Source organism: Sturnus vulgaris, chromosome W, assembly GCF_052056855.1.
Source record: "Sturnus vulgaris isolate bStuVul1 chromosome W, bStuVul1.hap1, whole genome shotgun sequence".
In the NCBI taxonomy this organism is placed as follows: Eukaryota; Metazoa; Chordata; class Aves; order Passeriformes; family Sturnidae; genus Sturnus; species Sturnus vulgaris.
Window position 1 is genome coordinate 19,495,647 of NC_142282.1, and position 72,089 is coordinate 19,567,735.

At 46.0% G+C, this 72,089-nt stretch overlaps 1 protein-coding gene and 2 long non-coding RNA genes across 5 annotated transcripts in view; 1 reads left to right on the forward strand and 2 right to left on the reverse strand.

Annotated features, from left to right (window-relative positions):
* Positions 1 to 11,376: 11,376 nt before the first annotated feature.
* LOC106856283 (uncharacterized) lies at positions 11,377 to 17,006 on the reverse strand. Its single transcript, XR_015798942.1, has 2 exons — positions 16,649 to 17,006; positions 11,377 to 15,232 (listed from the first exon to the last, which is right to left on the reverse strand). It is a non-coding gene; the product is annotated as an uncharacterized LOC106856283 (long non-coding RNA).
* A 14,160-nt stretch (positions 17,007 to 31,166) lies between these two features.
* LOC148220025 (endogenous retrovirus group 3 member 1 Env polyprotein-like) lies at positions 31,167 to 34,989 on the forward strand. The gene is given in 2 exon segments (XM_088155517.1): positions 31,167 to 32,830; positions 32,832 to 34,989. Coding segments are annotated over 2 exon segments (1,443 nt in total). The 5' UTR covers positions 31,167 to 32,561; the 3' UTR covers positions 34,006 to 34,989.
* Positions 34,990 to 64,013: 29,024 nt separating this feature from the next.
* The window catches only part of LOC148220026 (uncharacterized), a 10,714-nt gene continuing 2,638 nt past the window's right edge, over positions 64,014 to 72,089 (reverse strand). For 2 of the 3 annotated variants that reach the window (XR_015798979.1, XR_015798977.1), the window contains one exon: positions 64,014 to 67,918. This is a non-coding gene — a long non-coding RNA (uncharacterized LOC148220026). Of the gene's footprint in view, positions 67,922 to 72,089 lie in introns of all 3 variants that reach the window. The other variant, XR_015798978.1, reaches the window with a different exon arrangement.

Genomic DNA, 72,089 nt, shown 5'->3' on the forward strand with positions numbered 1-72,089 from the left:
GTGTCCACTGAACAGTTCTGCTTTTCTGGCGCAAGCTTCCATCATCTGTGCTAAGCTAGGTGCTGGCTCCAGGTGAAGGCCAAGGATAACCCTACGGCAGGTTTCATTAGCATTCCTCTGAGCCATTTCTTTAATTAATTCAGCTTGTAATACTGGATCAGACACTTGTCTTTCTACTTGCATACGAAGGCGGTCCACAAACTGTAAGAAACTCTCAGAAGTAAACTGTTTAATGTTAATATAACTGCCTTTAGTATCTACTGTTGGTAATTGATTAAAGGCTTTTTCTGCAACATTGCATATCTTATCTAGGACAGACTTAGATAGTACTCTAGTTTGGTTTTCAGGGCAATGCCAATCTTTTTCCCCACATAGGTGTTCATATGTGATATCATTATTATCAGCATCTTTTGCATTATCTGAGCTTTTTAAAAGCTCTTGTAAAAGCACTTTTAAAGATCTTTTCCATAGGCTTTCCCATAGATCATATTTGGAAGGAGTTAACAGACATCGGAAAAGCTCTTTGTTATCATATGGAACCAGTTCATTTGAATTAAAAGTGGCTCTCATCATGCCTTTAAAGATTTCACTATTCCTACCAAATTCTCTTTGTACTTTAAAAATTTCTTTTTCATCTTGGTAGGACAAAGGCTGATAACTTCTTTTTCCGTTTCTCTTACCAAGATAAACTACAGGAGCAACTGATGGTACATACTCTTTCTCCTGGTGCTGACTTTCAGGGTTAGGTATCCCCCCCCCACCGGGCCCGGGAGGCTGCCCACCCCCCCCCCCCACCACGGGAGCACCATCCATCCCCCAGGGGCTGTGAGCTGATTCCCCCCCACCCCCACCCCCACTGAACCCAGCAGGGGCTCCATTGCCCTCCCCCACCCCGCAGCAGCTTGGAGGGAAGGAATGTGAAACCAGAGAGGGGGAGGGGTGGTGGAATCCAGGGTTGCAACACCTGTGGGCGGGGTCGCCAGGTACCAGGCAGGACAGGGTCTTGGAGGGGGGAGGGGGCGGTGGAGCTGAGGGCAGGGAGGAGTTATGGGAGGGGACAGGCTTAGGGGCTGGGACCAGAGGGTAAAGGGGGTTGCGGGACGAAGGAGGAGACACGTGGCTGTCACCATATGGGCCCCCCCCCCCTCTCCCTGAACCGCATGTCCAATGCTATCTGGGACCCCGATCCTGACCTGTCCAGATACGGCCACGTGTTCGTGGCCCGGAGGGGAAGGGAACAAGGAAGGAGAGCTGATAATTTCAGAAAAATTATCAGAACCGGGATACTGGGGAGGATTTGGGGTTTCAGCACAGTTACAGCTGTGCTGAGCATGCTGCATTTCCAAGGGAGACCGTAGGGTGCTTTCCAGGTTATGGTTATAGGGATTTTTGGAAAGGGAAGGTGAGCTTGAATCATTTTGCTGCTGCTGTCTGATGTTTTCTGTCTGAATTAAAACTTTCCAAATTTGTAAGAATATCGGAAGGAATACAGAGGCAGTTTTATCTCCATTTTCTACTTTTAAAGTTAATAAATTCCCTATTTCATCCCAAAATGAAATCGAATTTACATTTTGCAATTCAAGGTCCGATATTTCAACAGACAGCCAGCTGGCAAAACGAGCTAGTTTTTTATTAGATATTAAAACATTTCCTGAACTTAGTATTTCTTTGAGTTGTTTTGTTATACTCTTTTGTAAAGCAGATTGCTGTATCCCCATAGTGTTAGCAATTTGCACTATATCTACCCCACTACAGTTAAAACACAGGAAAGGAGTTAGTTGTTAAGACGTACACCACGGTTTTCAGGCTTTACTAGATGCGGAACCGATGTTAATTTCGCCATTTTTTGTCAGCAAAACCTATGTGTGGTGCCCGCGCCGCTGTAGGGACCGACCCCGCCGCAAACACCCGTAAAAACCGCAAAAACGCAAAAAAACCTCCCTGTGCCGCAGCTTTGAAACTGATCAAAGCTGCCTGCCTGCCGCGCCGCGCCTGGGGTGGCCGCATCCAGCCCTCCCCCCAGCCCCCGCGCTGCACCACGTGGCCGAGGGCTTCCGAGCCGCGCGCACGCTGCAAACGCCCGCGCCTCCTCTCCTCCCGAGAACAGCGCCGGGCCGGCAAAATGCCACCGGTGAGACCCCCCCGCGGAGCTCCGGGAACTACCCGCCGGAAAGGGACGCTTAACTCACCTTTTCTCTTGCAAGCAGAGACGTCTGTGTACACGGTAGTGGATCCACGTCCTGAACCGACCTGTCTGGGACTGACAGGCTGCCGGTTCGTGCTGAAAAGTCTTCGAACTGCACAAAATGCAGCTTAAAGAAATTTTAGCTAGTTGATCAGCTCCTATGCTGGTCGAATCCCGAAAATAGGAGTCACAGCGAAACGTGGGTGCTTTATAGAAACCACGCACGTGGAGCGCCAACTGTAACGGCTTTTTCCTCGGCCTAAACAGAGTCTTTCACCCTCCTCCGGTCTAGCTCAGGTGTTAGGGTGAGATTCCCCTGGGCCTTAGCCACAGAGACGTAGATAAGATATCAAAAGAGGCTCTTTCCCTTGATAAAGTTACAGGTTTATTTCTCGTGGGTAGTGAGTGAAAAGGGAAGGGAAAAGAGCGGGGGAAGAGAGAGAAAAGAGGGGGAAGGACAGGGTAAAAGCGTGGGGGGGGAAAAGAGAACGGGGGAAGAGAAAAAGCGCAGGGGAAGAGAGTGGGGGGGAAAAAAAGAAAGAGCGCGGGGGAAGAGAGCTTGGGGAAAAAGAGAGAACGGGATAAGAGAGCGAGGTCAGTGGGTCCTGACCTTTTCTAGGGTCTGGAAAGGGGGGGCGGGGAGAAATTGGATCCCAGCCAGCTCTGTGTGGCCAGGAGGGGAGAGGGACCAAGATACAGGGCACAGCAGGGGTCACGGAATGTACCATTTACAATATATCTAGGAAACGCAACAGTACACGACTGTGTAGAGACCATCGAACAGGTATACGCTACCCGCAAGGATCTAAAGGATGAGCCCTTAGATGAACCTGAATGGGAGCTGTATACCGATGGATCTAGTTTCGTGGAAAATGGAACCAGGTACGCCGGGTATGCAGTGGTAAGTCTAAGACAGGTTATAGAAGCCAGAGCCTTGGCTCCCGGAACATCAGCACAAAAAGCTGAAATCCAAGCCCTCATCCGAGCCTTGGAATTGAGTCAAGGGAAAAGAGTAAATATTTGGACTGATTCTAAATATGCATTTGGGGTAATACATGTACATGGGGCATTATGGAAGGAGAGAGGACTATTAAATTCACAGGGTTCATCAATTAAACACCGAGAACAAATTGTGCAACTACTGGAGGCAGTACATAAGCCCCAGGCGGTGGCAGTAATGCATGTAAAAGGACACCAGCAGGGAGAAGAAAGAGCATTCCAGGGAAATCGTCTGGCTGACAGAGCAGCCAGACAGGCTGCTTGCGCGGTATGGACCCAAATGGCGTTGCTACCAGCACGTACCAACCCTGCAGGAGCTTTTATGGATGAAGTACCAGTATACCTACCAGAAGACGAAAAATTAGCACGGCTAGTACAAGCTAAGAAGAATGCGGCCGGATGGTATGTAACTGCCGTAGGACAAGTGATATTGCCGACAAAAATAATGAAAATGATATTAGAAATTGAACATAACAAATGCCATTGGGGAGCAGAAGCTTTAGTGCAATTTCTAAAACAAGAAATAATCTCCAATCAGATGTTAACAATGGCCAAAAGGATCAATGCAATGTGTCCAGTTTGTATTAAGAACAACCCAGTGACACGTAGGCAAGTGCAAATGGGAAAATTGCAAATAGGCCCACAGCCAGGAGATTATTGGCAGATAGATTTTTCAGAATTACCAAAAGCACAGGGGTATAAGTATGTTTTAGTCTATGTATGTACCTTCTCAGGCTGGCCAGAGGCATTCCTATGTAGAACAAACCAAGCAAAAGAAGTGATTAAAACTTTACTTCGAGAGATCATCCCTAGGTTTGGAATCCCACTAGGGATGTCCTCAGATAGGGGACCTCATTTTGTGGCAGGAACAGTGCAAGAAGTGGCTAAGGTACTTGGGATAACATGGAATCTCCATACACCTTGGAGACCTCAGTCTAGTGGACAAGTAGAAAAGATGAATCAAACGCCAAAAGGCCAAATTAAGAAAATCTGCCAAGAAGCAAAGATACAATGGCCTTAAGCATTACCTTTAGCTCTGTTAAGGGTCAGGATCAAACCTAGAGACAAAGTAGGAGTAAGTCCATATGAAATTTTATACGGCAAACCCTATCATGCTGCAACTTACAAAGGGGACCCTAATGTGGTGGGAGATCAGGTACTGGTAAATTACATTTTGTCTCTTAATAAGACTCTTACAGCGCTACGGGGGGCGTTGCAGTGGAATCGACCTTTGCCTCTGGAGAATCCCGTCCACGATATACAGCCTGGAGACCAAGTCTACATAAAGAACTGGAATGTCGAACCACTAAAAGAAACATGGGACGGTCCCCAACAAGTGATTATGACTACATACACAGCCGTAAAGGTCCAAGGGATCGACAATTGGATACACTACACCCGAATCAAGAAAGTCCCGTCACGATGGGAAGTCCAACCTCTAACCGACACAAAACTGGTGTTCAGGGCAAGGCCTTGATTGCGATGTTAATGTTAAGCATTGCTCGTATCGGAGATGCCTTTGTTAAAGTTACTGTTCCTAAACCAACTGTGATTGTACCACAAGGGGCAAATGTAAATCTAACCTGTTTGTTTTTTGATGACCAGGGAGCTGGATTCGATGAAGTAAAGGCAAAATGGAAATTGATCACTACAAATAAGGTATTTTCAGAAGGGATTGTGACAATTTGGGATATGAAACAACAGAAAGGTAATACTACCCTAATGATCTCACACTTGCAAAAAGCTCAGGTTGGTCAATTTTCATGCATGGTATGGATCAGGGAAAGCTTCGATTATGGGAACTTAGATGTAAAAATTTTGGCGGAGGGTTTTAAGACAAAAGGGCATTCTTATCCAATACAAGTAATACCCACAAGTATGAGAGTTGACACGTGGGATGGTCCTTCATTGAGAATCAATTGCACTCTCAAATTAGGGAATCTTTGCAGGATGAGAGAAACTAGAACGGTCCAACAAGCAAAAGAAACGGAAAATGTGCAACAGGAATTGGGGCAAGAGAATTTGGTAGTGGGATTAGTTAGGGATTTTGGGAAGATGCAAAATGTAACAGCGATAACAGCGTGTTTGCCCTTGCCAAAGGCAGCAGGTGACGCTATACCGTGGGGAATCATCCCATTAGGAGAAATGCCCCCCAAAATAGTAAATGGAACGAGGAAATGCCACAAAGAGCTACGAAATCGCACTAGAATAGTAGAAGAGGTTTATACCTATGGAAGACGGTGGTCAACCCCGGGGCAAAGATCAGAATGTTTAAAATTACCAAATTCTGTATTCACTGAAATAGGTCGATACAAAAATGTTGGGTGGTGCACATTTGAAGTAAATCAGAAAAGGAGAAAACCTGTAGTAGATTATTATTATGAAATAGTGTGTCAAGAAGGAAAAGAAGAGTGGGAACAATGGAAAGCAATTTGGGGTCCTAGCCTACTGGAACCCTATAGTTATATCGGATCAATACACTGGTGTATCGAATGGTCAAGAAAACAGGAACATCCAGGGGTCCTTGAAGCTGAAACAGTGCACCACAACAGACTAGCCCAAATATCAGGTTGGAACTGTAGTAAAGTCATAACCTGTGATACCCCAGAATCCCAAATTGGATTAGTACCCGTTCGGGTGTTGTTAAAATGGGGATGTGAATGTCAGAGATACAACCATACAATAACGGGAGAATTAAAAGGAGCTCGGAAAGATTGTCAATCAACCACAGTACGAAGCCCCGGAAATTCAGTCTGGGTAATGGGACATGGCCAATGGACTACACATTTACCGATAGGTGGTCCGATTACTCAAATAACGTTAGGGATACCAACCTTATGTCCGTTTTGGAAACAGTCCAAATTAACCAAGGAAGACCAAGAGAAAAGGACGAAAAGAGGATTAAGCCCTGAGACAGTCGAAGCAGTAAATCTAGAGAATGAATGGCATGAGCCAGGAGAAAGTGTAAAATTCGGTTGGATGCTTGAATCTTTATTTGCACCTGTATCTACATATAGAAACCGGGAAATGATATATAAATTACTAGAGCAGACGGAGAGATTGGCAGCAGTAACAAAAAAGGGATTTAGAGATCTTAATCTACAATTACAAGCTACAACCAGGATGACAATCCAGAATAGAATGGCATTAGATCTGCTCTTATTAAAGGAACACGGAGTTTGTGGATATTTACAAGGAAGGGATGATCACTGTTGTGTACATATCCCAAATGTCACGAAGGAAGTAGAAAAGGATATAGGTCAATTGGAACGAATTGAATCAAAAATACATGAAGTACAAAAAGATGCAGAACATAATTGGGTTGGAGCTTTATTCAGTTCTTTGGGAATCCAGGTCTCTGGTTGGTTATCCTCAATTATTCAAAATGGAATAATGATTGTAATAATCATTGTAGTAATCGTGATTATGTATAGATGTCTTTTAGGAATAATTGCTAAAGAAGGAACACACACACGGCAAATCATGAAGGCCCTGACACGGAAAGAAGTGATTCAACCAACTTCTCAAAACAACCCTCCACCATCATATTTAGAGACTATCACTTAGAAGAATTGAGCATCCTTGCAGAAGACTCTGAAGAATGCTCAAAAGGGGGGAGTTGTTACCGTATGGACTAGAAATCCTGAATATTAGAATATAAAGTGTATAAACCATAATAGTAGTAGTAATGCCAAGGCTTGGAGACTGCAGTTCCCAGAGTAGGCCCTGGGAAACTAACTTAGGAATGTGCTGTGCTGAGAGCATGCAGAACTGTTAGTGATAAGGTTAAAGTATAATCATAAAGTACTGGTGGTGGGCAGTGGCGTAAGAGAGAGATTGAGGGGGAGAACACTATAGTCCTAGGATAAGCAACCATGTAAGATTTATGACGTAAAATGCTATCTACAAGGTGAATGTATCTATAGAAGAATGTGTACTTCTGCACATAAACCATTTGTAAAAAGGGTATAAAAAACCCTCTAAAAAGGGAACCGGTGGGATCCTGACTTTGGACGCGAGTCCGCAGGTCCCCGGGCCCCGAATAAAGCACCACATAAACTGACACTCTGTTAGTTTGTGTTTTACTTGGGGTTTCGGGCAGCAATTTCAGTGTACTTCTTTCTGACAACTCTGGCTCCTTCCCTCATAGGCAGCTTCATACAGTACTGACTCCTTTTCTTACAGGCAGCTCCACACAGCTCTGACTCCTCTCATCTCTGTGTAACTGGCTAAACCTCAACCTGTCCTTTTCCCAGCCACCTTACCCTGACTGTCTCTCACACAACATCTTCTTACCTTATCTGTCCCTTGCATGACCACATGTCCCTTACCTCCTCACAGCACAGCCAGCAGACTCCACCCCGAACTGCAGCAGACTCTCAGTCACAAGCTCCAACTTGAACTGTAACTGTAACTAGTGGCCAACTAGCCCACTCTTTTATAACACCCAAACACATTGGGCAGGCACAGGTGTTTCCACTTCTCAGTAATCAGTACAGCTGTAATTTATCGGGAGAGATTGCCTTCTGTACTATCCTTTCGACCTATTTTCCCACTGGAAAGTGCCAGAATCTACATCTGGGAAAGGGCAACCCTGGATGTATAAACAGACTGGGGAATGAGATGCTGGAAAGTAGTGCCACGGAAAGGGACCTGGGGGTCTTGGCCGATGGAAAGTTTAACATGAGTCAGCAGTGTGCCTTGGCAGCTATGAGGGACATCTGTGTCCTGGGGTGCATCAGGCCCAGCAACACCAGCCAGTCAAAGGAGGTGATTGTCCCACTCTGCACTGGTGCAGAATTACCTTGAATACTGTGCACGATTTTGGGCACCACAAAATAAAAAAGACATTAAGCTATTAGAGAGTATCCAGAGGAGGACAATGAACATGATGAAGGGCCTTGAGGGGAAGACTAATGAAGAGCAGCTGAGGTCATTTGGTCTATTCAGCCAGGATAAGAGGAGACTGAGGAGGGACCTCATCGCAGTCTGCAAGTTCTTTGAGGGGAAGAGGAAGGGCAGACACTGATTTCTTGTTGTCTTGGTTTAGTTCGATTTCCTGGCCAACGCACCAATAAATGCTATCGTTTAGGTTTGCCAATTTCAATATACTCATATTTTGTTGTGAGATAGAATTAGGAGTAAAAGCAAGGCAGGCTTAAAACTTAAAAGGGTATAAAGAAAAAGTTTATTAACAACATAAAGAAGATAATAAAATCAGAATAAGATCTTCAGACCACTCCCTCCTCCCCCCTCCCACACCTTCTTAACAACAATATACAGAAACACTTCAGTCAGTTCCCAACTTAAATAATCTTTCTCAGTTCACTTTAGGGAGAGGAGTTTCTTCTTGTTTGGCTATAGGGATTTTTCCACAGGAAGAAAAAAAAGTTCTCTCATGGCTTTATTTTCCACTAACATCCTCCCATCTTCATAGCTCTCCCAAACTGTGTTTATGGGCCATGTTAAATTCATGGGATGCTTGTTTTTAAGAATGAACTGTTCAAAAGCAAAAGTTCTCTTCATCTCTCTTTTCTCTGTTCATACTTCATTCCCAGGAACAGAGATCCCCCTTTTCCCTCGGGGCAAAGGATATTCTGAACACTTCAACCTCCCATGTCTTTTCCACGTTTTACAGGAATTTTCAGTGTAGTACAGTCCATCCCTATAGCTTACAAAAAGATTTTTCAGCCAACCTTCACAATGTCTCCTCATTCTCCTTCCATCTGGAAACATGGCTCCTGCTTCACTGACTTTGGTGTATCCTCTCGGTTCTTTTTCCTCTCACTTAAGGGAGCATTGGAAGGGTTAAAATCTTATACAGAAGATGCAGGGGGCTGCAGCCGGCCATGCTGGAGTGGTGCCAGGATTTCAGGACACTTGGGCCGCACTGGGGAGCTGGGCGAGGGCTGCCTGCTGGCGCCCGTCTCTACCTTACCCAACAAGCAAGGGCATGGAGGGGCTCCGCCAAAACGGGGCCCGGCTACCTCCTCCCCAGGTCTCGTGGGGGGCTGGGCGGGCTCGGCCACCCCCTGGCTGCTCCGAGCTGGCGGCAAGGGCAGGGCCCCGATGAGCCGCGGCCACGCTGGTGGAGGGGGAGGGTTAGGATATTAGCAACGGGCTTCTCCTCCCCCTGGCTATCGGGGTCCCTGGTTGAAAACGGGGCCCAGTGGCCTCCCGAGCCCACCCCTGCCCGGCCCGGGCCGCATGGGAGCGGGCCCAGGCCGGTGTTACCTTGTGAGAGGCTGGAAATGAAAGAGGCTTTTTCCCGGGATTTACTTGCTTTTAAAATGTGGATTCACGGAGCGAAGTAACTTCTCCAATTGGTTTCTCAGGCTGTCAACAACTAAACCAGCCTCCAATTGGTCCCATCAACTCACAGAGGAAGTTCTCAGGGAGAAAAACTTCTCAGTATGCCCTCCTCCCAGGTGCCTTCAATGCAGAACCAGCACGCTTGTCTATGGTGGCCAATGGCAGGACCCGAGGGAATGGCCTGAATCTGTGTCAGGGGAGGTTTAGGTTGCATATGAGAAAAAGGTTCTTCACCCAGAGAGTGGTTGGGCACTGGAACAAGTTTTCCAGGGGAGTGGCCACAGCACTAAGTCTTATAGAGTGCAAGAAGCATTTGAACAATACTCTTGGGCACATGGTGTGACTTTTGGGGATGGTCCTGTGCAAGGCCAGGAGTTGGACTTGGTGATCCTTGTGGGTCCCTTACAACTCAGCACATTATGTGATTCTGTTATTCTGTGAAGTAATAGTGAACCTTGCCATTGAACTTTGTTGCACTTTTGTAAATTTATTTTAAACCTGCTTTTGCTGATGCCTTTGTTGGTGATTCTTTAAATGACCTAAACCACTCATTCGTGGCACCAACCTCATGCCCGCTGTCTTTCATCTCCCTCTGTCAGCCTACCTTCCCTTCTCCACAGACATCTTTCAAGACACTGATGTGACTTGATTCCCTGAAATGCATCTAAGAAGACTCCTCACTTTGCACTTCCGAAACAAACATCACAGAAACCACAGAATAAGGAGAAGGGTTAAAGTACCTTATATCAGAACCCACTGATAGGGGGCATGATGTTAGTTTTAAATTCAGGCTGAACAAAGACACTGAACCACATGTCAGGGAACTCTTAGGCTTTTATTATATAGTAGGCTTAACTCTGGCAACTAGCCCACTATTTAGACTCCAAAGTGTTGGCTAACAAGCCCTTAAATTCCTCTCTGCAAGACCATCTCTTCTGATCAGACTTTTTTTGTCGTAACAGTCAGAATGTTTGAGACAAATCATGCTTATGCCTGGTCCTCTAGACCTTTGTACTGGATCTAATTTGGTTGGCATTAATTTTATTCATAGCAGCCCGTATGGTGGTGTGCTTTGTATTTAAGTCAGATGAATATTTTGTTTGTTGCTGAATGGTGCCTGCACAGTATCCGGGTTTTTTTCTCTTTCCCTCTGTCTCCTCACATCAAGTAGGCTGGAGTGGGCAAGAGACTGGGAAGGGACATAGTAAAGATGGATGACCCCAAATGACCAAAAGGATATTCCATACCATGCTCACCAATAAAAGCTCAGGGAAAGCAGGAGGAAGGGGCAGACATATGTAGCAATGCCATTTGTCTTCCTAAGAAACCATTGCATGTACTCAGGCCCTGCTTTTCAGGAAGTGTCTGGGCATCTGCCTGCCAATGAGAAGTAGTGAATGAATTTGTCTTTTTGCTTTGCTTGAACATGTAGCTTTTTCTTTCCATATTAAAATGTCATTATCTAAATCAATAAGTTTTGTTGCCTTCCTTCTGTTTGTTCACCATCTTGTAGGAGAGGGGAGTGAACAAGAGGCAAGGTGAGTGTTTGACTACTTGCTGAGGTCAATCTTTATATTTCTAGGACCTCTGTCCTGGATTGTTCCAGAAATGAGAGTGGACCTGGTAAAAATCAAAATGGTGCTGAAGACCCCTCTGTGCCAGTTCTGTTTATTTTTACTTAATAGAGAGGAAAAAAGGAAGGGAGGCATCTTATCCCAACTGAATAGGAATTAATAAAAGTCAAGCACTGTCCTTCTCAGCTGATCAAATTGTCCAATCACTTGTTTAACACAAAGCCAGTCTTCTTACAAGATTGACACCGAGATGTTGAGTTCGATCAGCATGGGATCCGAGACAGAAAAATCCCACACTCTATGATCTATGTGACAAAAGCCTTTATTCAGTTTTGACCTCGCTTTTTATAACCCTTTCAGTGTTCCCAGGCAAGCGTCTGTGATTGGTTCCCAGGTCGGGCTGCCCAGCCCTCTAACCAATAGCTCTCTGCAGCCAGGGCTGGAACTCATTGGATTAAATCCTTGTCTGTCTCTAATCCTTTCCTATCTCTGTTCTTTGGGGGCTGGCCTTTCAAGCCAGGCTGCTTATCCAATCATTGGCCAAATTCACTGCCCAGTACAAGCCAGCTTGCACTGTGACAATTCCCTGTTTCTTTTTTATTAATTTGAAGAAAAATTTTGAAACACAAATGTGCAGCTTGTTCTCTGTAATCTTGCCTGCAAGGGCCCTTTTGCATGCAAAATTACATTAACAGCATCTATTTAATTGGAATGGGGTTTTACCTAGCTTAATAAATTTGGCTTTTTGGATAGTGATGAGTTCCACATACCAGAAGCTGCAGGGCTTTTGTTCAGGGGCAGTTAGGTGAATTTAGCACTTTTGGTTTCACATATAACAATTTAACTGTTTAACACAGAAATATAACTTAACTCCATAACTATAAAACTTTAAACTTTTCTTTTGAAATTATAACTTAATATAACATTCAGTTTTAGAACTGTGCAAAATTCCAACTTGATAAAACATTAAAACATTTTGTAAACAAACAACTCTGTTATTTCAGTGTCCCATAAGTCTGTGAGGTAGGAGAGTGGATTGTCCCATTTATCCTTCTGCAACTTGCTCCTCCACATCTGTCGAGGAGCTCTCAGGAGGGTGCTGTCCTTCTGCATCTGGCTCCCCCACGTCCGTCGAGGAGCTCTTAGGGGGACGCTGTCTGTGGTCCCGTGCAGGACAAACACATCTGGCAGGCACCCAGTGTGTACCTGTGCCCGTGGTTACACATGCATACCCCCGTCCCCAGGTGATGAGATTCCACAGACCCCCCCACTTATTGGTGTCGAGGTCTCGCACCATCACCTTGGGCTTCGGTAAAGGTTTATCACCAGATGATTGTAATGATAGGAAGTGATTTAGGATAACTGGATTCTGGGAATTTTCTATTACTCTCAAGTGATTTAATGTGTACACAGCCTTTGCTATCCTGCTCTGCGGGGTTTCACCACACATTCCTCTCTTTTGTTTTTTAAGTGTAGTTTTTAAGGTGCCATGTGCTCTTTCCATGATGGCTTGTCCTGTTGATATGTATGCAATCCCAGTGTGGTGTGACACTCCCCAGAGCTGTAAGAAATTTCTTGTTCTCTGTGAAATGTAGGCAGCACCATTATCAGTTTTGATGAGATGGGGGATTCCTAAGGCAGCAAAGGCAGATCGCCAATGTGCAATAGCATCCCGACCCTTTCCTCCTGTGTGTACTGTAGCCCATATTGCTGATGAAAATGTATAAATTGAGACATGTACATACTTTAAACGGCCAAATTCAGCAATATGTGTCATGTCAGTCTGCCAGATTTGCAAAGGACGCAGTCCACGAGAGTTTACCCCCATTTGCAGTGGTGCAGTGTGGCCTTGGCAGTCAGTGCAGGTGTTAACAATGTTACGAGCTTCTTTGGCTGACAGCTGAAACTGCCACTGCAAGGCTCGGACACCTTGGTGGAAGAAATCATGTGACATTCTTGCTTGTGTTAGCATATTTGGCTGTGGTGCTGTCCAGGCAGGAGCAGCTAACTTATCTGCTCGAGCATTGCCCTCTGTGATGAAACCTGGCAAATTTGTGTGGCTTCTGATGTGCAATACATAGTAAGGACAACTTCTAGCTTGTATGGCAAGGCACAAAGTTTTAAGTAGCTTAAACAGTTGTGCATTTTCAACTTCCTTTAACAGTGCTTGGTCTAATCTTTGAGTGATATCAGCTACATATGCAGAGTCTGTTACCACATTTAGAGGAGTGTGAGGGAAATGCTGAAAAGCCATAGCTACAGCTCGTAGCTCTACCATTTGAGGTATTCAATCTCATATCCTTCTAAGGTTTGCCAATCACTCCCCTCTTTCCATGTTACAATGGCTTTCCCTGTTCTCCCAGAGCCATCTGTGAACACTGTGACACCCTTTAAGGGTATGTGGCTACTGAGAGGTTTGAGAGAGAGTTCAGTCTCCCCACTTAGCTTAAGCAGTCTATGGCTTGGCAAATGATAGGAAATCTGACCCGAGAAACCTTGCAAAGCACTTTGTAAAGCTGTGCTGTTTGCAAAACACCATTCAAACTGTTCCTGTGTCACGGGAATAATGATTTTCGAGGGATCCTTAGCACTTAACTGCAAACACCTGTGACGACATTTGATAATCAATTGTGCTATTAACTCAAAGACGGTGGGAGCCGTCTTTTTGGGCTGGTGAGGCAAGAACATCCATTCTAACACATGCAAAGGATCAGGCCAGTGCGAGTTCCACTGCCCAATAATTCCTGTTGGATGAAACTTAACTATGATAATAAACACAGTAACACACACCTCTGGGCATATCCGGTGGACTTGTTTCTTTGTTATAGCCTGCTCTACTATTTCTAGAGCAGCCTTTGCTTTTGCATTCAGCTTTCTTGGTGAAGTCAGTTCTGGATCACCCTTTAACAGGTCGAATAATGGTGCCAATTGTGAATCAGTTAATCCCAAATACCGTCTAACCTAGTTGATAGAACCCAAAAGTTTCTGTGCATCATTTAGTGTTTCAATTTTTGTTGATAATTGAATAGTTTGTGGTTGTATGGTCTGATCTAAGATTTTTTGTCCCAAATACTTCCATGGTGCTTGCTGCTGCACCTTTTCAGGAGCTATTTGCAGCCCAAATCTTTTCAGTGCCTTTAATAAGCTTGGCTTAATTTCTGTAAGTTCTTCTTTTGTCTGGGTTGCTACCAAAATATCATCCATATAATGGTAGCAATATGCCCCTGGTAATTGCTCTCTCACTGATGAGAGTGCTTGAGCCACGTACCATTGACAGATCACTGGACTATTTTGCATGCCCTGTGGAAGCACACGCCATTGATAACGTTGCCCTGGTGCAGCACTGTTAATAGAAGGCACTGTAAAAGCAAATTTTGGGGCATCATCTGAGTGTAATGGAATAGTAAAGAAACAGTCTTTCAAGTCCACAATCAGAATATCCCAAGAGGCAGGTATCATTGTAGGGGATGGCATACCTGGCTGTAAAGCACCCATGCTTTCCATAACAGCATTAATTTTTCTTAAGTCATGAAGTAATCTCCACTTTCCAGATTTCTTTTTTATAACGAATATTGGGCTATTCCACAGACTTGTGAATTGTTCTATGTGCCCTTGAAGCAATTGTTCTTGAACTAGGATTTTGAGGGCCTCTAATTTCTCTTCTGTTAGGGGCCATTGTGGAACCCACACTGGCTGATTAGTGAGCCACTTCAAAGCAAGTGTGGGACGATGTTTGCCCTCTATCACAATGGCCCCTGTTAAAGATCCGTCCCCACCCGGACCCCCCATGCTGACAACACATCCCTCCCCCACACACTCATATAACCTGCTAGCACCTATGGCCTCACCGTGGCTGTCTGCCCTTTATCACTTTTAATCAGCACAGGATTATCACTAAGATAACTTTGTGTAGTCCCTCCAATACCAGCAACAGTGGTTCCTGAGAGTGTAGTGGGCCAAGATAGAGGCCATTTGTAAGCAGCAATGATAGTAACATCAGATCCAGTGTCAACCAAACCTTTAATCTCTATCTGTGAGGGCTTAGCTTTTGGCATAGTAACAATGCATTTTATGGTAGGTCTGTCTTTACCTATGATTTGAGTCCAAAATACCTCTGGTTGTCCCGTTGATCTGAAGCCTTGGTCTCCTCGCTCCTTTGCATCTGCATTGGGGACACAAGATTTAAAAAGGACAAGTTGAGCAATCCTAGTTTTTTCAGGAATAGTTACAGGTGGAGAGGGAGTGGATACCATGGTATATATTTGCCCTGTGAAGTCTGCATCTATTACACCAGGATGCACAAAGATACCTTGTAATGTAGCACTGGATCTTCCCAAAAGAAGGGCACTTAGTCCTTTCCCTATTGGCCCTTGAGCCTCAAGGGGGACTCTATGCACTTCTAATGAGTTTATAGTTACTGTGGCTGAGGTGTAAACATCCAGGCCGGCTGATCCCCTTGTTCTGGCTGTGAGCTGATTGCAAAGGCTTGGGCAGGAGGTTGAGGAAACATTTCTGTCCGGGTGCATTCCCTCGTTGCTCTGGTTTCCATGTTTCCCTGTTGCTTAAGAAGCTGACCATTAATGTGATATTTGGATCTGCATACCTTAGTTTCATGTCCAAGTTTTCCATATCGCTTACAGAGGAACTTGCCGTTGCCCTGTCCCTGAGCCTTCTTCTGTGAGGCTGGTTTTGTGGGGCAGTTCATTTTCACGTGGCCTGGTTGTCCACAATTGAAACAATTCACTTTCATCCTTACTGCAGCTGCAAAAGAGTTAGCTAACATATCCATGTTATGTGACGCTGTCCCGACTTTAGCACATGCATTTATCATATCCTCCAGGGATGGATTTTCTTTGGGCAATGAACTTATAATTTTTCTACAATCCTCATTGGCATTATCTCGGGCTAATTGTAATGATACCTGATTCCTTTCATCTTCATTAGCTATTTGTTTTTCCATGGCATCTTGTAATCGTTCCATGAAGTGCATGTACAATTCACTAGGATTTTGTTTTATATTTGTATATCTCTGGGTTGGTACAGACATGTTTGTAACTTTATTTAGGGCTCTCATCTCCAGTTCCTTTGCTTGGTTTAATATTGCAGAGTTTAAGTGGGCTTGTGTTTGAGGATCCTCCATGGGACGCACTCCCATGAGTTGAGGAACCCCTGCCCCAAAGCACAGGTCTTGCTGTGATAGCCTCAAATATTTTAACTCTTGCTCCTCTGCATATGTTCTCCAGGCCGATTCAAACATCATATACTGCACTGGAGCACAGATTAATTTCGCAATCTGCTTTATATCATAGGGTGTTAGCTCATTAGCAGTCACGAATCTAAGCATATTTGTCACTGTAGGGGATCCCAACCCATGCTTAGCAGATAACTGGTGTAATTCTGCAAGAATTTTCCAATTAAAGGGTACATATTTATCAGTAGTTCCGTTTCCCCTTATAACTGGGAATGCCATCACCGTATCCCCCCCACCCTGCCAATTCTCTTCTATTGGTGAAGACATAGGCACTGCAATCAGTTCAGCCACTTCTAAATCACCAGATTCTAGAGCCTTTTACTTTACCTTCATCCAGAAGAGAGCTGGGTCCCAGGAGGAGACGACATCTGATTTAAGCATTAACGGGGCTGGAGCTGTTGTTTGAAGGTTGGCTGCCGAGGTGCAGTTCGTGTTCTTTTCCGGGATGTGTTGGCTGTTTCTTTGTGCAGAGACCTTTTCGAGCTGTTCTGTGCTCGGCTCCTGGTGTGGAGAAACTGTGGGTGCTGTATCTCCAGCAGGATCGGGGCTGATTCTCGGTTCTGGAGTCGTTTTCGGGGCTTTGGTGCTGGCATTTCTCAGTTCCAATGCACTTCCTGGTTTTTCTTGTGTCGCTCCTGGTGTGACGTTAACTCGGCGCGCCTGCTCTCTGGGCTTGGTGGGGGTCTCCATGGCGACTCGGGGAGGCGCCACGCCCTCTTGCTGGGGCGGAAACACGCCCTCTGGAGGCTGGGCTGGGGCCAGGGCCCTGCCCGCCGGAGGCTGGACCGAAGCTGGAGGTATCGCCCACTAAGGCGTGGTCAGAGCGGGAGGCGCGACCCACCAGGTCAGAGCTTGGGGTAAAGGCGCGCCCCCCCCAGGGCTGGGCTTGTGGCGGAAGTACGTCCCATGAGGGATGCTGTGTTTCCTTTCTCCCTCCCCTGTCCATGCGGCCGCCGCCATTTTGGGATAGTTCTCGGATGTCTCCGGCAGCAGTTTGGGGTGTTTTTAGAGTCTCTGGGCTGGCAACTGAGGAATTACCGTCCAGTAAAGTCTCTCTGCATGGAATAAGTACTTTTTCTTCCATGCTTTCGCTGGATAAATCAGCTTTTATCTCTTTTATCAGCTTTAAGATAGTTTTCCAAGGCTTTAAAGCTCTAATTGCATTTTTATCATTTTTTAAGGCAGCATTTAGTATTTCTTCTCCAATTTTAGTCTATATTTAATGCAGTTTCTACAGTCGGTTCCACCCCTTTTTCTTTTGTCCATAGTATTAAATCAAAAAGCAATTCTTTTTCATATTCAATTTCCCACTCCTCCAAAAACTCTGTCCATATCTCTATCACTGGATGCGTGTTTGTAGAAAATAAGCTCCCCATTGTTTTCTTGTAGCTTTTCGGCTGAAGTTTTCCTCCGTCTCTAGGACGCTCTGGCTGTGATCAGCCCCTGTCGCCTCTCTTTTTTGGGCGTCTTTCTCATCTCTTGGACCTATTCCTGACTCTGGCCAGTGTTTTCCCTGCTTCCTGGGCAGCACCCGTCTTTATTGGACGGCCCTGGCTTTTTGCCAGCCTTTCTCTGTCTCTTGGGCAGTTCCCTGGCTCTAGGCCAGAATCCCTGTCTCCGTGGACGGCCCTGGCTCTCGGCCAGTATCCACCGTCTCAAGGACAGCCTGTGTCCCCCGCTCGCGGCGGTATGGCTATGCCAGATCACATCGGGGTAACCAGATGTTGAGTTCGATCAGCATGGGATCTGAGACAGAAAAATCCCACACTCTGTGATCTATGTGACAAAAGCCTTTATTCAGTTCTGACCTCGCTTTTTATACCCCTTTCAATGTTCCCGGGCAAGCGTCTGTGATTGGCTCCCAGGTCAGGCTGCCCAGCCCTCTGACCAATAGCTCTCTGCAGCCAGGGCTGGAACTCATTGGGTTAAATCCTTGTCTGTCTCTAATCTTGTCCTATCTCTGTTCTTTGGGGGCTGGCCTTTCAAGCCAGGCTGCTTATCCAATCAGTAGTTAGATTAACTGCCCAGTACAAGCCAGCTTGCACTGTGACACCGAGATTAAAAAATATACACTTTGTGGCAATTTCCAAAGATCCCAGGTATAACTGTTATCAGTACAATTAAAAGTTTAATAAGTATCTTTAAGTCCATATAGTCATCAACTTCCAGATAAAATAAATGAAATGGCATGGAGGGAAGACTTACAAATTTCTTTTGATGAAAGATTATCCAGATGTTAAATCATGGCTTGAAGCCTCCTGCTGAGTCTTGAACCCTCAAATGTTTATTCCCATTGTTACAACCTCATAAAACCCCTATAAATATCATTATTTTTTTCAAAACCAGATATGTAGGTCTAAAACAAGAGAAAAATGCCCCTTTAAAATTAATTTTGCATTATCACATCAGTGCTAACTGTATAATAGGAAGAGGTTATAATGACTAGATCTAAAAAGAAAATAGCTTTAAAGAAAGAACTCCAGTGCAACAGAGGAAGTCAGACAATATCACTAACTGAATGATCTTATATCATTTTATATTTGCTGTTGTTATAAATGAAGATGAGAGCTTTTAGATGAGCCCTGCCTTAGGCTCAGATTTCTGGCAGTAGCTCTATTTTTTGAGGTGATCTGCACCCAAAATTGATCTTGCTCACAAGTTCTTAAGAATGGAGGATAAGGTCTATTATAAAATGAATTATTTATTGAATAGACACAAGATTAACAGACAGAAAACTTTAAACAGACTTACTATACAGGAAAAACAAAAGAACTACTAGTAGATACAAATACAGTGCACAATAGAGGTACCTATATGTCTTAGGGTGACTGTATGATGCCTATATCCCCAAATCGTCTGTTCTGTTAGTGTTAAATATTAAATTCTGCAACTTTAAGACTGGTTCCAGGAGTGAAAGGGCAGAGGGGGGAAGAAAAGGAAGTGCAGAGTTTGTTATCAGAAACTGCACTGGCTCCCCCGCATTCCTGCTCTCAGACTGTGTTGTCTGCGGTGGACAGCGAAAGAGAGAGCTCTCTTTTGCTCTTGGTTAGTTTTTTGGCTAGCTGAGGCAGAGAAGGCCCCTGGATTTTTTTTTTTGTTGTTTTTTTGGGGTTTTTTTTCTTTTTTTTTTCCCTTCTATTTTTTTGAAACTGTTTGAACCTGCTTTGAACTGAAAACCCAAAAGAACACCGGGAGCTCACACCTGTGGCCCACCGGGCCCGGCCTGGGCCGCGGCATCCCCAGCACAGGAGGGACTGAGAGCAGACTGAGTGAGCCGGGCAACCACAGAAAGAACTCTTCTAAATCTGCCGTCTCTTCGGAACAGCGAAAGGTTTTGCTGTTTGATATTGTTCATTGTTGCGCTGGGAGGTGTGTTGCCTGTTGAATAAACAGTTCTTTTTTTCCACTTCTCTCCAATTTTTTTTTTTCCTTTTTCCCGAGGGACCTCATTCAGAGGTTTCCTCCCAAATTTGCTCTAAACCAGGACAAATACATTTGGCGCCCAATGTGGGGCTCGAGAAAGTGGAAAAAAACCTGTTCTGATTGCATTTTGATTATATTTACTCTGTATTGGGGTAAAGCAGTCAGTAACCATGTTGTTTGAAGTCATAATGTCTGCTGTGTCTGTCGGGGTAAAGGCCTTTATGGGTCTCGGGTCCCTAGGCTTTTTTGAGGTTTTAATACCTTTCTGGTCTCTAGGCTTATTTTCTTATCCAGAGATAGCTCCAGTAGTGTCCCTAACATGCAGTTTTTTCAGTAGAGGAGCACGAATTAGAATAGCTATTGTGCTGGGCTCAGTGATAATGATTTATAGAAAGTTCATAAAGCTACTAGAGTTTGTTCTAGGTATCTATGGTTTATGGTTTCTTTGTCCTACCATGCATCCCAGTTCTAATAGCATGTTTTGGGGGTTCATTAGTAATTGCACCCAGTTTGTTAGAAGAGGAGCAGGGGATGAGGCTTTTCAACCTTTGCTTTCTTTTTTCTCCCTCGAATCTGTTAAGTCAATTTTTGAGGATGTTCAGTTTCCCCTGAATGTCAAGGAAACTGCATTCCTGGTATTTAATCTAGTAAGCTTCCTCTACACAGCCTGCAGCCTCTCTAGAGTGAGGGCTGAAGTGTCCAGAGGAGCTGATGGGACCCCTGACGCAGGTGTAGGCCCAGGTGTGGAAAATTCTGAGTGGTGTGGGGAATGGGAGAGAATGGGCAGAACCCTGAAGAAATTTTCTGATCCCCCAGCCTGGGAATTTTCACATGAACAAATTCAGAACCCAGACGAGGTGGGGAAATACCTGGAAGAGAAGTGTCATGATGATTCTAATGAGAAAAGGATCATTGCAATAAGCTAGGCCCTAGCATATGCTTATCGCACACTGCTAGATACTGTAGGGCAGCAGAGAGAGGCAGGGGGGCAGGGAGATAAACCAGCCAATACCCCAGTCACTCCGGCTGTAGCTAAACCAGATAGTAAACCTAAGCCACTGGCAGTTGCTGCAGGAAGAAAACACACCAGCAAAACTGATCGGCCAGTGGACGATGATGATGAGGGGGAAGGACCCTCAAGGCAGGCTTCCGATACAAAATCAGAAGTCAGGGCAACTGGCACAGGATCAGAAGCCAATATTGAGTCCCTATCTCTGAAAGACCTTCGTGGCCTGAGAAAGGATTACACCCGACGACCTGATGAATCTATAATTAGTTGGCTGGTCCGTCTCTGAGATGCTGCAGGCGAGGCTACAATTCTAGATGGCACTGAAGCCAGGCATTTGGGATCTGTGTCACATGATCCAGCTATTGACCAAGGAATGATAAGGGGGGCTAATCCTCAAAGTCTCTGGGCACGGGTCCTGGAAAGTGTGGCACAAAGATACCTGTGTGCAGACGATCTCTATATGCAGCAAACCCAATGGAAGACCATACAACAAGGGATTCAACGCTTGAGAAAAATGGCAGTGGCAGAGATTGTCTTTTCAAATAACCTAACAACTAGAAATCCAGACTTGGTACCATGTACACCTGTGATGTAGCAAAAACTTGTACGACTTGGGCCACAAGAATACTCTTCTGCTTTAGCAATAATGAAGGGGGATGACAGGGAGGAGACCGTGCTTGATATGGCAAAGAAGCTCCGAGCATATGCAGATGCTGTGCATGGCCCAACACATGCCAGAATTGCAGCTGTGGAAACACGTCTGCAGAAATTAGAAGATAGGATGGAGGAGAATCATAAAAGACTCAGGGAGGAGATTAAAGAGGACATTCTCCAAATCTCGGCTATACGGATCAAAGGTTCTGGCCCCAAACGTAAACGCTCCCCAGATGGGGAGAGAAGACCCTTCTTACGAGCTGAATTGTGGTCTTTCCTGCGTGATTCTGGAGAAAACATGAAGAAGTGAGATGGAAAATCTACTTCTGCTCTGGTAAAACGAATACTTGAATTGCAGGACAGCGAGATGCAGAGAGGGTGTTCCACTAAAAGGGAAGCAGCTCCAGTCGCCCGTAGCCAAACTGCCAAGTACAATAATAATGATGATGATATGTCCGATCCCCTTGAAGGAACCTCCAAGACATATGCTCAAGGAAAGAAGAATAACCAGGCTTAGAGGGGCCCTGCCTCTAGCCAGGTAAAGGCTAGGGAAAACCGTGTTTTTTGGACTGTGTGGATTCGTTGGCCTGGCACATCTGAACCACAAAAATATAAGGCCTTAGTTGACACCGGTTCGCAGTACACACTAATCCCATCAAGACATGTGGGGACAGAATCTGTTTCTATTGCTGGTATAACAGGGGAATCACAAGATTTTACTTTGGTGGAAGCAGAGGTGAGCCTGACTAGAAATAAATGAAAGAAACACCCTATTGTGACTGGCCCAGGGGCCCCACGCATTTTGGGCATAGACTTCCTCCAAAATGGGTATTTCAAAAATCCAAAGGGACTCAGGTGGGCTTTTGGAATAGCTGCTGTAAAGGCAGAGGGCATTAAACGATTGAACACCTTGCCAGGACTATCTGAAAACCCATCTGCAGTAGGACTCCTGAAGGTGAAGGAGCAACAAGTGCCAATTGCCACCTCAACAGTGCACCGCCGGCAGTACCGGACGAATCGAGATGCCGTGGTCCCCGTCCACAAAATGATCCGTGAGCTGGAGAGCCAAGGGGTGGTCAGCAAAACCCACTCACCCTTCAACAGCCCCATCTGGCCTGTACGTAAATCAGAAGGAGAATGGAGATTGACCATAGACTATCGTGCATTGAATGAGGTGACTCCACCGCTGAGCACTGCAGTGCCGGACATGCTGGAACTGCAGTACGAGCTGGAGTCCAAGGCAGCAAAGTGGTATACCACTATCGATATCACCAATGCATTTTTCTCCATTCCTCTGGCAGTAGAATGCAGGCCTCAGTTTGCTTTCACCTGGAGGGGTGTGCAATACATGTGGAACCGACTGCCCCAGGGGTGGAAACACAGCCCCACCATTTGCCATGGGCTGATCCAGGCTGCATTAGAAAAGGGTGATGCTCCAGAACATCTGCAGTACATCGATGATATCATCGTGTGGGGGAACACAGCAGCAGAAGTATTTGAAAAAGGAAAGAAAATCATCCAGATTCTCCTGAAAGCTGGTTTTGCCATCAAGAAAAGCAAAGTCAAAGGACCTGCCCGAGAAATCCAGTTCCTGGAAGTGAAGTGTCAAGATGGACGGCGCCTGATTCCCACTGAAATCATCAATAAGATCACTGCAATGTCTTCACCAACCAGCAAGAAGGAAACACAAGCTTTCCTAAGTGCCATAGGTTTTTGGAGAATGCACATTCCTGAGTACAGCCAGATTGTGAGCCCTCTTTACCTGGTCACCCGCAAGAAGAACGATTTCCACTGGGGCCCTGAGCAGCAGCAAGCCTTTGCCCAGATCAAGCAGGAGATCGCTCATGCAGTAGCCCTTGGCCCAGTCAGGACGGGGCCAGATGTGAAGAACGTGCTCTACTCTGCAGCCGGGAACCATGGTCTGTCCTGGGGCCTGTGGCAGAAGGTGCCTGGTGAGACGCGAGGCCGACCATTAGGATTTTGGAGTCGAAGCTACAGAGGGTCCGAGGCCAACTACACTCCAACAGAGAGGGAGATCTTGGCCGCCTATGAAGGGGTCCAAGCTGCCTCAGAAGTGGTTGGCACAGAAACACAACTCCTTCTGGCACCCTGACTGCCAGTGCTGGGCTGGATGTTCAAAGCAAAAGTTCCTCCTACCCACCATGCCACTGACGCCACATGGAGTAAATGGATTACCCTCATCACACAACGCGCCCGTATTGGAAACCTGAATCGCCCTGGGATTTTGGAGATAATTACCAACTGGCCGGAAGGTGAAAACTTCGGTCTTGCCGATGAAGAGGAACAGGAACAAGTGACCCGGGCCGAAGAAGCCCCACCGTATAACCAACTGCCAGCAGATGAAACATGCTATGCTCTTTTCACTGATGGTTCCTGCCGCATCGTGGGGATGAACCGGAAGTGGAAAGCAGCCGTATGGAGCCCCACACGACAGGTCGCACAAGCTACCGAAGGAGAAAGTGGATCGAGTCAACTTGCTGAACTCAAAGCTGTTCAGCTGGCCCTGAACATTGCTGAAAGAAAGAAGTGGCCAAAGCTCTACCTTTACACTGATTCATGGATAGTAGCCAATGCTTTGTGGGGTTGGCTGGAAAGGTGGAAAAAGGCTAACTGGCAACGTAGACAAAAACCAATTTGGGCTGCTGACGAGTAGAAAAACATTGCCACTCGGGTAAAAAGGCTACCTGTAAAAGTCCGTCATGTAAATGCCCATGTCCCCAAAAGTAAAGCTAATAAAAAACAGCAAAACAACAAACAGGTAGATCAGGCGGCACAGATAAAAGTGTCGAAGATAGATTTAAACTGGCAGCACAAGGAAAAATTGTTCCTAGCTCGATGGGCCCATGATGCCTCAGGCCACCAGGGTAGAGATGCCACCTATAAGTGGGCACGAGACCGAGGGGTAAATCTAACCATGAACAGTATTTCTCAAGTTATCTATGACTGTGAGATGTGCGCTGCCATCAAGCAAGCCAAGCGGGTGAAGCCCCTCTGGTATGGGGGGCGATGGTCCAAATATAAGTATGGAGAGGCCTGGCAGATTGACTACATCACACTGCCCCAGACACGCCAAGGTAAGCGCTATGTACTGACCATGGTGGAAGCCACCACTGGATGGTTAAAGACCTACCCTGTGCCTCATGCCACTGCTCGTAACACCATCCTGGGCCTTGAAAAACAAGTTTTGTGGAAACATGGTACCCCTAAGTGAATTGAGTCAAACAATGGGACTCATTTCAAGAATAACCTTATCAACACCTGGGCCAAAAAACATAATATTAAGTGGGTGTAGCATATCCCCTACCATGCACCAGCTGCAGGGAAGGCAGAAAAGTACAATGGACTGTTAAAAACCACTTTGAAAGCATTGGGTAGGGGATCTTTTAAGAATTGGGAGCAGCATTTAGCAAAGGCCACTTGGTTAGTTAACACCCGAGGTTCCACAAATCGAACAGGCCCTGCCCAGTCTGAGTCCTTGCATACAGTAGATGGAGATAAAGTCCCAGTGGTGCATGCCAGGGGTTTGTTAGGAAAAAGAGTTTAGATCAATTCTGCCTCAAATACAGACAAACCCATTCATGGGATTGTTTTTGCTCAAGGACCAGGTTGCACATAGTGGATAATGCAAAAGGATGGAACAACATGATGTGTACCTCAAGGAGATCTAATTGTTAGGTAAGAACCATATGTAAATATTACTATTGAATATCACTATCATTGTTTGTCTATAGCTGTATCTTGTATATATATGTGTGTATGATAATGATGTATGTGTTTATAGAATTAGTGTGTCTATCAGATATGATAGTAAGCTGACGATTTGGGGATAAGGGGTGGAATGTCTTAGGGTGACTGTATGATGCCTATATCCCCAAATCGTCTGTTCTGTTAGTGTTAAATATTAAATTCTGCAACTTTAAGACTGGTTCCAGGAGTGAAAGGGCAGAGGGGGGAAGAAAAAGAAGTGCAGAGTTAGTTATCAGAAACTGCACTGGCTCCCCCGCATTCCTGCTCTCAGACTGTGTTGTCTGCGGTGGACAGCGAAAGAGAGAGCTCTCCTTTGCTCTTGGTTAGTTTTTTGGCTAGCTGAGGCAGAGAAGCCCCCTGGATTGTTTTTTTTTGGTTTTTTGGTTTTTTTTTCTTTTTTTTTTCCCTTCTATTTTCCTGAAACTGTTTGAACCTGCTTTGAACTGAAAACCCAAAAGAACACCGGGAGCTCACACCTGTGGCCCACCGGGCCCGGCCTGGGCCGCGGCATCCCCAGCACAGGAGGGACTGAGAGCAGCCTGAGTAAGCCGGGCAGCCACGGAAAGAACTCTTCTAAATCTGCCGTCTCTTCGGAACAGCGAGAGGTTTTGCTGTTTGATATTGTTCGTTGTTGTGCTGGGAGGTGTGTTGCCTGTTGAATAAACAGTTCTTTTTTTCCACTTCTCTCCAATTTTTTTTTTCCTTTTTCCCGAGGGACCTCATTCAGAGGTTTCCTCCCAAATTTGCCCTAAACCAGGACACTATATTACAGCTAACAAAGAAATAGTATAGATTAGGAGTCAATGCAACTTACCACCAACTTGATGATGGAGTACACATAGAGTCCTTTCACTCAATTCCCAGAAAACTAACCACAGATTTTGTGTCCAAACTTCGAGGAGCTGGCCTATACATCAGTGTGCATAAACCTTCTGATTTTGTGAAAGATTGTGTAGCTTTTATAGTTTATAAAGTGAAGTGTTTGTCAGTCATAAATTCCAGCAGCTTATCTTCCCATATCTTGCTCTCAAGGCAAAATGTTTATTGTCAGTGTGCTGGTTGTGCTTTGGTTGGCACCTGGGGGAGGGATACACAGAGGTTTTTCCATCTTGAGAACTTTTTCTGTGAGCTGATAGGACCAATTGGAGGCTGCTTTGGTTGTTGACAGCCTGAGAAACCAATTGGAGAATTCAGACCGCCTCTGTGAATTCACATTTTGAAGCAAGTAAACGCGGGGAAAGCCCTCTTTCGTTTCCAGCCTCTCACAAGGTAACAGCGACCAGCCCGGGCCCCTTCCCATGCCGCCCGGGCCGGGCAGGGGTGGGCTCGGGAGGCCACTGGTCCCCGTTTTCAACCAGAGGCCCCAATAACCAGGGGAAGGAGAGGCCCATTGCTAAGATCCTAGCCCCTGCCCCCCCCCCCCCCCCGGCGTGGACACAGCTGGGCAAAACTCTGCCTTGTTGCCGGCTTGGAACAGCCGGGTGTGGCCGGGCTCACCCAGCCACCCACGTGGCCTGGGGGGGGGGAGGCAGCTGAGCCCTGTTCTGGAAAAAGCCCTTCCACGTCCTAGCTTGCTGGGCAAGGTGGAGGGAAGATGGGCGCCGGAGGGCAGCCCTCTCCCAACTCCCCAGTGCAGCTCGAGTGTCCTGAGATCCTGGCATATCCTGCTCTCTTTCTCCCCAGCACCACCCCTCCCCCAAACAACTGATAAAGTAACTATAGAAACTTCCTTTGCTACACAGTTTCCAAACTCCGCCCTTCACACAGCGAGTTTTCCACACCCGCCCGCTGCCATAGCCCAGCCCCGCTCAGCTCACACAGCTCCAAACGCCGCTCCCACCTCGATTTTCCCCATCCCAAACCCTGTTCCCTTGGCAACCTCCCTTCACCCCCCTCTATCCCATCCCCCATGCCATGCAGAATTTGATTCCCTTAGCTCTAGTATTCCTCAAGTTGCACAAACAAATCTCTACACCTCTCCACACAACCCCACGTTTTCCCACAACGGCTCGTCCCCTAATGCTACCCCACAATGCTTCCTTCAGCCCCCAGCCCCCGAGGTCTCCCCTGTCCCCGTTTCTGTCCCTGGAAATGTTTTACCACCTTCCCTTCATGCTTCCTCGGTCCCCGCAGGTCCCTCTGCTCCTTCTCCTGTCCCAGTTCCATCCACAAAACCAGTCCTGCACCCAACGAACATCCCCGCTCTCCCCAAAACCCCTCTTCCCCCCAATAGCGCAGTCCCACTGCACGCCCATACCCTGAAGCCCGTCCTGTGCCTTCCTAACGACTCCCCCTGTGCAGCAGCCCCACATGCACCCATCCCCCAGCACATCTCAGATTTCAGCTGCACCACCTGTGCAGCCCCCCCACTGCAGCAAAGGTGCGCAGCTGGCTCAACTGCCACTGCTGCGCCATCGCCACCTTGTGTCCAAACCATGCAATGCACCCACACACATCCTTCTACATGTCCAGACCCCTTCCCTTCCCCCTAAACCCCCCTCCTCCAACCTTCCCCCCCGCATTCTAAAAAGTGTCGTGCCCGAAGAAAACGCCACTCTTCCTCTGAATACAGCAACAGTGACTCCACTGCCTCTGATTCAGAAGAACCAGATCTATGGGCCAAGGCAAAGTTACAAGCAACCCAAGATGGTAATTGGCAATTAGCCCAAAGAATCTTTGCCTTTCCTGTGATTTATAAACGAGGCCGCAGAGGAGGATCCTCAAACAGATCAGAATGGCAATCAATTGACACGAAACAAGTAACAGAATTAGCAAAAATTGCAAAAGAACATGGCAGATAAGCACACATTTTTAGAAAATTTTTAGAGGCTCTTTTTGCTGCTTTTGTAATGGTTCCCCATGATCTCAAAAATTTAGCTACTTGCCTTCTGTCACTGGCCGCATTTATGTTATGTGAAAAGTATTGGAAAAAACAATTAAAAATACTATATGATAAGTATTCAAAAGATCCCAATCGACAGAATTTTACTGTTGAACAACTTGCTGGTGAAAAACAATTTTCTAAACCCTCAGAACAAGCAAACTCTATTCCTGAAGAAACATTGCAGGACATTGCTAATGCAGCAAAAAACCTCATTCCTCCTTACCCCTGACGACTCTCTTCCTAGCTTGCATTTTTCCAATATCAAGCACAGGATAGACAAGACTTTTATAAAATTTGTAGACAGGCTCAAGGATGCTCTTGAAAAACAAATTGAGAGCACAGAAGCACAAAAGGAATTTCTGAGGAAACTTGCTTTAAGTAATGCAAATGAACAATGCAAAACCATTTTAAGAGCTTTACCTATAGACACCGATCCCACCATCGAGCAGATGGTGGAAAGCTGCACACGCCACATGTCCACTGAAAACACAGTGGCCAAAGCAGTTGCCAAGGGCATTGCTGATGGAGTCTCTGGAGCCTTTGCAGCGATGGTCTCCAAAGACCATGCTCGTTGTTTCCACTATGGGGAACTTGGACATTTTATCAGAGACTGCCCAAACAAACCACCCACCCAAACCCCCCACAACACCTACCACAAACCCCAAAGGCAACAAAAACAACAACAGCAGCCAAAAAACTTCCAACGCAGCCTGGTTTCAACTCCGGGCACAGACAACAAACCAAAAGCTGCCTTCCACCCAGCCCCAATGATGACAAAAGAGGAACATCAAAACCCATGGTCCTCGAAAATTCCAGATCACATCAGGCAGACCCAACATTTGGCGAGATTTCAATGGGAACCCACTGCCAACTGGTAACTGTTTTGTCTTTAAATATTACAGATGAAAAATTTTATCGTATCCCTACAGGAAAGTATGGACCACAAGATGGTCCTTGGGACATTTTAATCCTCGGTGACAGTTTCCATGGTCCACCACAAATTTCCGTTTTACCTGAAATACAAACTGTAGCACCTGGAAAAGAAATCTTTGTCCAATTGTGTTGCACGGACATTCCCTTTTTTCTTCCACAGAAAACACCTATAGCACAAGCCTTCCTGCTTCAAAAAAATCACATGGAATGGATCCCTCTCAACCCTACAATAATGTGGGCATGAACTATGGGTCCAAACAAACCCATCCTCGACTGCAACCTTTTCTGCTAAGGGGAAAAAATTCAGAAACCAGGAATGATAGACACCGGTGCTGACGTCACTGTCATTGCCCTCTTGGAATGGCCACCACACTGGGAACTTGAACCTGTAGCAGGCATGCTGGCTGGAATTGGGGGAGTCACCGTTTCCATGAGTAGCAGATTCAACTTTGTCATTGAAGGGCCTGAAGGATAACTGGCAACCATCCAACCATTCGTGGTAAGAGCCCCAATCACCCTATGGGGCAGAGATGCCCTGACCCAATGGGGGGCTGCTCTCCAAGTTCAAAGTCGGGATTTTTGATGAGGGCCATTGAAGCGCGCACTGTCCCGCCCACTCCTCGTCTCACCTGGAAGAGTGAAGACCCCCAATGGCAGGCACAGTGGCCCCTTTCAAAGGTCGTACTGCGGCATTGCAAGCCCTCGCTGAAGAACAGCTGGCAAAAGGCCACATCATGGAGTCCAACAGCACGTGGAATTCACCAGTCTTTGTCCTGAAAAAACCTGGAACAGACAGGTGGAGGCTTCTCCAAGACCTTCTCAAAATCAACGACATCATTGAAGACATGGGCCCTCACCAGCCTGGACTGCCCTCCCCATCGATGCTGCCTCGAGACTGGACACTTGTGGTCATTGACATCAAAGATTGTTTTTTCAGCATCCCATGGCATCCTCAAGACGCACCATGGTTCGCCTTTTCTGTCCCCTCTTTCAACAGAGAAGCTCCTCTCCAAAGATACCACTGGCTTTTCCTTCCCCAAGGACTCAAAAACTCTCCAAAGATCTGCCAATGGTACGTCAGACATCCTTTCTCCTGTTTGAGAACAATTCCCAGAAGCAATTATTCATCACTACATGGACTACATTCTAGTTTGTGCATCAGAAAAGACCTACTTAGAAAAAGCTGCCAAAACAACCATTCAGACCATAGAAAAAGCAGGATTTTAAATCCGTGAAGACAAAGTACAGTACACCAGCCCCTGGAAATACCTAGGACTTCTAATCTGAGAAAGGACCATTGTACCCCAGCAGCTCTCCATTCGAGATGACCCAAAGACCTTAAGAGACCTACACAACCTGTGTGGATCCATCAACCGGATCCGCCCCCTACTGGGACTCACAACAGAAGACCTCGCCCCTCTGTTCAACCTCCTCCGTGGCAACGAGGACCGGGACTCCCCACGCACACTCACCCCAGAAGCCCGACAATCCATCATCAAAGTTCAGGAAGCCCTGTCTTCACGTCAAGCACACAGATTTGAGCCAAATCTGCCTTTCCAATTTGTCATTTTAGGAAAGGCCCCTCGCTTCTATGGACTGATTTTTCAATGGGACCCTCAACTCACAGACCCCTTGCTGATTCTTGAATGGATTTTCACAAGCAATCAGCCCACCAAGACAATTACCACGTTTCAGGAAATCATGGCACATTTGATAAACAAGGCCAGAACCTGTCTCCACTCTCTTTCAGGGTGTGAGTTCACATGCATTTCCCTGCCCCTGACCATGGGAGATTTGGAAAATCTGCTCCAAACCAATGAAAATCTTAAATTTCCTCTAGATAGCTACACAGGCCAAATTTCTATTCACATACCAAAACACAAACTTTTAAATTGAAATGCAGCCTTCAATCTGGTCCCAAAACTCGTTCAAAACATAGCACCTCTCAAAGCTCTGACAGTTTTTACAGATGGCTCAGGTTCATCTCACAAGTCTGTCATGACTTGGAAAAACCCCAAAACTGACAAATGGGAATCTGATGTCCAAATTGTGGAGGGATGTCCACAAATTGCAGAATTGGCAGCCATTGTTAGAAGAGAAATTGTTTGAGAAATTCAAAGACAAACCCTTTAACTTAGTCACAAATTCTGCTTACGTAGCTGGTATAGCTATGAGAGAAGAACATGCTTTCCTCAAGGAAGTCTCCAATCCAAAATTACACCACTTGATTTCTTCATTAATCATCCTCATTTCCAACAGAATATTACCCTACCATATCATGCATGTTAGGTCACACACCGACCTCCCAGGTTTTATTACAGAGGGAAACAGGAAAGCGGACACCCTGGCCATGCCAGTCGAGATTGCAAACATCCCCAACATTTTTGCTCAAGCAAAGCTGTCACATTCATTTTTCCACCAAAATGTACCTGCCCTCATGAGAATGTTTAAAATTCCAAAGTCCCAAGCAAAAGTCATTGTGGCAACATGCCCAAACTGTCAAAACTACCAAGTGCCCTCTATGGGCACGGGAGTCAATCCCAGAGGCCTGAACAGCTGCCAGCTGTGGCAGTCTGATGTCACCCATTTCCCACCTTTTGGAAAGTCTAAGTATGTGCACGTGTCTGTTGACATGTTTTCTGGAGCAGATTTTGCATCGGCTCATGCAGGAGAAACAGCCACTCACGTTATTAAGCATTTTCTCCTAGCATTTGCCACTCTGGGAGTTCCAAAAAAGATCAAAACTGATAATGGACCTGCCTACATCTCTCACAAATTTCAAGAGTTCCTCGGTGAATGGGGAATTGAACACATTCAGACCATTCCTGGAAATTCCACAGGACAGTCCATCGTAGAGAGAACTCATCAAATCATCAAAAGAGTCCTTTACCAGCAGCGAAGAGACACAGAAATTTTATCTCCAGTGGAAAGACTCTGCAAAGCTCTCTACATCATCAATTTCCTAAATGGCACCGAGTCAGAACCTGACCCCCCATTACTCCGACACTTTGCAAACTCAACCCAAGCAAAGCTCACTGAAAAACCACCAGTGCTGGTGAAAGACCCTGAAACACATCAGGTTTCTGGACCTTTCCAATTAATTACCTGGGGAAAGGGGTACGCTTGCGTCTCGCTGCCATCTGGACCAAGATGGTTCCCAGGAAAAAACATAAAACCATACCTAGGCACAGCAATACCTACTCCAACAGACAACAACAAAAGCTCCCCAGAGTCAAATACAAAACCTCCTCAAAACCAAACCAGCACTGCTTGGAGAAGAAGACGCTGCCGAACACCGGCACATCAAAGAAAATATCATCCTGTCACAAGACAGCAGACGAGACGAAAAACTAAGCAGCAATCTGCTGCTTCAGGCAAATCATAAGCCAGACATAATCTGGCCACAAAGTGACCTTTAGTTAGATGTTACTACCTCTACTTAAACACCCTAGTATTAGTTCCCCCCACCAATGATTTTACTGTAACCCATAATTCTGTATTCACTTCCCTATCCCTAGAGAGAAAAAAATAAAAAAAAAAAGGCAGGAGGGAAGGGACAAAGGAAGGAGATGAAAGACAAAACCCTAACCCTCTCTCCCCCCATCATAAAAATAACTGACTTTACTTATATTTCCTATCAGAAGGCCCATCCTTGTCCAAAGATGAAAATTATCTCTGTTGATGCTGTCCTCACTGCTGCCTGGATCCTTCTCACTGTGCCGCATGCCTTCAGCTGGATCAGTCCACAACCCAAACACAATGTCTGGGTGACTTTAGCAAAGACATTAAAACAAGATAACATGTGCCTGTCTATGGGCAACCTTGATAACCCACTTGCCATGTTTGGTAGGAATTCCCTTTCTAGCAGACGAGTGGCCCGTCCAAAACTCAGAGCTCCTCCACACCACTGGTAAGAGACCAAATCCGGTTGACACTTGGGACCACTGGACAAAAATACTGCCAAATGCCCCCGAGGAACCCCAAGGATTAGATTTGCTGGGGTCCTCCAAAGCAACATACTGTGTCAAATTCTATTACAAAAGTCCAAAGCAAGATTGGCCTGGATTGAGTCAAATTCGAAACACATACAGAAAAGACATATCACCCATCAACAAAGCCTACAGTTATCCAGACTGGTGCAATTATACCACTCATGTTCTCTCTGAATCCTTCATTCACCCCAAAAGGTTACCCCATGGAATGTTTCTTATCTGTGGTGATTGGGTTTGGGCTGGAATCCCCTCTTGTCTTCAGGGGGGACCCTGTAGCCTTGGCAAGCTTTCTACCTTCATCCCCACCATAACCTTATTACATAATTGGAAAAAGGAGAGTGAATCAAAACGCGAAAAAAGATCTTACACTGAATTTGATGAAAATTGTGACCCTAAATTGTACAACTGGAACAAACCCACAAGGGCTGCTGGCTCCCTGTTCTTACCATGGGTGGCTGCAGCAAAAGTCCTTGGTGAAATTACTCATTTGGGGTGTTGGCTCAGTAAGCAAGCCAATGTTACATCTGCTGCCTTGAGTGATCTTTTAAAGGATGAAGAAACCACGAGACATGCATCCCGGCAAGACCGAGCTGCAATCGACTTCCTGCTGCTCGCCCACCAACATGGCTGCGAAGACTTTGAGGGGATGTGCTGCTTCAATCTGTCCTCACGTTCAACATCCATTCAGGCAAACATCCAGAAGCTGAAGGACATCGTGAAGGATTTGAAAGTAGAAACCACCCCAGACTGGCTCAACAACCTTTTTGGACAATGGGGACTGACGGGGTGGGGCACATCTCTGGTCAAGGGACTTCTATGGATTTTAATCGTAGTTGTTATTGTACTAGTTATGTTTGCATGCTTTGTTCAATGTTTTAAAAAATGTTGCTGGAAGTGCCTTTTTAGTAAATACAGAGAGAGGAGTTGTGGAGGGAGCAGAAAATACTCAAGAAAGTCTCCCTGCATCCTCAGAACAAACTCCTTGGAAAACCATAGCTTAGAGATAAGAAATGGCTGGTGAAATGACGAATACAAAAGGAATTTAGTTTTCCCCCCCTTGGTAGACCCTCTTATCTATCTTCAGTATTAGTGGCTCATTTTCTTTTAGTATCCATAGGCCAGCTTTGAATGTAAAATCCCTCAGGGGTTGGTTAGAAAGCAGAATTCCCTTGGTAATTGGTGGAAATTGTAAACCCCTCAAAAGATATGAAAACCCCTGTAAAACAATAGCCGTTGGTATATGCTAGATAGGATGCCTTCATAGAATAAACTATGGATTTGTGCCTCTCTGCATATGCTGGTCTCTTTACCCCGCTGGTCTGAGAGCTCACCGCAAGACAAAATTTGATCTGAGCAAGGCTCGGGAACTTGCTCTGTCTCTGAGGGCTGCAGAAGCAGTCTCAGGGATCCCAAAGCGACCCCAAAAACCCAGCCAGCGACAGAGAAACATAGTTTTTGTCATACAAAACTAAGGAGTGCTTCTTCATGTCCCTCGGTGTTTTGTGAAAAGTAAACACAACAGAGTCTGCCTCCAGAAGGCAGGAGATCAAAATGATGGAACTACCCAGCATGTGGCACGGACTGGAATTCTGTTAACTTCCCAATCATTTTGCTGCCAAAAAGGAAGCCACTCTGTACCTCCTTTAAACACAGCATAAGAGTCAGTGTAAATGTAAACAAGAGAGGTATTCTGTACCTCAAGTTGGGAAACACTCCAAACAACTGTCAGCTCCCCAGCCTGAGAGCTGCTTTCTCCCTCAGTAATAATTCGTTCACCAGCAGAAGTGTGGAGAGCTACTGCCCTGTATTTCCCCACCTTTCCCTCTCGTTTGGCAGAAGCATCAGTGAACTAAGAATTTGCTGATTGTTCAGGGGAGAAAGGAGGGGCTACTTTAATTACCAAGGCAGGTTTGTCATGGCTATTAGCCAAGCTCTCAGTTTATTGTATTGCCAGATTTTTTACAGTTCCTACTGTTACTGAAAAAAATGTTACAGTAATGTTCTATCTGAGCATATCACTTCCTAACTGAGGATCTCTGGGCCAGCCCATCAGGGGGCGGGGGGGTCCCAGTGGTGACTGTAATGTGTTTTCTCCAGAACACTAATAATCATGGAGCTTGTTGGATATCTTTCCTGGATTCAGGCATTAAAATCTCATCTAAAGAGGTTAGGCTATCAGGTGGAATGCATGTCATACCTACTTTCCACCAAATTCCCAGGAACTTCACTTCCCGAGAAGGTTTTTGCATTTTCTCTGAGGGAATTTGCAAATCAAGGTTTTCCAAATGGGAGAATATTTTTGTTGGGTATCTCCCACTACTTTTGTTTTGTTTCCTCTGTTGGGGGTTGAATGCTTCCCTTTTCTTTCTGTGGAATTTCTCCCATTGTTATGCTAAGTAGTTGTGGCTACACCTTAAAACGATAGATAATGTTCTCTTGTAGGGGGGTGGGTGGAGGGGGAGGGGGGGGCACCGGGAAAGGAAAGGTGGGATGGGGCGTCTGGAGCCAGGGACTCTCTCTCGCTTGGCTCGTGGAGTGGGAGGACGGCCTGGGCTCCGATCTGGCATCTCCCCTGCCATCCCAGCACTGAGATCCACGCTCCCTGCCTTTGGACATCGCTCTGCTGCTCTCCCACCTCACCCTACTACCTCTGGACACTCTGCTGAGCACCAAGACCGACACCGCGAGGGGGGAGTCACTTTCCCCTCCCTCTCACCTCTGGGCTGCTACCGCCATCACCCAGCCCTCTTCAACTGCGCGGGACCTGCCCTGCCCCCACAGCACCGGTAACTGAGCACAGGGAGACGGCCTGCGGCCAAAAGGGACTGGAACTGAGTTATACTGTTCTGTTCTGTTGTCAATTTTTATAGCTGTTGTTGTTTTTCTGCCTTGTTAGATACCAGTAAAGAACTGTTATCCTTATCCCCACATCTCCTGCCTAAAGGCCTCTGATTTAAAAGTAGAATAATTAAAAGGGAGGGGATTGCATTCTACACCTCAGGAAGGGGGCTCTTGCCTTTCCTTAGCAAATACCTGTCTTTCAAACCAAGACAGATTTTGGCACCCGGAACATGGGGCATTGCCTGAGGGCATTGAGAGAGAGGTAGAAAAGGGAATAACAGTTCTTGAATTACCCAAGCTTGTGGTAGGTGACACCATGCTGTCCAGCTTACCCTGGATTGGCCTCCATGTGGTCACTGCTATATCTCTCCCATTTGCAAGCCCTTTTTTAAACATGAGTCTCATAACCAAGGTTACTGTGGCTATTATCCGTTTCATTTTGTGGGTTGATCAGTTGAGGAATTCATGGATTTTTAATTTTCTCTGGAAGATGGCCACATGGATTCAGAGCTATCACACTCTAAGTGTGTGTTTCTGGGGCTACTTCAATAATGGTACTTACTGTGAGGAAGTGACAGCAGGTGAAATTTTCTCCCAACCCATCACAGGGTTTTTGAAGTTCACCCCACCAGTCTTCAAGGGGTTCCAATCCGCTTTAAATGCTAATGACATTATACTGTGGCTAGTGTTGCTTATATCCCTGTTAAACCTGTTCTATTTAACATTCAGAGATAAGGGGAGATTGACTAGGATAACAAAACTGATACCTACCCCAAGGATTAGTGATGTTACCCCAGAGCCTGATCCTGTCCCAGAGACTAGGAAGGTTACCCCAGAGCCTGACCCTCTTCCAGAGACTAGGGATATTACCCCAGAGTTTGACCCTGCCCCACAGCCCACCTCGGAAAGGAACCACCCAGAATGGGTGGGGGTGCTAGCAAAGGAGATACGTGAGATGGGCCCGATGCTGAAGGAGTACCTCTCCCCAGCTGGTGAGAAACCCTCCCCCTGCCTTAAAAAGGGAGACTCTGATGGTGCAGCAGTGGGAACCACAGATGTTACATCTGTCCAGGTTCCAGCAGAACTGCAGGGGCACTCAGCAGCAGCAGTTGCCCCTGTGGAAACTAAGAAGTCTAAGATGAAAACAAGGCACCTAGATAATAAGGGTCAGGAAGGGGGCCCCTCACAAGCAGCAGGGGAGCCAGAAGTTGAGATCATCACCAAGTCCCTGTCATACGAGAGTCTCCGTAACCTGCGAAAAGACATTGTACGACGGGGCCGTGAGCCTTTTACAACCTGGTTACTGCGGGTCTGGGACCTTATGGGTACAGGTGTGCAACTGGATGGTACTGAGGCAAGGAATTTGGGGTCCTTGACCCAGGACTCAGGTGTGGACCAAGTATTTGTAAGGGAGACAGGTCTCCTTTCCCTCTGGGAGCGACTTTTAATGAGTGTGAGAGAGAGATTTGTCCACAGGGAAAGAATGCAGGAGGACCACCAGAGAACACGTTGGAATACCCTTGAGGAAGGGATCCAACAGCTGAGAGAAGTGGCAGTACTGGAGGTGCTCTTTGGGAGGGATGGACAGCATGACAATGACCCTGACAAGGTCAGGTGCACAGGGCAGAGGTTGTGGAATCTGGCAAACCTGGGCCCATCTCAATATACCCCCTTTATTGCAATGATTAATGCTGATACCAACCAAGTGACAGTGGGTTCTGTTGCCAAGAGGCTCAGAAATTTTCAGAGTATGATGGCTGGCCCAATGCAGGCTCATGTCTCTGCTGTGGCAAAGGATCTCAGAGCGGAGTTTAAGGAGGAGATGAAGGAGATAAGGGAAGAGGTGAGGAAGATCAGTGCAGCACCAGTGTGAGTCATGGACCCCAAAAGTAGAGCCCAACGCCCCCCAGCTAGGGAGAGAGGGTACACCCCACGTGCTGACCTGTGGCTTTTTCTACGTGACCACAGGGAAGAAATGAGAAGGTGGGATGGGAAACCCGCTTCTGTCCTGGCAGCATGGGTGCGTCAACTCAGGGAGGAGAACACTAACAGAGCGAACTCCACTAAAGTGAGGGTAGCCTCAGCCTCCCATGACCAAGGTGCAGGGTATTACAGAAGGGAGGATGATCTGTCAGATCCCCTTGAAGGAACCTCCAGTATGTATGCCCAGGAGAGAAATAATAACCAGGGCTAGAGGGGCCCTGCCTCTAGCCAGGGAGAGGCACGGGGAAACCGGATCATTTGGACGGTGTGGATCCTATGGCCTGGCACATCAGAGCCACAGGAACACAGTGCATTGGTTGACACTGGTTCACAGTGTACATTAATACCATCGGGACATGTCGGGAAGGAACCTGTTTCAATTGCCGGGGTTGCGGGGAGCATCTCAGGAACTGACTTTGCTGGAGGCTGAGGTGAGCCTGACTGGGAAAGAGTGGCAGAAACATCCAATTGTGACTGGCCCAGAGGCACCATGTATCCTAGGCATAGACTTCCTCAGCAACGGATATTACAAAGACCCAAAGGCACTCAGGTGGGCTTTTGGAATAGCTGCTGTGGCGGCAGAGGGCATTAATCAGTTGAACACCCTGCCTGGGCTATCAGAAAACCCATCTGCAGTGGGACTCCTCAGGGTGAAAGAGCAACAGGTGCCAATTGCTACCTCAACAGTGCACCGCCGGCAGTACCGGACGAATCGAGATGCCGTGATCCCCATCCACAAGATGATCCGTGAGCTGGAGACCCAAGGGGTGGTCAGCAAAACCCACTCACCCTTCAACAGTCCCATCTGGCCTGTGCGTAAATCTGAAGGAGAATGGAGATTGACAGTGGACTATCGTGCATTGAATGAGGTGACTCCACCACTGAGCGTTGCTGTGCCGGACATGCTGGAACTGCAGTACGAGCTGGAGTCCAAGGCAGCAAAGTGGTACGCCACCATTGACATCGCCAATGCATTTTTCTCCATTCCTCTGGCAGTAGAATGCAGGCCTCAGTTTGCTTTCACCTGGAGGGGTGTGCAATACACGTGGAACTGACTGCCCCAGGGGTGGAAACACAGCCCCACCATCTGTCATGGATTGATCCAGGCTGCACTGGAGAAGGGTGGAGCTCCAGAACATCTGCAGTACATTGATGACATCATTGTGTGGGGGGACACGGAAATGGAGGTATTTCAGAAAGGAGAAAAGATCATTGAGATTCTGCTGGGAGCCGGCTTCGCCATTAAAAAGAGCAAAGTCAAAGGGCCTGCCCAAGAGATCCAGTTTCTGGGAGTGAAGTGGCAAGATGGATGGCGCCAGATCCCCAGTGAGGTCATCAATAAGATCACTGCAATGTCTCCACCAACCAGCAAGAAGGAAACACAAGCCTTCCTAGGTGCCATAGGCTTTTGGAGAATGCACATTCCTGAATACAGTCAGATTGTGAGCCCTCTTTACCTGGTCACCCACAAGAAGAACAATTTCCACTGGGGCCCTGAGCAGCAGCAAGCCTTTGCCCAGATCAAGCACGAGATTGCTCATGCAGTAGCCCTTGGCCCAGTCAGGACGGGAGCAGATGTGAAGAACGTGCTCTACTCTGCAGCCAGGAACCATGGTCTGTCCTGGAGCCTGTGGCAGAAGGTGCCTGGTGAGACTCGGGGTCGACCACTGGGATTCTGGAGCAGAAGCTACAAAGGATCTGAAGCCAACTACACTCCCACAGAGAAGGAGATCTTGGCCGCCTATGAAGGAGTTCAAGCTGCCTCAGAAGTGATTGGCACAGAAACACAACTCCTCCTGGCACCCCGACTGCCAGTGCTGGGGTGGATGTTTAAGGGAAAGGTTCCCTCAACCCACCATGCCACTGACGCCACATGGAGTAAATGGATTGCCCTCATCACACAACGTGCCCGTATTGGAAACCCAAATCGCCCTGGGATTTTGGAGATAATTACCAACTGACCAGAAGGGGAAGGCTTTTGCCTTGCCGACGAAGAGGAACAGGAACAAGTGACCCGGGCCGAAGAAGCCCCACCGTATAACCAACTGCCAGCAGATGAAACACGCTATGCTCTTTTCACTGATGGTTCCTGCGGCATCGTGGGGATGAACCGGAAGTGGAAAGCAGCCGTATGGAGCCCCACACGACAGGTCGCACAAGCTACCGAAGGAGAAGGTGGATCCAGTCAACTTGCTGAACTCAAAGCTGTTCAGCTGGCCCTGGACATTGCTGAAAGAGAAAAGTGGCCAAAACTCTACCTTTACACTGATTCATGGATGGTAGCCAATGCTCTGTGGGGATGGCTGGAAAGGTGGAAAAAGGCTAACTGGCAACGTAGGGGAAAACCAATCTGGGCTGCCAATGAATGGGAAGACATTGCCACCCGGATAGAGAAGCTGCCTGTGAAAGTCCGTCATGTAGATGCCCACGTCCCCAAGAGTCGGGCTAATGAGGAACACCGAAAAAATGAGCAGGTAGATCAGGTGGCACAGATAGAGGTGTCGAAGATAGATTTAGACTGGCAGCACAAGGGAGAGATGTTCCTGGCTCGATGGGCCCATGATGCCTCAGGTCATCAGGGCAGAGATGCCACCTATAAGTGGGCATGAGACCGAGGGGTGGATCTAACCATGGACAGTATTTCTCAAGTTATTCATGACTGTGAGACGTGCGCTGCCATCAAGCAAGCCAAGCAGGTGAAGCCCCTCTGGTATGGGGGGCGATGATCCAAATATAAGTATGGGGAGGCCTGGCAGATTGACTACATCACACTGCCCCAGACACGCCAAGGTAAGCACTATGTACTGACCATGGTGGAAGCCACCACTGGATGGTTGGAGACCTACCCTGTGCCTCATGCCACTGCTCGGAACACCATCCTGGGCCTGGAAAAACAAGTTCTTTGGAGGCATGGTACCCCTGAGAGAATTGAGTCAGACAATGGGACTCATTTCAAGAACAGCCTTATAAACACCTGGGCTAGAGAACACGGCATTGAGTGGGTGTACCATATCCCCTACCATGCACCAGCTGCAGGGAAAGTTGAATGGTGCAATGGCCTGCTTAAAACCACCTTGAAGGCACTGGGTGGGGGAACTTTCAAGAACTGGGAGATTAATCTACCAAAGGCCACATGGTTAGTGAACACCCAAAGTTCCACTAACCGGGCAGGCCCTGCCCAATCGGAGGCCTTGGGAATATCAGATGGAGATAAGGTTCCAGTGGTACACATGAGAGGTATGCTAGGAAAAACTGTTTGGGTGAATCCTGCCTCCAGCAAAGACAATCCCATCCGTGGAGTTGTATTCGCTCAAGGACCGGGCTGCACCTGGTGGGTGATGCAAAAGAATGGAGCGACCCGATGCATACCCCAAGGAGACCTTGTTTTAGGGTGAAATACCTATAGTACTGTGCCTATCTCTCTAACTGCATGAATGTATATATATGTAACAGTTTAATTTGATATAGCATTGTCTTGGTTTAATTTTGTCTTTCCCGGCCAACGCACCAAATTAATATCTTCAGTTTGAGTTGCCAATTTAAATAAACTAATCTTTCCTGTTGTGAGACAGAACCAGGAGCAAAAGAGCAAGGCAGGCCTAAAACTTGAGAGAGTATAAAAGAAAATTTATTAACTACACAAACAAAAAGAGAGGGAAAATAAAAAAAAAATTCAGAATAAGATTTTTCAGATCACTCCTTCCCTCCCTCACCCAATCTTCATAACAACAAAAGAAACATATAACAAATACTTCGGTCAGTGTCCAATTTAGTCTTTCTCAGTTCATTTCTGGAGACAGAAGCCTCTTCTTGTTGAAGTTGTAGGGATTTTTCCCACAAGAATGAAAAAGACCGTTCTCTTGTGGTTTTATCTTTCACAATTTGCATCCGTCCAGGAACATGCAACCGTGACACTCCTCCCAACTCTACAGCCGTCCCAAAACTGTAGATGTGGGCCATGTCTGTCTCATGGGGTATTACTTTTAAGAATGAAATGTTCGACAGCAAAGATTCTCTCTGTCTCCTTTCTCTCTGCTCAGGCTTCATCTTCAGAAAACCAAAATCCCCTTCTTTTTTCTCAGGGCAGAAATTCTCAACACAGGTGCTTTTTAGTCAAATCATCTATTAAATGGAACATTTCCATCCCCCCATGTCTCTTTCCATGGTTTATAGGAATATTCAGTACATCAGTTCATTCCTACAATTTCACAAAAAAAATTTCAGCCATTTCAGCATCTTCTCATTCTCCTTCCATCTTAAAAACTTAGCTCTTACGTCACTGACTTCAGAAATCTTCTTATTCCCTTTCATATTCAAAGGAAAGGCTGGAGGCTTTGCAAATCTTATCTGAACACTAAAGAGTTAAAGTTTAACACAACTACAAGAGTTGGGCCAGGCTCAGGCCGTGCTGGGGTGGCAGCGGAGGTGTTAATCAACCTTTCTGGGGCTGGGCTGCAGCCCCACAGTGCTCATGGCCACCCAGGCAGGCCCGGCCCGTCCGGCAGCATCAAGAGTCGGCCTCCCCCCCCACGCCAGAGCCGCAGGCCCGTGGAGGAGGAAGCTGTAAAGGTCTTATGACAGAACTTTTTCTCCCCCCGGCCATCGGGTCCCCCTCGTTGGCAAACGGGGCCCAAGCGGCCTCCCGAGCCTCCCCCCCGCATGGGGGAGGGGGAAGCTCGGGTTGATGTTACCTGCTCAGCCCCGGAAAGACCAAGATGCTCAGTTCCGGATTACCTCCTTCAAAATGTGTGTGCACGGAGCGAACTAACTTTCTCTAATTGGCTGTTGAAGGTGTCCCAACCCCCACAGAGGAAATTCCCTTAGGAAGAACCTCTTCTGAGTTTCTTCTTCCTAAGTCAACCTATCACAAGCATATTAGTATGGGAGAAATTCAGGGGTGGATAATGTTGGGGGTTGAATGCTTCTCTTTTCTTTCTGTGGAATTTCTCCCATTGTTATGCTAAGTAGTTGTGGCTACACCTTAAAACGATAGATAATGTTCTCTTGTAGGGGGGTGGGTGGAGGGGGAGGGGGGGGCACCGGGAAAGGAAAGGTGGGATGGGGCGTCTGGAGCCAGGGACTCTCTCTCGCTTGGCTCGTGGAGTGGGAGGACGGCCTGGGCTCCGATCTGGCATCTCCCCTGCCATCCCAGCACTGAGATCCACGCTCCCTGCCTTTGGACATCGCTCTGCTGCTCTCCCACCTCACCCTACTACCTCTGGACACTCTGCTGAGCACCAAGACCGACACCGCGAGGGGGGAGTCACTTTCCCCTCCCTCTCACCTCTGGGCTGCTACCGCCATCACCCAGCCCTCTTCAACTGCGCGGGACCTGCCCTGCCCCCACAGCACCGGTAACTGAGCACAGGGAGACGGCCTGCGGCCAAAAGGGACTGGAACTGAGTTATACTGTTCTGTTCTGTTGTCAATTTTTATAGCTGTTGTTGTTTTTCTGCCTTGTTAGATACCAGTAAAGAACTGTTATCCTTATCCCCACATCTCCTGCCTAAAGGCCTCTGATTTAAAAGTAGAATAATTAAAAGGGAGGGGATTGCATTCTGCATCTCAGGAAGGGGGCTCTTGCCTTTCCTTAGCAAATACCTGTCTTTCAAACCAAGACATCCTCCCACAAGGATATCATCAGTATATTGATAAACAGCTACATTGTCATGTTTGGGTATCTTTTTAATTCCTGGGGTAAAGCATGGTGGGCCAAATTGGGGGAGTGTTTGTACCCTTGGGAAAGCCCAGTGCAGGTGTACTGCTTTGGCTCAACTCCCAGAACCTGTGGAGGAGATTGATTTGGTACATTGTTCAGAACCTGTGGAGAAGTTTGCTCGAGGTGTGCATCATTGATATAATCATATTCTATTTTAATCACAGGTTTCAAGTTGGGGCAGCAGTGTTCCCCTCAATTTTTCATCAAAGTTAGGTCTTTTTGTGGGTATATTTCATTAATGTGAACAGGTTCCTTCTGTGTTTCTTTTGGTGAGTCGACATGCATTGAATTTTTGGCCCGTTCTTTTTTAGGTCAACTTGCAACAAATGGTTTTCATCTCACAACAAATGTTTCTCATTCCTTTCTTCATCTAATTGTTTTTGCAAAAATTGAATGAGGTTTTGTCGAGAATTTATTATTATGCTTTCCTCATTTCTTCTCCTAGAGCGCGTTTCTACAGCTGCCGTAAGACAAGTTCCCAAACTTGAGCAGAGCATGGTTTTAGTTTTGCCCAGTTTGAATTTTGTTTCATGTTGCAAAGAACATATTCTATCAATCACATTTTCTAGATTAAACCAATTATTGTTCACCCATTCCTCCCTACCTTGGGATGGTGTCCTGGGGTACAATGCAAAAATGTGTATTCTATCACCATCTGTTAAAATGTGGGAGGGGTGGTGATCCTTATCTCTCTGGGAGATATCCTCTGCTGATGTGCCATCTGATAAGATCGGGGGATGATCATCATTATCTATTCACAACCCATCCTTCCTCCAGAAGATATATTCTGTTAATGGGCCATTAAGTCCTATTGTGTGACTGATAAGATTACATCATCCCATTGGGAGATGCCCCAACCAGGGGCAGGAGCCAAGCCTTTCCTGCCTAGATAAAAAAACTGGGGTTTGGGACCCGGGAGGCAGACCTTTCTACTGGATCCCAGAGGAAAGTCAGACCTTTTCCACATCATCGCTGGATCTCCAGAGGAAAACTGCACCTTCTACAGGAGCACTGCTTCAACAGAACCACATCTGTCATCCAGGAGAACTGCAGCCACCATTTATAGGGACTGCTACCAACACCCTGACTGACAGGGTGTCAGGTTGTATTTCTGACTGTGTTGGTGGTTGTTTCTTTTATATTATTGCATGTATTTTATTTTTTCTCTTTTCTCCTATTAAATTGTATTACTGACTTGGATTCTCGCACTGGTTTTACTTTCAAACCAACACAGATGGTCTGGCGTTATATTTAGCTAGTAAAGCATAAAATGCAGCTTTATCTGTTGCACTATGATTTTCAGTCATTTTATGAAGGGATAAGTAAAAACCACTACAGGGAGGTCTATTGCTTAATACACACACAGCTTTCACTGTGTGCCCCCCTTCGCTTCCCTATGTGGATGAAGAGACCGAAGCTGCTTGGGAGACACACCTTAGTTACAAAATATTGAGTTGTCTCTTCACTACACCAAGTAGTCAATTTTCACACACAAAAAACCAAAAAACAACAACAACAAAATCCCGCCTTTTGCACCAGGAGTTATTTTGTGAAATTCTTATGACAGAGCCCTCAAATGACTGCTGGGATGCTTTACACCAAGGTGTCTGCAGTTTGCGGGAAATCTGAAATTGCCCCCCCTTGCTTTCTAGACAGGCTCACCCTTTCAAGGTAGCCCTGTAAGTCTGGCTGTGGCCATACGTCCTTCCCCTACTAGACTACACACAACCTTGCATCCCTGTCTGTCAGAAAATCCTGTCTGTGACACCAATTTAATGTCACAATCCGCCAACACAAGGCTGGGGTCATGATGGTTCATTTGATCTCAGAGGTGCAAAAAAGGCAAACAGCAGGGAACAAATCAGTTTACTCACAGCAATGCATTTTTATTGAATGCTAACAAGTCAGTTGCAATAGAGGGGAGAGATATAGGAAACAGAGTATAGTGAGAAAAAGAGGGGGATGGGGAATAGCTGCCAACAGATGAGATGGACGTCCTCATGGTCCAGCCAATGGACGGGTCTTCTTCCGTGGGGAGTACTCAAGGGTCTTCTCCAGACGGTTGCTCTTTTATAGTCCTTTTCCAAAGTGAGTAGCTTCTGACCAAGAAGTGGGGAGATTTATGGGCCATTGTAAGGGTTGCTCCAAGAAACAGGTATACAGAACCTGCCGCTCCAGCTAGTGCCTGCTCGAGAGCAGTGTACCATGAAGCACCGTGAGCACCTGCAAATAGTCCCTTGGCAAGCATCCACCATCCACCAGGCCAGAACTGGGTGGAGGTCCACAGGGTCTTCTTGCGACGGTCGTGAGGCAAATGAGGGAAACTTTGGACCATCTCTTACAGGTGTTCAACTGCTTAATGCCCTCTGCCTCTACAGCACCTATTCCCGAAGTCCACCTGAGTCCCTTTGGGTCTTTGTAATAGCTGTTCTGGAAGAAATCTATGCCTAGAATACACGGTGCCTCTGGGCCAGTCACAATAGGGTGTTTCTGTCACTCTGTCATAGTCAGGCTCACCTCGGCTTCCAACAGTCAATTCCTGCGATCCCCCCATCATCCCAGCAATGGAAACAGTTTTTTTCCCCATGTCTCAATGGCATTAGTGTTCACTGTGAACCAGTATCAACTGATACCTCATATTTCTGTGGCTCTGATGTGCAGGGCCCCTCTAGCCCCGGTTATTATTTCCTTCCTGGGCATACATGCTAGAGGTTCCATCAAGGGAATCCGACAGATCATCCTCCCTTCTGTAATACCCTGCACCTTAGTCATGGGAGGTTGTCGTTACCTTCACTTTAGTGGAGCTCCCTTGGTTAGTGTTTCCCTCCCTGAGTTGACACACAAATGCGGCCAAGACAGAAGTGGGTTTGCCATCCCACCTTCCCATGTCTTCCCCCTAGTCACGCAGAAAGAACCACAGGTCAGCTCGTGGGGTGTACCCTCTCTCCCTAGCTGGAGGATGTTGGGCTCTGACTTTGGGGCCTGTGACTTGCACAGGTGCCATATGGGAACTGTTCTTCCTCACCTCCTCCCTCATCTCCCTCATCTCCTCCTGGAGGCTCTTAATTACAGCAGAGACATGGGCCTGCATTGGGCCATTGATCATACTCTCAAAATTTCTATGCTTGTTAACAACAGAACCCACTGTCTCTCAGTTGTTATCAGCATTAATTGTCTCAGTGAAGGTGGTGTATTGAGATGGTCCTCGATTTGCCAGATTCCACATCTGCCCTGTGCACCGGACTTTGTCAAGATCACTGTGATGCTGTCCATCCCTCCCAACGAGTACCTCCAGTAGTGCCACTTCATTCAGCTGTTGGATTCCTTCCTCAAGGGTCTTCCAGAGCATTCTATGGTGGTGCTCCTGCATCCTCTTTCTGTGGACAAACCTGTCTCTTACACTCATTAAAAGCCACTCCCAGAGACAAAAGGGACACTGGCTCCCTTACGAATACCTGATTCAGACATGAGTCCTGGGTCAAGGGTCCCAAATTCCTTGCCTCAGTACCATCCAGTTGCACACCTGTACCCATAAGGTCCCAGACCCAAAGTAACCAGGTTATATAAGCCTCACGACCCCATTGCACAATGTCTTTTTGCAGATTACGGAGACTTTCATACGACAGGGACTTTGTGTTGATTTCAACCTCTGGCTCCCCTGCTGATTGTGAGGGCCCTCCTTTCTTGTCCTTTTTAAATAGGTGCTTTGTTTTCATCTTAGATTTCTTAGTTTCTACAGGGGTGACTGCTGCTGCCTGTGAGTGCCCTTGCATTTCAGCTGGAATCTGGACGGTTGTAACGTTTGTGGGTTCCACTGCAGCACCATCAGACTCTCCCTCTTTAAGGCAGGGGGAGGGTTTCTCACTAGCTGGGGAGATGTACTCCTTCAGCATCTGGCCCATCTCATGCATCTTCTTCACTAGAACCCCCACCCAATCCGAGTGGTTAATTTCTGAGGTGGGCTGTGGGACAGGTCAGGCTCTGGGGCAGCATTCCTATTTCCTGGGGTAGGTATCAGGGTTGTTATCCAAGTCAATGTCCCCTTATCTCTGAATACTAAACAGAACAGGCATATCAGCAATACCAGCAACTGTATGATATCATTAGCATTTAGAGATGATTTTAACCCTTCAAAAACTGATGGGGTGGAGCTAAAAATTGGGCGATGGGTTGGCAGAAAATTTCCCCTGCTGTCACTTCCTCACAGTAGGTACCATTATTGAAGTAACCCCAAAAACATACAGTTAGATTTCAATAGCTTTGAATCCATATGGCTGCCTTCCAGAGGAAGTTAAAAAGCCATTAATTCCTCATCTTATCAACCCACAAAATAAACTCGATAACAGCCACAGTAGCCTTAGTTATAGGACCCATGTTTGGATAAGGGCCTGCAAATGGGAGAGATATAGCTGCGACCACTTGGAGCCTGAACCAGGGTAAGCTGTACAACATGGTGCCACCTAACACAAAAACTTAGGTAACTCAAGAACTGTTATTCTTTTTTCAGCCTTTCCTCTCGATGCCCTCACACCCCACTGCTGGGTGCCAAAATCCCTCCTTGTCTGAAAAAACTACAGGTGTGTGCTAGGGAAGAGCAGGGCCTTCCCTCGAAATGGAGCTAATAAATCCCTCCCTCTGAATTAGTATAATTTTGAAATTACAGGGACTCTCAGGCAAAGATATGGGGATAATGGGGATAGGAATAACAGTTCTTTAGTAGTGTGTATATATATAAAAAACAAGGCAAACAAAACAACAACAACTATGAAATTAACAACAAACAGGACAGGAACCCAGTAACAGTTCTTTTGGTTGCAGGTACATTTGCCCTGTGGTGCAGTTACCATCCCAGTTGGCAGTGAGTGCCAGCCGGCTCCCGGTGGACAGGGGCAGATCCCACATGGCTGCAGGAGTGCTGGGGGTGATGGCTGCTGTGTCCCAAATGGCAAGGGTGGAGGAGAGACTCTACTCACGAATCCTTGGAGCAGTGTCAGTCCTGGTGCTCCAAGAGGATGCTTGGAGATGGCAGGCTGAAGCAGGCGAACATCCTAGCAGGGATGCGGGGTCCAACACCAGAAGAGGCAGCTCACGGCATTGGAATGGCGGGGCGAGGTTTTACAGCTGCCTTCCTGCTCCGAGGGCCAACAACAGGCGAGTCCTCACAACTGCCCCCCCACCCTCCTTTACCTGCCTCTGATCTCGCTGTGTTCCCCCCCTTCCTCGCCCCCAGCCCTGCGAGAGAAACTCCGAAAAAATAAACAGAGTAGTGAGAGAAAGATTTTAAATTTAGGAATACTAGAACGGTTTAGGATTATTTTACCGAGGGTAGGTTATTGTGTAACAAATAAGTGCCTGTAAAGAAATAAAAACACCTAATTAAACAATAGAAGTACTTTAGTATTGTGTGAATACATGAAGGGGAAATAAAGAGAGTTTAAAGTATATGTGTATGTCCCTTATCTTGTGTGGTTGCTAAGTGTAAATTCTGAGCGCATGAGGCAAAACGAGTGGAGGGCTTTGATCCATGTTTCCGCTTTTCAGACTACCAAAGTGGCCGAAGAAAAGCAAAGTATTTGTTGTTTATATGAATAAAATTTTTAATAAAGATTTTGTGTTTGTATGAGTGTAATTTTGTGTTTAAGTTGTGGACACAGATGTGAACCTTGAGTATTGTGTGAATGTAAAATCTGTCATAAGAAGTGGTATTTCACAGACACACAAAAGGGTGCCTGGCACCAGGAGTGTAAAAAAGCAGAATTAAGAAAAAGGAATTGGCCATTAAATGTCATAATTTCTGTAAGACACAAGGAAGTAGACAGTCCAAGGAGAGGAAGTGCTTGGCGGGAGGCAGTGATTGCGTCACAACAGGCAGAGATAATTAAAATAGTGTGTGGAAAACAGCATTCAGTCCCCAGAGCTTGGACTGTACCCGAGAAGGACTGGGAAAATACATGTGAAAGGTGTAGAGTCAGATTTGCTTGGAAGCTGAGAAAAAAAGAGAGAAAAGAAAGGTGAGTTGACAGTGCCCGGATAAGCTGAGAAAATGGGACACAAAGCAAGCAAAGAGAAAACCCCCAGGGGAAGGAGGAAAACATAAATAGATACACCTCCCAATAGTCCCCTAGGGATAAAATTGACACAGTGGGAACATAACCCTGACACGAAGAATAAAAATAAAATTAAAATGATACATTATGGTATGATAGAATGGACTAAAGAGGAGATAAGTTCTGATCATTTATACTGGCCGATACATGGTTCCTTGCAGAAAATCCTGGACCTCCTCCGGCTCCCGGGTTTAGCTCAGTTTCAAGATAAGGTCATTGGATTACTGCATACTTGCAGTAAAAGATCAAAAGAGGTTCTTCTTCTTGGGAGATTGTGTTGGTTTGAAAGCAAAACCAGTGAGAGACTCCAAGTCAGTAATACAATTTAATAGGAAAAAAAAGAGAAAAAATAAAATACATGCAATAATACAAAAGAAAAACCACCACCAACAGAGTCAGAATACAACGTGACACCCTGTCAGTCAGGGTGTTGGTAGCAGTCCGTATAAATGGTGGCTGCAGTCCTCCTGGATGACAGATGTGGTTCAGTTGAAGCAGTGCTCCTGTAGAAGGTGCAGTTTTCCTCCGAAGGTCCAGCGATGATGTGGAAAAGGTCCGACTTTCCTCTGGGATCCAGGTGGAAGGGACTGTCTTAGCATCCCAAACCCCAGTTTTTTATCTAGGTAGGAAAGGCTTGGCTCCTGCCCTTGGCTGGAGCATCTCCCAATGGGATGATGTAATCTTATCAGTACAGTAGGACTTAATGGTCCATAAACAGAATATATCTTCTGGAGGAAGAGTGGGTTGTGAAAAGATAACAATGATCATCCCCCTGATATATCAGATGGCACATTAGCAGAGGATATCTCCCACAGAGATAAGGATCACCACCCCTCCCCCATTTTAACAGATGGTGATAGAATACACATTTTTGCATTGTACCCCAGGACATAATCCACCCCTTATTCTATTACCATCTATGTCATACCCAAACCAATAGCCTTTTACAGATATATATATAATACAAAATGAAACCTTACATACAGTTCTTACTAAAAATTAGGTCTTCTTACGGTACACAATGGGTTTCCCCATCTTTCTGCATTACCCACCAAGTGTAACCAGGTCCTTTAGCAAAAACAATCCCACGTATGGGTTTGCCTTTGCCTGTGGTGGGATTAATCCAAGCAGTCTTTCCTAAAATACCTTTTATGGGTACCACAGGGACTTTGTCCGCATCCACTGTGTGCAGGGGTTCAGAGTGGGCAGGACCGGCTCGATTGATGGACCCTCGAGTGTTAACCATCCAGGTGGCTTTGGCCAAGATCATTTCCCAGTTTCCGAATGTTCCCCCACCAAGTGCTTTCAAGGTAGTCTTAAGGAGTCCATTACACCGTTCAACTTTCCCGGCAGCTGGCGCGTGGTAAGGGATATGATACATCCATTCAATACCATGTTCTTTGGCCCAGGTGTTGATAAGGCCGTTCTTGAAATGGGTTCCGTTGTGTGATTCAATTCTCTCAGGGGTACCATGCCTCCAAAGGACTTGTTTTTCTAGGCCCAAGATGGTGTTCCGGGCAGTGGCATGAGGCACAGGGTAGGTTTCTAACCATCCTGTGGTTGCTTCTACTATGGTCAGTACGTAGTGCTGCCCTGGCGGGTTTGGGGAAGGGTGATGTAGTCAATTTTCCAGGCTTCCCCATACCTGTACTTCGACCATCTCCACCATACCACAGAGGCTTCACCCGCTTGGCCCGTTTGATTGCGGCACAGGTCTCGCAGTCGTGGATGACCTGTGAGATGCTGTCCATGGTAAGGTCCACCCCTCGGTCACGGGCCCATCGGTATGTTGCATTTCTCCCCTGATGACCAGAGGCATCATGGGCCCAACGAGCTAGGAATGATTCTTCCTTGTGCTGCCAGTCTAGATCCACCTGTGATACTTTCACTTTGGCAGCTCGGTCCACCTGCTCGTTGTTGTGATGTTCTTCATTAGCCCGGCTTTGGGGTACATGTGCATCCACGTGTTGAACCTTTATGGTCAATTTCTCTACTCGGGCAGCAATGTCCTGCCAAATCTCAGCTGCCCATATGGGTTTCCCTCTGCGTTGCCAGTTGGCCTTTTTCCAGCGATCCAGCCATCCCCACAGAGCATTAGTTACCATCCATGGGTCAGTGTAGAGATAGAGCCTTGGCCATTTCTCTCGTTCAGCAATATCCAAAGCCAACTGGACGGCTTTTAGCTCTGCGACCTGACTCGATCCACCTTGTCCTTCGGTAGCTTGTGCAACTTGTCATGTGGGGCTCCATACTGCAGCTTTCCATATCCAGTTAGTGCCTACAATTCGGCAGGAACCACCAGTGAAGAGGGCATATCGTCTTTCATTCTCCGGTAGCTCATTATATGGTGGGGCTTCCTCAGCATGTGACACTTGCTCCTCTTCATCTTCAGAAGACAATCCAAAAATCTCACCTTCAGGCCGCTTTGTAATTATTTCCAGAATCCCAGGGCGATTCGGATTTCCAATACGGGCGCACTGAGTGATGAGGGCAATCCACTTGCTCCATGTGGTGTCAGTGGCGTGATGTGTGGAAGGCACCTTTCCCTTGAACATCCAGCCCAGCACTGGTAGTCCAGGTGCCAGGAGGAGTTGTGTTTCTGTGCCAATCACCTCTGAGGCAGCTTGAACTCCTTCATAGGCGGCCAAGATCTCCCTCTCCGTTGGAGTGTAGTTGGCTTCAGATCCTCTGTAGCTTCTGCTCCAGAATCCCAGTGGTCGACCCCGAGTTTCACCAGGCACCTTTTGCCAAAGGCTCCAGGACAGACCATGGTTCCCGGCTGCAGAGTAGAGCACGTTCTTCACATCTGCTCCCGTCCTGACTGGGCCAAGGGCTACTGCATGAGCAATCTCTTGCTTGACCTGGGCAAAGGCTTGCTGCTGCTCAGGGCCCCAGTGGAAATCGTTCTTCTTGCAGGTAACTAGGTAGAGAGGGCTCACAATCTGACTGTATTAGGAATGTGCATTCTCCAAAAGCCTATGGCACCTAAGAAAGCTTGTGTTTCCTTCTTGTTGGTAGGTGGAGACATAGCGGTGATCTTATTAATTACCTCTGTTGGGATCTGACGACGTCCATCTTGCCACTTGACTCCTAGAAACTGAATTTCCTGAGCCGGTCCCTTAACTTTACTTCGCTTGACATCAAAAACAGCTTTCAGCATAATTTGGAAAATCTTCTCTCCTTTCTTGAAGACTTCCCCTGCTGTGGTGCCCCATACAATGATGTCATCGATATACTGTAGATGTTCGGGAGCCTCACCCTTTTCCAGTGCAGCCTGGATCAGTCCATGACAGATGGTGGGACTGTGCTTCCACCCCTGGGGCAGACGATTCCAGGTGTACTGCATGCCCCTCCAGGGGCAAACTGAGGCCTGCATTCTACTGCCAGAGGAATGGAGAAAAATGCATTGGCGATATCGATAGTGGCGTACCACTTTGCTGCCTTGGACTCCAGCTCGTACTGGAGTTCCAGCATGTCCAGCACAGCAACGCTCAGCGGTGGTGTCACTTCATTCAATGCATGGTAGTCCACGGTCAATCTCCATTCTCCTTCAGATTTACGCACAGGCCAGATGGGGCTGTTGAAGGGTGAGTGGGTTTTGCTAACCACCCCTTCGCTCTCCAGTTTAAGAATCATTTCATGGATGCGAATCACCGAGTCTCTATCGGTACGGTATTGCCTACGGGGTACTGTTGTTCTGGCTATCGGTACCTGTTGCTCTTCGACTCTCAGTAGTCCCACAGCAGAGGGGTCATCTGCAAGACCAGGCAAGGTGTTCAGCTTTCTAATGCCTTCTGTCTCTACAGCAGCTATCCCGAAAGCCCAGTGATATCCTTTTGGGTCTTTGAAATATCCATTTCTAAGATAGTCTATGCCAAGGATGCATGGGGCCTCTGGGCCAGTCACGATGGGGTGTTTCTGCCACCTGTTCCCAGTTAAACTCACTTCGGCCTCCACTACAGTCAGCTGTGGGGATCCTTCTGTTACTCCAGAAATAGAGATGGATTCTTCTACATACCGTGAAGACATCAGAGTACACTGGGCGCCGGTGTCAACCAAAGCCTTATGTTTTTGTGGGTCGGATGTGCCAGGCCATCGGATCCACACAGTCCAATAAATCTGATTATCCCTCTCCTCTACCTGGCTAGTGGCAGGGCTCCTCTATTCCTGATCCTGGTACACGTTGCTCTCTCCCTGTAAATAGGTTCTTGAGGTTCCTTCAAGAGGATCAGTCATATCATCATTCTGATACTGTCTGGAGTTCTGTGCACAGGAGACTGGAGCAGCATTGACTCTAGATGAGCTTCTTGTGTTAGGTGTCCCTCTTTTCAGCTCACGTACCCATGCTGCTAAGGAGGAGGTGGGTTTTCCATCCCACTTCCCCATGTCTTCTCCATGCTCCTGAAGGAAAAAACAGAGGTTACCTCGTGGAGTGTGTCCTCTCTCCCTGCCTGAGGAACGCCGGCTCCTAATGGCAGAAACTCTTGTTGGTTCAGGAGAGATCTGGTAGTTGTTTTCCTTAAGTTCTTTTTTTAGTTTCTGATGGCCCTCTTCAATCAGGCTTCGGACTTGCTCCACCAGCCTTGTTTCCACAGATGAGACATGGGTACGAAATGGGGCTGTGACAGTGTCCTCATAAATTCTTAGTTTATTGGCCAAGACGCCTACCATGTCCTCACCTTCCCTCCACTGCAGCGTTGCCAGGTAACGGGAATACATCTCTGGTCCAAGCTGTGCAAATCTCAACCACATTTGTGACGTGCACCGGACACAGTCTGGGCTCTTAGGAAATCTCTCATCTTCTGAGAAAATGATCTCCAGCACGGCCAATTCCCTCAGGCATCGGATACCTTGTTCTATTGTGCTCCATTTTCCTTGGTGCACCTGGAGATCTTCTTTACAAAGGTATCTGTCCTTCACACTTGTCAGCAGTCGCCGCCAGAGGCTGAGAGTTTCTTGGGTTCTCCCAATCCCCTGGTCAATGACCACATCCCGGGACAGAGATCCCGGTTGCCTGGCCTCACATCCATCCAGAATGGTGTCATCATTGGCTGCAGGGTCCCAGATGCGAAGCAGCCAGGTCAGGATGGACTCATTCGTCTGGCCGGTGAATTCCCTCTGCAGGTCACGCAGCTCACCCAGGGATAGAGAGCGAGTGATGATTTCTGGCTCTGTCTCTTCCGCTGGGTGCGAAGGTCCTGCCACATCCTTGTCAGTCACTATGTGGACTGATTTGCTCTTTGATTTCTTCTTCTGAACGGGGGCAACTGCTACTGGTCTAGGCTGTTCTGGTTCAGTGATGGTTTATGTGGAGATGCTGATGGCGCTTCTGGCTTTTTTCTCCTCTGTGGCAGTCTGCATAGACACGGACACTGTTGCTTTTTGTTTGGTTCTTCTCCCCTTTGTGACATTGTGTGCAGACGTGGATGAAGTTGATTTGTTTCTTTTTTCCTCTTCCTCAAGAATACGCTGCAATGTACCCTGTAGTGTTTTGTTTCTAAGCATGTTGTAGGCTGTAAAGGCTGTGCAGAGGAGACAAAGCAGAAATAACAAAAATATTATGCTGTCCTTAGCATCCAGCGGGAACTCAACATTTCCAAAAACTACTGTATCAGGCCGGAAAGATTGGAAAAAATCATTCTTTACCCCTCCCCCCAGGAGTTGGGTGTGATTGCTAAAGCCCCGGATGTAGCAAACTAGACTAGGACAAGCAAACAAAGTTGAGTATATATTCAGAATTATGTTCATTGCCTCAGAGGTTATAATGCAGTAGACATAATAGGCCAATAAAGCAATTTTTATACCATATCTTGGTCTACACAAGAGCGTTACAGCCGGCAGATAGTTCCCCATGTGCGGAAAAATATAGAGAGCAAGATATAAAACCCATGTAAGCATGTTGAGAATCATGGTGAATACAAAATTGTAATACTGACTTTTCTCAGTACCCTTCGTGCCCTACGTAGGGCGCCAATAACTGTATTGGTGTTAAAGCAAAACCAGTGCGACACTCCATGTCAGTAATACAATTTAATAGGAAAAAAGAGAAAAAAAAAATACATGCAATAATACAAAAGAAAAACCACTGACAGAGTCAGAATACCACCTGACACTCTGTCAGTCAAGGTGTTGGTAGCAGTCTGTATAAATGGTGGCTGCAGTCCTCCTGGAGTGACAGATGTGGTTCAGTTGAAGCAGTGGTACTGTAGAAGGGTGCAGTTTTCCTCCGAAGGTCCAGCGATGATGTGGAAAAGGTCCGACTTTCCTCTGGGATCCAGTGGAAAGGCCTACTTTTGCGTCCCAAACCCTAGTTTTTTTATCTAGGTTGGAAAGGCTTGGCTCCTCCCCCTGGCTGAAGCATCTCCCAATGGGATGATATAATGGCCCATTATCAGAATATATCTTCTGGAGGATGCATGTGTTGCCCGATGCCCCAAACAGAACACAAACTAACAGAGTGTCAGTTTATGCGGTGCTTTATTCAGGGCCCGGGGAACCTGCGGACTAGCGTCCAAAGTCAGGGTCCCACAGTTCCCTTTTTCGTCAAGTTTTTTATACCTTTTTACAAAGTAGTCTACGTGCAGAGGTACACATTCTTCAAGACAATACAGATACATAAATCTTGTAGATATCATTCCTAAAAGTTATAAATTTTGCATGCTTGTCTATTCAAAGCTATAGGCTACCCCCCTTTAATTCCCCCTTGCATGTTTTCCCATCACCAGAACCCTTTATTTATTATTATACTTTAGCCTTATCCTGAAAGTTTCTAGATGTTCTATATGCTCCACTAAATTCTTTAATTATCTTTAATTATTGTTTCCACAGTCCCCAGCTCATTCCCAGGGCTGGTTCCCAGGGCCTGTCCGAGAAACTGCAGTTTTCTAAGCCTTAGCCTGACTACTACTATATCCACATTAGTCCTTTTTCTCATTATTTCGGTATCACATGGGTTGTGAAAAGATAACGATGATCATTCCCCTGATTTTATCAGATGGCACATCAACAGAGGATATCTCCCACAGAGATAAGGATCACCACCCCTCCCACATTTCAACAGATGGTAATAGAATACACATTTTTGCATTGTACCCCAGGACAGATATGTTCCAAGGTTTATTCTGGAGGGGATCCAGGAGAGTAAGAGAGAGAATACAGTAAACGTGCAAGTATTCAAATCTTGGCCAAGGGGGAGGGGTTGGCTTCTGGCCAACCAGGAGAGGTCAGAGGGAAAAGGGGAAGGGACCACACTATAAGACAAAGCTTAAAGGGGGGTTTAGGGAAAAACCATTGACTTACAACATCTCCCAATTTTTTGTTTAACAAGGTTGAAAGAAAGGTATTGGGTTAATTTTGATTCAGAGTGTAAACTTGCCCACCACGTACAGTTTGCTGGAAAGTTAGACTGTTTTAGGTTTTTCAATTCTATATGATTGACTACTGAGGTAGAAGGGATAAGACCATTAATAGCTTTGAAAATCAAGCAACGTAAGGTCCCAATTGCCATTATTACAAGGAAAAGAACAAAAAATGACAAAATTGTTTTAACTATGGAAGTACGTCACCCTGTGAGTCCCCAGCCCTTGAACAGTTCATTGAACCAATCTTCAGTATCTTGCTTCACCTGTCCGATCAAGCTGTTCATGCTTTGTAGGGCAGCGTGGATGTTAGGAGCTCTCGAGGTCAGGTTCATGCAACAAAGTCCTTCAAATTCCTGGCACTCATGTCCATGTAGCAGCAGGAGAAAATCTATAGCAGCATGATTTTGGAGTGTGGCCTGCCTGGTCATTTCCTCGTCTTCCAGGAGGGAGCTGATGGCGCTGGATGTTAAGTTTGCCTGTTTGACTACTTTTGTGGTTTTATCTTTCACGATTTGCCTCCACCTGGGAACTTGCAACTGTGGCATTCTTCCTAACTCCACAGCCTTCCCAAAGCTGTAGATGTGGGCTATGTATGTCTCATGGGGTATTACTTTTAAGAATGAAATGTTCGACAGCAAAGATTCTCTTTATTTCCTTTCTGTTCAGGCTTCATCATTAAAAAAATCTGAAATTCCTTTTTTCTTCAAGGCAAAGATTCTTAACACAGGTGCTCTTTAGTCAAATCATTTATTAAATGGAATATTTCCATCCCCCCATGTCTCTTTCCATGGTTTATAGGAATATTCAGTACATCAGTTCATTCCTACAATTTCACAAAAAAATTTTCAGCCATTTCAGCATCTTCTCATTCTCCTTCCATCTTAAAAACTTAGCTCTTACATCACTGACTTCAGAAATCTTCCTATTCCCTTTCATATTCAAAGGAAAGGCTGGAGGCTTTGCAAATCTTATCTGAACACTAAAGAGTTAAAGTTTAACACAACTACAAGAGTTGGGCCAGGCTCAGGCCGTGCTGGGGTGGCAGCGGAGGTGTTAATCAACCTTTCTGGGGCTGGGCTGCAGCCCCACAGTGCTCATGGCCACCCGGGCAGGCCCGGCCCGTCCGGCAGCATCAAGAGTCGGCCTCCCCCCCCACGCCAGAGCCGCAGGCCCGTGGAGGAGGAAGCTGTAAAGGTCTTATGACAGAACTTTTTCTCCCCCCGGCCATCGGGTCCCCCTCGTTGGCAAACGGGGCCCAAGCGGCCTCCCGAGCCTCCCCCCCCGCATGGGGGAGGGGGAAGCTCGGGTTGATGTTACCTGCTCAGCCGCCGGAAAGACCAAGAGCCTCAGTTCCGGATTGCCTCCTTCAAAATGTGTGTGCACGGAGCGAACTAACTTTCTCTAATTGGCTGTTGAAGGTGTCCCAACCCCCACAGAGGAAATTCCCTTAGAGAGAACTTCTCTCTGAGTTTCTTCTTCCCAAGTCAACCTATCACACTACCCAACACTCTAGGTGGCCCAATTCACCTAGAGCTTTGGCTCCTGCTACCCATGGAAGGAACAGGGACACAGCAATTCTTTTTTACTTGCCCCCATGAAAAATTTCAGTGTAGCCGTGGAATGGGGTTTTAACCCTTTAAGTGCGGCAGAAATAAGATGCACAGCTGCATGGTCATCTTTCATGACAGGAAGAGACAAGTTTATTCAGAAATACACTTGGTTTTATAGCATGACTCACAATTCCAAGAGTAGAGAAAAGGTGATTGGTTCAGAGAGGAGACACCCCATTCCCAGGGCCTGGTCACACACCACAACAGGTGTTCTATCTTTGTTATTAATTCCTCTTTATTTTGACCAAATTATCACCCTGGGAGAAATTCTCCCCAGCCTTGAGCTGGCCCAGCTTATCGACTGGGAACAGAGCTGAAAAGCTCCAGCCTGGAATATTTTTCAGGCTGTAATTTTCTTACTTTCTCAATATGTGTCCCACATTTCAGCATCATAGTTTGGGTCCAAATTATCTGCACTCCTCTTTTGGATTTTGTTGGCCAATTTATTTTTGTGCATCCAATCGCTAATTAAGGTTTGGTTGGGTGCCAACAGGGACAACTGCCCGAAGGTACATGGCCCTCCTAGTAGCCAAGAAGGGATCCCTGCCCATGCCCGATCCCCACAGATCAAGAACAATCTCTTAGAGATGCTTTTGGAACTGGATGGAGATGGGTTGTCTGCTGCAACATGGATTAGGATATCACACCAACTTTTGGCCATTAATTCCTGACAATATTGCCGTATGAGGTGGAACTCTTTGGTGCTAGAGGGTTTTGGGATGGTGATGAAATGAATGCAGTATTATGCTGGGGAGGAACCCAATAGCTCTAACTCTTGGGGTTCCTGAGCTGCTTTGGGCAGATTTGGTAGCCACTGCTCTATGGGGTTCTTAATCATGACAGCTCGCTGCTGATGCTTTTTGAATGGTGATATGCTGTGCGACTCAGGAACTTGGTTGGACATATGTGTGTGAAAGCTGGATGGATATTCTCCAGCCTTCAATGGGATTCCTACCAGGCAGGTGGACATAAGGTCTTTTGTTGCTGCAGTGGATAGACATATGTTCTCCTGCTGGAGTGTCTGTGCCAGGGTCACCCAGATGTTTTGACATGGCTGAGGGATGATCCATGCAGCTGCCAGACTGTTCAGTGTTAATAAGAAGAAATCTTGGATGGGGTTCATCACAGGACTGAGTGGGAGGTAAGTTTTCTCTAAAAGTAAAAACAAACATTTTAAAGCATGTTAAAAATCTCTGTGTCTGCCGGAATGTAGTCCTCTCTAGGAAGATTTTCTTCCCTCTTTCCAGTGGAGTCTTTGAAATAACAGCCACTTGCTTCTAGTCCCCTTCAGCTGGAGTGGGATGTTTGGGGAATCCACCGAGGGCCTGAGGGGGAATTGGAAACGCGGCATAGCCACATCCCCTGGTAACAAGCTCATAGGGACCTTTGGTTTCCCAGGTTTCTGGGTCCCTAATCAAGACTGGTGGATGTTGGGATAACTTGAACCGTTTCCCACTGTTAAAGTGACGTACCACAGGTGGACTCATGTTTTCAAATGAACAATTCAGAAAATTGATAGCAAACATAGCTTTGCAAAGCTTCTGCAGTGGAGACATCCACACAGTTGAACTGCTCTGTCTTGCCAGGACCTGCTTGAGCGTCTGATTGGCTCGCTCTACTACACCTTGGCCTGTGGAGGAGTGGGAGGTGCCAGTTTTATGTTCCACTCCCCACTGCTGGATGAATTCCAGGAACTTCTTGGACACAAATGCTGGGCCCCTATCAGTTTTGATTTCCCTAGGGATCCCCAACACTGAAAAGGCTTGCACTAGGTGTTGTTTAGCATGCATTGCCCTTTCTCCTGAGTGGGCAGAGGCATAGACTGCGCCTGAATTTGTCTCAATGCTTACATGAACATATTTGAGGCAACCAAAACTGTGAATGTGTGTGATGTCTGTCTGCCACACTTCACAGCTGCCAAGACCTCAGGGGTTAACCCCCATGCCCATTGATGACATGGCCTGGAGCTGGCAGCTGGGACAGGTTGCCACAATGGCCCAAGCCTGACTCCGTGTTAGCTGGAACAGACGCATCAGACCTGGTGCATTCTGATGATATTGCTGGTGGCTCAGCTTTGCCTGTTGGAAGATGTCTGGGAGGCGTGCTTGTTCTGCTGGGGTTGCTTGTTCTGCTGGGGTTGCAAGGGAGTCTGCCTGTCGATTTCCTTCTGCGATTTCGCCTGGTAAATCTGTGTGTGACCTCACATGCATCACATAGAACAAATGCTCTCTATGTGAAACAAAATAAATTAGTTTTTAATGCAACCTGAAGAGACGCTCATTCTCGATGTCTTTGAGCACTGCCTGCTCCACCCTGGAAACCACCCCTCCCACTTAGGCTGAGGAGGCTACCAAATTAATTGTCTCTGAGAACTTGTCAAAGGCTCTCATTCCTGCTGCCAGTTCAGCTACCTGGGGTGATCCCTCCATAAACTCAACATCAACTTCCCAATGCTGAGTCTGGGGATTTCTCTAAGTCATCACCGACTTGTGGGAAGCCCCAGATGCATCCTTGAATACTGTGAGAGCTTTGAGTGGTCTCCGACTCCTCACGAGGAATGAGGTGGAATTCCTCATTAAACAGTTTGTGAAAGGGGGCATGGACTGATATTTGTCCACTGTAGCTGTCCAGAGATAATTGGAGACTGGCATTGCTCTGGAGCAAATGCTCAAACATCTCTTTAGTCAGTCTCTCAGGAGAATTCCTCCCCTCCTCAGAAAGTTGGACTGGGAGGTGAATACATGTGAAGTCACAACCAGCCAGTTCCTACAGTCTCATGCTTGCTTTCCGAATTAGCTGAGCTATCAGCTCTTGTGGCTTAGTGATGGTTTTGGATCTTTGGTGAGAGAGGAAGACCCACTCTATGATTAAGAGTGAATCTCTCTGCCCCTCGATCCATTGGAATATCAAACCGTGCAGGTGTGGCAGTTTTCCTAGGACAATGAATTTGAAAGGCAGCTCGGGCTGGTAACGATGAGCCTGCCTCTCTGCTAAAGTCTTCTGTGCCTTTTTGATTGCAGCCTTTGCCTCTAGGGTCAGTGTGGACACACACATTTAGAGAGATAGGAAATTACAGCTTGGCAATTCCTTACAGGCCTGAATTTCTCCGGTCTCTCAGGTCTATTCCCAGGCTGACAAGCTGACTACAGCTTCAGTTAAGGGAGGCAGTCTCCCAGAGTGATAACTTGATGAAAAACAGAAGGGAATTCATAATAAAGATTAACACCTGGTGTCTTTCCCATGGGATATCCAGACATGCTGCCCCAAGCATGTTTGTCCCAATTGTCCAATGAACTACTGTCCTGTCCTAGCTGCACATAACACACTTTAAATACAGGATGTCCGTACAATAAAGTCGCCCTTTTTTCCTCAAAAGAGGTCTCTGTGTGTTGCTGTCTTTTCTTTCTCTTTGCAGTGCAGTAACCACAGGTCAGTTGCCTGGGAGAAACCAGCTCTCTATCCCCCTTCAATAAATTGAAGAGAGGTTCTAGGTACTCATTAGTAGAGAGACCCACACAAGGAATGGAGATGTGCCAAGGTTTTTGGATTACAATTAATTTCCAATTTCTGCGGAACAATGGTCCGTGCAATAATTACCAAACCCAGGTACTTCCAAGGTGGCATCCTTTGGAATTTGTAGTCCTGCAATTGAAATCCAGCAGAGGTTAAAACCTTAACCACTAGGTCAAGTGTGTCTTGGAGTAGAGACTCATCGGGGGCACACACAAGCACATAATCCATGTAGTGTAAGATGATGGCTTCCCTTCTCTGAGCACGCACTGGGGACAGCAATGCAGCCACGTACCACTGGCAGATGGAGGGACTACATTTAATGCCTCTCGGCAAAACTCTCCAGTGGTAGCGCTTCATTGGGGCTTCTCGATTGATGGTAGGAACCAAGAAGGCGAACCTTGGGGCATCCTCTGGGTGTAGGGGAATGTGGAGGAAACAGTCCTTGATGTCTAGAACAGCCAATTGCCAATCTCTGGGAAGCATCGTTGGAGAAGGCATCCCAGGCTGGAGTGATCCCATGTCCTCAATCACTTTGTTTATTTCTCATAGGTCATGGAGCAGCTTCCACTTATCCTTCCCTGGTTTCTTTATTACAAATACTGGGGAACATCACAAGCTAGTGGTCTCTTCCTATGTGGCCTTTAGCCAACTGCTCCTCTACAGTCTCGTCAAGCGCCTTAAGATTCTCCTTACTCAATGGCCACTGCGCTACCCATGTAGGGGTGTCGTCCAACCACGTTAATTTTTGGGTAGGAAGCTCCACAGTGTCTGCTTTTAAAAGTCCTCGGGGGTCTTAGGGATAATAATTTTGACTCCCCACTGGGACATGGTGTCTCTCCCTCGCAGAGGGCACTTGTACTCAGTGACCAATTTTACATCCGGCTCCTCAATTTGCAAAATGCTTCCTGATATCTTTGCCAATTTGCCACCTCCTACACCTTCGATTTTGCCAGCCACAGGTGTTAATTCCCAATGGGATGGCCACATCCTCTCGGGTATTATAGTCACATCTGCCCCTGAGTCAAGTACCCCTTCCACATGGAGGTGGCCTGATCCCTGAGTTAGGTTGCATGCCAAAGAGGGTTTTTCCTCACCTACCACTTCTGCCCAGTAGACTTCAGGTGATTTTCCATCTACTGGGACCTTCAATGTAATGGGAATGGCCTGGGCAAGGATTTGCCCCTCGACCGGGAAATATGGTGGTAGTGGGCAGCGTGCCAGGAGAATGAGGTGAGATATGGCTCCTTGATGGTTAGGGTTAGGGTTAGGGTGAGGAAAAACCCTTCCTCCAGAAGATATATTCTGTTAATGGGCCATTAAGTCCTACTGTACGACTGATAAGATTACATCATCCCGTTGGGAGATGCTCCAGCCAAGGGCAGGAGCCAAGCCTTTCCTACCTAGATAAAAAACTGGGGTTTGGGATGCTAAGGCAGTCCCTTCCACCTGGATCCCAGAGGAAAGTCGGACCTTTTCCACATCATCGCTGGACCTTCGGAGGAAAACTGCACCTTCTACAGGAGCACTGCTTCAACTGAACCACATCTGTCATCCAGGAGGACTGCAGCCACCATTTATACGGACTGCTACCAACACCCTGACTGACAGGGTGTCACGTTGTATTCTGACTCTGTTGGTGGTGGTTTTTCTTTTGTATTATTGCATGTATTTTATTTTTTCTCTTTTTTTTTCCTATTAAATTGCATTACTGACTTGGAGTCTCTCACTGGTTTTGCTTTCAAACCAACACAATAACTAACAGGGGTTGCCCAATTCAAGTACAGCAATACCCACTCTCTTTAGAAGGAAGAAAAGGGTTACAGACATATTAGTGCTTATCTTCTTTTTTCCTCTGCCTTCTGTCAGAGTCAGGATTGAAAGCACGAGAGATGAAGTTTCGTGTTCGGACTCAGTTGTTTATTAATTCTTATCTATAGTACAGTGAGTGGTACAGCACTTCTAGCTGACAAGCTAAAAGAGAAAAACCTGGAGCTGTATCTCACTCGTTACAAGGTCTTTTAAAGCCAAACTGTCCAATTAAAATCTAAACACCTACATTATTTTTACTTTTGACATAATGACCAAACACCAGTGACCCGCAGTGCTGCATTTTCCATCTAATCAAAAAATACTACCTAAAACCAAGAAAAGGAAGGAACAAGAAGGAAGAAAAAGCCAACACCCTAAAACTTCAATTTTGTCCCATACCTATTACTATATTCTAAAAGCCCAAATTCCAAACCCTTCACCATGTGATATTACACACTTCTATTCAAACTACACACCAGTGATTCCAACTCCATCACTCAGTTTTGGAAGTCTTCTCCAAGGCCTCCGGTCAAAAGCAGTGTTGTTTTGGGGATCAGTGTCCGATAGCACAGAAAGTTCAAAACTCCCAGGCTTCAGGGTTCCAACACAGACAGTAATTCAAGAATTAATTAAAGATGGAAGTCTAAAACCATGTATGTCTCCCCACAGTACCCCCATATTACCAGTAAAAAAATGAAATGAGACATACAGGCTTGTCCATGACCTGAGAAAAGAAAATAAAAGAGCTATAGATCAATATGCCATGGTACCAAATCTCCCCATCGCATTGGTGGTTTAGTGATAGACCTCAAAGATGCCTTTTGGACTTGTCCCCTAGCAGAAGAGATATATTTGTTTTCGAATGGGAAGAGTCTGATACAGGGATAAAGCAACAATTGAGATGGAGAAACTACTCCAAGGATATATTGAATCTCCTTACTTATTTGGACAAGCCTTGGAAGAGGTACTACAACTTTTCCCTATTGTACCTGAAGTAAAATTTATTCAATATGTTGATAGTTTACTTATCTCAGGGGAAGATGAGGAAAAAGTCCGAGAATTTACCATATCGTTACTAAATTTCTTGGGAAACCAAGGACTTATAGTATCAAAAGAAAAACTTCAACTTGAGGAAAGTGAAGTAAAATACTTAAGATATATAATAAGCCAAGGGAGCTAGTGATTGAATCCTGAAAGGACTACAAGTATAACGTCACTCCCTCAGCCAAAAACTAAAAAGGAAATAAGTAACCTTTTGGGCTTGTTAGGATATTGTAGGATATGGATAGAAAGGAATATCCAAGCTGTGAAATTCTTATATGAAAAATTAGTAAAAGATGAAATTACATGGAGAAAAAATGAGCAGAAATTTGAAAGTTTAAAACAAAAATTGATCAGTGCACCTGCTCTAAGTCTTCCTGCTTTAGATAAACCTTTTTACTTGTTTGCAGATGTGAAAAATGGGGTAACCCATGGAGTCCTAGCCCGAGAGTGGGAGGGGGTCCAAGAAACCAGTGGCTTGCCTGTCAAAGTTGTTAGACCCTGTTAGTAGGGGATGGCCAACCTGTATCCAGGTGGTAGCTGCCACCGCCTTCCTAGTATAAGAATGCAGAAAATTAACTTTTAGAGGGAAATTAAAAGTGCACACCTCACATGCAGTCAGAAATATTTTGAATCAAAAAGCTGAGAAGTGGATCAGGGACTCTCTTGAATGTTGAAATATGAAGCAATTCTAATAAAGATGATCTAGAATTACTTACAGATAAACACCTTAATCCTGCCAGGTTTTTATATGGAGAACTAGTAGAAGAACTAGTGCGTGATTGCTTAGATATCATAAACTATCTGACCAAAGTGAGAGAAGATCTGTCTTGGGGGTTGAATTGTTCCCTTTTCTTTCTGTGGAATTTTTCCCATTGTTATGCTAAGTATTTGTGGCTACACCTTAGTAGTAACAGTTTCTCTCGCAGGGGGGTGGGGACAGGGGGAATACCAGAAAAGGAAAGGTGGGACAGGGAGGCCTGCTCTCTAGCTCTCTCGCTCGCTCATGGAGTCAGAGGAAGACGACCGGGGCTCCTACCTAGCATCATCCCCTCTATCCCAACACTGGAAGCCATGTTCCCTGCTGTCAGACATAGCACTGCTGCCTTCCCGCTTTATCCTACTACCCCCGGACACTCTGCTGAGCACCATGACCAACACCGTGAGGAGGGAGTCGCTCCTCCATCTCTCTCACACCTGGGTCACTGCCGCCATCACTCCAGCCCTCTTCGACTGCGTGGGACCTGCCCTGCCCCCACCACTGGTAACAGCACAGGGAGAGGGAGCCTGTGGCCAAAAAGGACTGGAACTGAGCTATACTGTTCTGTTTTGTTGTCAGTTTTTATAGCTGTTGTTGTTTCTTTTGTTTGCCTTGTTAGATATTTTAGTAAAGAACTGTTATTCCTACCTCCCATATCTTCTGCCTGAAAGCCCCTCATTTCAAACTATAATTGGAAGGGAGGGGGTTGTACTCTCCATCTCAGGGAAGGGGTTCTTGCCTTTCCTTAGCAAATACCTGTCTTTCAAACAGAGACAATCTGACAGACCAACCCCTCCAGGGGAGGAAGCAATTATACATCCATAGATTGTTATGGCCGCTGCAGGCGGCCATAACAGGACCCTGCCAGCTGGGAAGTCTGTGTCATAATATATAGTGAGACTGGAACGATGGAGTTGCTGAAAAACAAAGAATTTTTAAAGTAAAAAAAACAAACTTAGAAATGGCATGGTGCAAGGGGCAACCTCCAAAGACCTCGAAACCCAGAAAGCACGGAGGTATATAGATGGGATGCAGGGTACAGGATCCAATCAATAATGAGGATAAGGAGCAAAATCATATATGTAGCTGGCCGCCAGCCAACCATATATCGAAACCAAGAACATCTTATTTGTAACAAACTTGTTAACATATTAGTTCCCATGAGACAACTCTTCTTTCTGTTCTCTCACCACGATGTGAAAGGATGTCCTTCCTCCTAGCTAGGTGTCTTCCAGGGTTTGAAGCTGAAGCTCTCTGCATCTGCAGGTGAAGCCAGCTTTCTGTCAACCCCAATTTCCACATCTCCCCCTTCCTTTTGTACCAAGAACACCCTCTGTAAATATCCCTTAATAACCTTAAACATACATCTGATCAAACATGGAAACAATATTAACACTACAACGATTATAAAAATCAATTACCCTGTCTTGGCCAGTGAAGCCACCCACCCTGGTAGACCCCAGTTCCCAAATAGACCAAAAGTCCAATCCTCATCTTGTTTTTGGAGTTTCTTGACCCCTACTTTAAGAACTTGAATACTATAATAGATGGATTTACTGTGGTCTGAGAGATTCATGGAGCACATGCCCTTGAAGTCCTATCAGCGATGTCCCTGAGCTAGCAAAAAGAAGCCTATAGCAGCTCTATTTTGAAGAGTGGTATGTCTGATGCTGTCATTAGCTCACTCCGAAACACGGAAAATCTCCACAAATCGTGAAAGTTGGAGAGTAGGTATGTATTTATTCAGCACTGAGATGCATGGGGATAGCTCCTCCAAAAGCATGCATGCCCTCAGCAACACTTATCCCTCTATTTATTCCTTGAAATGTTACATAGGCATTCAGTTCCACAATATGCCTATACATATTCATTTTCCTAGCCCCACCTAGCCTCGCTTCATATTATAATGAGCTAAAAGTCCTTCAGCGCTTGCACAGTGCTTTCTGGTGGTCATATGGTGGTCGTACAGGATGAAGTAAGCAGTCTTCCTCAAAGCTGAACTTTTCACCTTGCCTCCTTGCGCATGCTCCCTGGTCTTTTAGTCGCAGTTCAAACCTCAAGACTGGTTTTGGCTGGTTTAGGGGTCCGGAAGATCTTCCTTATCACAATAGCCTTGCATCCTCTCATCCTGCTTTTGAGCCATGGTTTCTTCCTTATCACAATAGCCTTGCATTCTTGCATTCTCTCATCCTGCTTTTGCAAGCACAGTAAATGTTAAGTAAGCAAGATACATTGTCTAGTCAGCTACCCCTAATCAATCACTCTTTAACTCCTAACTCCTTTGCCTCAACTCAATGCTTTAGATGTAGCATTGGTTTGACTACTTAGCCAACACCCAAGACTGTCTAACATTTTTTAAGCTCTGGCTGCAGCACCCCAAGGAACCAATGCGGTTGCTGCTACTCTTTGTCTGAAATTCCAACATTTAATTTCATCTTTACAATCTCCTTCAAATTGGTGAATGAATCTTTTTTGTCTAATGTTTCTGTTAAGGATCATTGTGAGGTTGGCTGTTAGCATAGTAAGCCTCCCCAAGCTGCATGGTGTGCCCTTGATGTGTGATGGGATAGCGGGCCATGCTCTGTCTCCACAAATGAGAAAAGTTCCCAATGGTAACTGTAATGGGGAATCACTGGACCAGGAGAGAATAGATGAGGTGTAATTACACCATATGCTTTCATTTCTGTAGACAGGATGATGAGGGGGAAACATCCCACCATACATTTGCTTATCGCTTATTTTTTGGATGTCAGTGCTACTATGTAGTTTTTGTATTCCTTCTATCTTATGAATGTAATGGAATTTATAACACAGAAGTCCATTTTGACAGAGCCTAAAATTTCCAATTCTTGGGGTTCTAGTGGTGCATGCGGCAGGTCTCAGGCCCAGTAATTCCAGTTATCAACAGGGTTGTGAATCCATTTATTGTGAGGACACAGTTTACGGATGGTCTTTTTGATTAATGGCCACTAATCCGCTGGTAATCCTAGTAAGCAGGTGGAAAAGGGGTTGTTTGGTGTAACTACTGATAGACACAGGGTTTCTTGTTGAGTGATGTTAGCTAGTGTCATCCAAACATTTTGTTTTGGTTGCTTGACTTTCCAGGACTTTGCAAGGAGCATGGCGTAGATCAGGATGGCTGCAGTGAGCAGGGGTACTCTAGGGGTAATGCTTGGTGGAGTAATCTGTGAAAAAACTTAAGAAATTAGTGACACTTAAAAGATTAGGTGTTTGGGAAACTGATAAGATAGGGAGATTTTGCAGTGGGTAGGTGGCAGTCCTCAGGAAATATTTTCCTTGTGTCCTCCTTGTGGTTCTTGATTGTGTTCTTGCAGTGGCTGTAAGAATGGCTTAATGTTCTTAGCAGGAACTGACCAAGGTCCTTTATCTGTTGAAACACAAGCATAACTCTTCCCCCAAGTAATTATTGGAACTGGTCCTAAAATTTGGTGTGTTTCTGGGTCCTTAAATAACACTGAGAGTCTTTCTTTTTGCTGTGCTTGTGTGGTATGTGAAAAATGCCTGATAATTGGGGGGTTAGGTTCCATGAATGAATTATTTAGGAAATTGAAAACATACACTGCTTTGCTGGATAGTGTGTCTATTCCTTCCTTTTGTTGTTCTAAGGGCATTTTAGGGAACCATGGGCTCTTTCAATGATAGATTGGCTTGTAGGGGAGTGAGGAATGCCTGTTATGTGTGCTATTCCCCATAAATTAAAAAACTGTTGTACTCTTTGGGAGATATAAGCTGGACCATTGTCTGTTTTAATTTCTTTTGGTATTCCTGAAGTGGAAAAGGCTTGTAAAAAATGCTTAATGTCATCTTTGGCTGCCTCACCTATGTGAGCAGAAGCAAAGATCACTCCTGAAAATGTGTCAATGGAAACATGTATATATTTAAACTTCCCAAAAGGTGCATAGTGCGTGACATTGCTCTGCCAAATTTATAGGCTATGAAGCCCTCTAGGATTTATTCCTATTCTAACAGATGATAGAGAACATTTTTGGCAGTCAGGGCATGTGGCAACAATTGCTTGGGCCTGATCCTTAGTGATATTAAACATTCGATTTAGAGCAGCAGCATTCTGGTGGAAGAAAGAATGACTCAGGTGTGCTTACTCATAAAAAATTTGGCAATGTAGGCTGTACAGTCATGGCGAGGGTGTCAGATCTCACATTTCCTTCTGCAATAAATCCTGGTAACAAGGTGTGTGAATGTATATGCATAACAAAATAGGGATGCTGCCTCTGAGAAAAATAAAAATTAAATTTTTAAGCAAAGAATACAATTGATTATTAGGAACTGTCTTAAAAAATTACTTTTCAGCTCTTTCCACAATTTCTGTGATATAAGCAGAATCAGTAATAAGATTAAACGGATTTGTAAATTTAGAGAAGGCCTTAACAACAGGTGCTAGTTCTACTATTTGCGGTGACCCCTCTATGGTCTCAATATCAGATTTCCAATCCTATGTTACTGGGTCTTGCCACACTACAACTGATTTGTTAGACCGCCCTGATCCATCAATAAAGATGGTAAGTGCATTGAGGGGTATATCACTTTTCAGTGGCTTAGATATCAAATTAGGAGAGGAATGCAGCAATTTATATTTGGGGAAATGAATTTCAATCTGCCCAGTAAAACTTTCTAGTGCAATTTGCAAATGTTCTGATTCTTGTAATAGGCAATTTAAATATAGAGAAGTCACTGGTAAAAATACTACAAAAAAATCTTGGCCTGAAAGGGACCTTAGATGTGATCTAGCCTTTATAACAAGTTGAGTCATCATTTTTTATTTTGTGGCAATAGTTTTCCCTGGTTGGTGAGGTAGGAAGACCCATTCTAGAATCAACAAAGAGTCAGGTAATTTGGGATCCCATTGAAAAATTAGAGCATAAAGTTTAGGTCCATTCCGTAGAACAGCTAACAAAAATGGCAAACTAGGATTTGTTCAATGAGCCTGCTGAGTTGAAATGGCCTGAGACACTTTATCTAAGGCATCCATAACCTAATTGGTTAGATGTCTGGGTGAATTTAGCTCTGTGTTCCCCTTTAGTAGGTGAAACAATGGTGCTGTTACTGTATGGACTAGAAATCCTGAATATTAGAATATAAAGTGTATAAACCATAATAGTAGTAGTAATGCTAAGGCTTGAAGACTGCAGTCCCCAGAGTAGGCCCTGGGAAACTAACTTAGGAATGTGCTGTGCTAAGAGCATGCAGAACCGTTAGTGATAAGGTTAAAGTATAAACATAAATAAAGTACTGGTGGTGGGAAGTGGCGTAAGAGAGAGATTGAGGAGGAGAACACTATAGTCCTAAGATAAGCAACCATGTAAGATTTATGACGCCAAAATGCTATCTTCAAGGTGAATGTATCTACAGAAGAATGTGTACTTCTGCACATAAACCATTTGTAAAAGGGGTATAAAAAACCCTCTAAAAAGGGAACCAGTGGGATCCTGATGTTGGACGCGAGTCCGCAGGTCCCCGGGCCCTGAATAAAGCACCGCATAAACTGACACTCTGTTAGTTTGTGTTTTACTTGGGGTTTCGGGCAGCAGTGCCAAGTCCTCATTAGTGATTTCAAGCAAAGGTCTAACCCAATTGATGATTCCAAGCAGCTTTTGTAAATAGTGGAGTGTCTGGGTTTTCATTTAGTTGTATTGGTTGTGGCTGGATAGTTTGGGAGCTGATGTGGAATCCTAAGTATTTCCAGGTTGGCATCTGTTGGATTTTTTCTTTGGCGATGGTGAGTCTTGCCTGCTGGACCACTGCAGTAGTAGCCTTTAGAACATTGTCTAGGACTGAAGTGGTCTCTGCTGCCATGAAGATGTCGTCCATGTAGTGATAGATGATGGTCTGCAGGTGTTCCTTGCAGACTGGATCTAAAACTTGGTCTACAAACCACTGGCAAATGGTGGGAGAATTTTCTATGCCTTGAGGCAGCACAGCCCAGTGGTATCTTTGGAGTGGGGCTTGCCGATTGATACTTGGGACTGAAAAAGAAAATCCTCAGGATGGAGCAGAATCCTGAAGAAGCAGTCTTTTAGGTCGATGACAACTAGCTCCCATTCTTGTGGAATCATTTCTAGGGATGGCAAACCTGGTTGTAAAGTGACCATATCCTTGATAACTTCATTTACCTTTCATAAATCTAGTAACAGTCACCATTTGTTACCATTAGGTTTTTTAATTACAAAACAGGAGTGTTCCAAGGACTGGTGGTGGGTATGATATGCCCTTTGTCTAGTTGTTCTTGTACTAGGCTCTTAAGCGCGACAAGCTTTTCTTCTGCAAGGGGCTATGATCCTTCTGCAAGGGGCTATGATCCATCCATATTGGTATTTCTGTTGTC